Raw genomic sequence first — 72,089 nt, 5'->3', positions numbered from 1 at the left:
GAAAACAATTAAACATTGAAAAGAAACAATAAAAAATCAAGTTCATTTCCTCTTTGCAGTTGAGTTCCCTTAGTCATCTCTTTTTCTCAAAATAAAGCCTCTAAGTTTTGCAGATTTTTCAGTGAAATAGCATAATTTTAAATGAGGTTATAATACTAATACTTAATATTATGGCACATCTACTGTATACCACACACTATTCTAAGTACTTAATGTACTCATATAATTCTCCCAAACTTATAATATAAATAACCCAATTAAAAAATGGACAAAGGATCTGAATAGACATTTCTCCACGAATATACAAATGGTCAATAAGCACATGAAAGATGCTCAAGATTGTTAGTTGTCAGGGAAATGAAAATTAAAACCACAATGTGATACCACTTCACATCACTATGATGGCTATAATCAAAAAGACAGGTAATAACAAGTGTTGGAAAGGATGTGGAGAAATTGAAACCCACATACACTGCTGGTAGGAATGTAAAATGGTGCAGCTCCTTTGGAAAACAGTTTGATATTTCCTTAAACAATTAAACATAGAGTTACCAGATGATCTACCAATTCCACTCCTAGGTGTACACTCAAGAGAAATGAGAACACATGCTTACACAAAAACTTATACAGATATCTGTAAATAGCCAAAAAGTAGAAATGACCCAAATGTCTATCAACTGATGAATTGGTAAATAAAATATAGTGTATCTATACACAGAATATTATTTGACAATAAAAAGGAATTAGTTGCTGATCCATGCTACAGCATGGATAAAACTTGTAAATATTATGCTGAGTGAAAGAAGCTAGACACAAAAGACAACATATTGGATGATTTCATTTATATGAAATATCCAGAATAGTCAAATCTATTAAAACAGTGGAGTAATTGTTGCCTAAGATTGATGACGTTGGAGGAACAGACAGTGGCTGTTAATGGGTGTGGGATTTCTTTTTGAGGTGATGAAAATGTTCTATAATTGCTTGTGGTAATGGTGGCGCAATTCTGTGAATATATTTAAAAACCATTGACTGTACACTTTAAATGGGCAAATTGTATAGTATGTGAATTATATCTCAATAAAGCTGTTTTATATATATATACATACACACATGTATATGTATATAGATATATTTTCTTCTTTTCGAAGTCAGCAAGGAAGGTATAGAAAGGTTAAACAACAACTTGCCCAAAGTGGCAGTGAGGGGTAATTCTGAACTGAATCGATAGAATCTGGTGCCAAATCCATGCATACCTCCACTAAGCTAACTGACTCTGCTGATGGTAGTTGTGCTCTTCAAAGTGACGATTGATTTCGTTGAATCAAATATTTTGTTTAAAAAACTACTCCCCAACCCAGCTCTAAATGAAAGTTTTCTGAATTAACACAGATGGATAGTTCCTTCTATAATAAAAAATATCATGTATGGTGAACAACAATTTTGACTAAGTCATTTCAAGATATTAATATGGTTAATTCTGAATGTCCGGATTCTTAATAAATCAGGACAACCTGTGAGGAATGGAGCGTATTTAGCTGCTAACAACAGACAAACTCTCCACAGATAACTTAGAGTTTACATTTTTATTACCTTAACCCCAAAAAGTTCCAGTTGTTATTTGATCATGTTTCTTGGTCTAGAAAAAAAATGGCAAATGTCAAAACATATTTGTTATGTTATTATGGTTAATTTCTCCTTTATCACTTAGGATTTTGTTGAAAGCTTGTGGAAATTCAGAACGGATTTATAGAATTTTACAGCTAAGGAAACCAAGAGAACTTCTAGTCAAGTTGTACAACTGGAGAAAATATGACTCAAAGAAGTCCAATAATTTATAAAGTCACTAGCTTCTACAGGGGCTAAAACGAAGCTCACCGTTATCAACACTTTCACAACAACAATAGAAATAATCAGCACTTACTGAAAATATATTATGAGCCAGGCATACATGTCTTATTTCATTTAACCTTCAAAGCAGCCCTATGTAGTGTAAGTACTATTATTATTTCTATTGTATAAATCAGAAAACTGAGGCGGAGGAAAGGTAAATAACTTGCCCCAATCATAGGGCTGCGAGTGGTGGATCTGGGATTTAAATCCAAGCCTTTCTGAGCTGTTCTTAAACACCATATTATATCTTAATCACAACCAATTCAGCAATCTCACCTTTTTTATTAAAAATAAATACTAGGAGAGCTAGCATGTTATCAGAAACATTGTGATTACAATTTGAATCATGTAATAAAATTGAATCATAAAATAACTATTTGTTCATGTTATATTTCTTATATTCATTTATTACATTTATATTTTATAAGATAAAATATAATGCAAGTGAAGCATAAGATAAAATTTATCATCATAAAAAGAATTAATTAGCCACAATTTTGACTGGAAGAGATATGGCGACAGATTGTAACCTTTATCCCTAAACAATATATAATGGCAATAAACTGTTTTCTCATCCTGCTGCGTAAATAAAGCAGATTTATACTAGAGAAACACACTTGTGGTAAATAATGCACAGTTAATTTAATACCTTTTTTGAAGTTACTGGTGTGCCTTTTAACAAAGACTTTGCCTCTAAAAATAATGGAATCGAATCAGTCACTTTGGAGACCCAAAGATACATGAATCATCATGCACAGCATGGAGACTGCCGCAAGAGAAGGCACAAGAGCTCTGATGTCTAACAGAGTGCAGCTCACATAGAATGAGAACAGCCTAGTTACCCAACGTTGCTCTCCATCTACCATTCTTCTGTCTAGAACGACTTCTTTCCTCTCCTCCCCCCGCTCCTACAAAAGTGCAGTCCTCTCCCCTTGAAATTCTCCTCCAACTCCAAGTCCCTGGAGACAGTTATGAACTAGAGTGGCCCTGCCTGAATTCCAAAGATAATTAGTTAAAATCAACATCACTCATGCTATAGCTTTTATACTAATCATATATTTTATTGACTTGGGGTTGTTTTCACATGTTTATTTTTTCCTCTGTCAAAATGATCAGACACTTCCTATGAAGAAAGACTCCAAACTTCTATTGATTTGTCACCTGAATTTTACCTGGGAAAGTTACATGTGCACACTGGAAATCTTACTGACTTTAATGTACATGCCAGTGAACAAAGGCAAAAAAACTTTTTCATTTTTTTTTTTTAATTTCACATCTACCATCAAGATACCTCATGGAGAGTGTTCCCTGGGGCTCTGCCAATTCTTGACTTGTCATCAGGCTGCAGACCTCTCTGCTTTAAGAACTGATCACAGCCATTTTGGACAGAAAGTTCTGTCTAAAGATAACAGGACTTTATTATATTATAATAAGGATAACATAATGTAATATATAATAATATGATATATTTATATGTTATAATAATTTAATGTCATTTGTATCATTATTTTTCCCTTTGAGAAATGCAATCTATTCACTTACATTTGGATTGATAGGATTTTTATGTTTATTAACCATGATTCATAAATCTTGGTTTGGGGATAAGCAGTTCTCCCCTTAAAGAGATAAGATATTTGGGCTGTAATAGCCTTTATTTTTTCACGACACTTTTTAAGCTTTTAGACGGAAATACTGATGTTCCAAATTGCTTATTTTGAAACAGTGAAGCAACTTCCAGATCCGTGGAATCTCAACCACACCCTTCTAAGTACAAAGCAGTGATCTAATCCTCTCAGTCCATACATTTATAAGAAAAATTTATAAGAAAAAAATGCCTTGTTTGCCCATTTGACCTTCCTTCACTTATCCCTAGGAGTATTAGGATTTCCATTCATTTCTGTTGGGATTGAAAAACTTAATTCTTCTGCTGCAGGCTAGACCGGGGATGTGCTCCATGAAGCAGCAACTCAGAGCCTGTTTCTCGTAGCGTGTTATTGCTGCTGCCGCAGGTGCTAGGAAGAGCTGCACCTTGGGTGTCTCGCATTGTGGTTACAGGCATTTATTTGGGATCATTACCCCAGTTGCTAGAGGATCCCTGTCTGCATATCCTGCAGGCCCCCAGTAGACACAATTTTGTATGACCACTGGTGTGATCCTCTTGTTACTGATGACTGCGGTGCTGGGTTGGGCTCTTCCTATAAGTACTGTTCAGACCATGTCAGGCAGCTAGTAAAACACTCATTGGGGGTTTCTGTTCTCCTACCTGTTATTCATCTTTATATGTTTTGCTTAGTATCCTTAAATACCATAATTCCTAATCTGAAAAGTTTATGTATGATACAGAATTCGATTATACTAGATTAGGGCTAATTGCCAAAAAAAAAAAAAAAAAAAAAAAAATGCTTCTCAGGAATTTTAAAAGCTCTTATGATTTCAATTAGATTTAGACCAGGAAGGATTTTGTACTCCTTCCTAAGAGCAAATTTAGAGAAAAAGAAAGAGATATTAAGTAGATTTTTCCCCTCCAGGAATTTTTAATATTATTTTATTGAAACAGGAAAGTGTAAAATGTGAAATGCATTATCATTCCATCTGACTCTAAATATCAGTCTGCATTTGAAATGCATGTTATCAGTACTATAGGTTCACAATCCTTTATCCACAATTCTCAAATCCAAACATATCTGAAAATCAAATATTTTCATAAGATGATTCCAAAGTTCATTTGGTGGCAAAATCTGACTCAAATTACATGATGTTTTTTATCTACTTAGTGCGAATGCTAATACATTTTATTTCAGAAATATTTACAAGTTTGATTTCTGGATGTTGCCCCAGACCCCACTGACAATGCATATAATACATAGTATATGCACTCTCTAAATGCTAAAAATTCTAAATTATGATAGTTTTATATAAAGGATCATGGATTGATAACTATATAGCTGAATGCTAGTACTAACTTAGGACCTATGCCTAATGGATGTATGTTTGGGTATATATGTATAATTTTGTGTGTTCATGAATATATATATAAGAAGGCAAAAGTCAGAAGAAAAATAAAGAATATGTTCAACTTAAAGCTATATTCATCATTGTATTGGGTAGAAGAAAATTGAAAACACAATAAATGAGCAAAAACAGGGTATTAGCTAAATATATTCAGGCATATCTGGTAAAAGGGATCCAGATAGCCATAAAAATGATGCCTTTGTAGAATATTTGGTAATATGGAAAATGTTCACAGTATATTATTAGTGGAAAAGCAGGTCAACAGTTTGAATAAAATGCAACTTTTATAAAACTATATTCATACGTATATAGAAATTAATGTGAGCAAATATACAACAATAGATACAATATACAATAATACAAATACAATATACAATAATAACTAATGGTTATTTCTGGATGATGGGCTTTTAAATGGTTTTTATTTTCTACCCTTTGGTTTTTCTTTTACCATAAAATTTTATTGTTCTTGTATTTTTTTGAGCTTTTGTTTTGTTTGTTAAGAAAGACTAAGAGAACACGAAAGAAAAAAATAGGGACAAATACTTGAAAAAAACAAAACAGACCAAAACTGACCTCAAATGCTGAGTAGTTGCTTACCCTTCCCTGGCTGTGTATGTGAAGAGCTGGTGCAGTGTTTGCTTGCTCTAATGAGTAAGAGTTCATTTCATGAAAAGAGAGTTACACAGAAAAACACGGAGAAACTTTAGCATTTATGGGCTGTGCTTTGTACACAAAGATGATGTTATTGACTCCCTGACACTTGAGGAAACTTCAGTATTTCCTCATGGCTGCAATTACCCAATTTGGGAAATGAACCAGACACCGTAGCTCCATCTAGATGATAACTATAGACATAAAGTGCTGTGGCTGCCATTTTTTTTTTTTTTTTAGCTTCTATTGCATGCAGCAAAGCAATAATGTACAGTCCTAAACTCCCATTCCCTTTCAATTGTATATGTTCCTTAAATAAACAGTATTTTAAATTAGGCATGTAAATATTACTCTCACTCAGCACACTATATGTGGCATCATCTTTGTTGTTATAATACAATATTTTAATAAGCATGTAAAATACTATTTGATTGAAGTGCTACAAAACAGGAAACGTTTTCACAATAAGAACAAGCCATCAATCTAGACTTTTTTTGACTTTATATCCTTGAACTTAAAAGACCAATCTAAATATTGATCTAAACTGCCCATACCAATCTCTAGATCTCCAGGCCACATAAGTCCATATGCAGAATAATTCTTTCTACACTGGGGGCTTACAGTCAAGGTTATAAAGTATTTTGTTAATGTATCAGCAAATATCTATTAAATCTCTTTAATATACATAATCTCTTCCTGTTTTTAAGTCCAAAGCACAGGTCTTGCCCTGTCCTTGGAGAACTTATACACTATTTGAGACGAACAAATATTTGTATATGGGAAGTTAAATCGTAATACAAAAATTCAAAATAATGTAAGTCAAGAGAGGTCACAAGGTTGCACATGATTAAATGCCAAGTATCTGCAAGTACTTTTAAGTCAGAGTATTGTTGATTCCTGGGGTTTGGACATGCATAATGTAAAAGCATGAAGGAGGCAGGGCTGAGAAGGAGGCACAGCTTCCAACATGCCTTGAAGAAGTCCAGGATATGAGCAGAAAGGAAGATGTACATTTCAGATGGGGAGATAGTAAAAGTCAAGATTCAGAGGAGTTAAGAACAAGGATAATATAATAGCTAAGATTCCCTGGGGGGTTACTATGTGCCTAGCACTGTTATCTCATTTAATCCTCAGAAAAACTCTATAAGAATAGTACCACTATGAGCTCATTCATGACCACGCTACCTAAAATGGCCTTCCCTCCCATCCTCTGTCTCTGTCTCTCTCTCATATTTGTCTGATTCATTTTCTTCATGACACTTTCATTATCGAAACATACCTCATTTATTAACTTATTTACTTCTTTAACGCAAGCTCCAGGAAGGCTGCGATTTGTTCGACTACAGTATCCCTAGGGCCTGAAGCAACTCCTGGCCCAGGGTCACACATAATATGTACTTAATGAACCGTATCATCTCCTTTCGCAAATGAGGACCCCAATGCAGTGAGAAGTTAAATAGCCCAACGCTACACAGTCAGGATTTGAACTCAGGGCTCTCTTTACTCCAGAACTATATGCTACACTATCTCCCAGTGAATCATCAGAAAACAACAAGTAAGTCTCTTTTAGAGAACATATAAATTTTCCTGGGTTTCTTGTTTTATTTATTTATTGTTCATTGCATCCTAATAGTAGGAAATCAAATTACAATGGAAGTTTAGTGTCAGACTATAAAGGCGCTGATTTTCAGGTTAAGATTTCTGAATTTTATTAGGAAAAGGCGGTATATAATGTAAACAGATTTGGGGAAAATTAACGTATCTGTCATGTCGTATAGGTGGGACAGAGGAAGACTAAGCCTAAAATCAGAACTTTCAGAGATTTCTGAGGCCAGTCGTAAGCGTATTAAAGTCTAAATTAGGTTTTAGCAGTTTATAGGGAGGAGAGAAAAAATACAAGAGGAATTACAGAGAAAATTTCATTTTTGTTATGCAAATCTCTCTGCCTGCAAAGTCTTCTACTCAATTCTCCTCGATGGGAATCGTAGCCTTCAAGACGTATAAATCTAGACTCTTCTGGGATTCTTTCTTATGAAACTCCTCCAGTAATTCTAGGCCCCAGGCCTTTGGAGCACTTTGCTCATGTTCACATAGTGTCACACTGGAGTGTAATGTGGTTAACGACATAGGGAAAGAAACAAATGTGTAGGTCCTCTCTGAGCTCCTTGAAAGCAGAGAGTAGATTTTATTCTTCCGTTTATCTCCAGCATCTACCACAGTTTTGGGCACTTATGACGCTAACATTTATTGCACGAGCAAAGCAGATGCCCTGAGATTCTCAGGCCTGAATGTTGGAGAGAGTTGGCCATTTCGACAGAAACAGGTCCTCCAGGACTCGGCTGGAACAATAGCTTGGGAGTTATTGACAAAGAGCTATGCCTAGAAGAGGAGCCAGGGAGAACGACAAGTGCAATTTTAGACACTAAATAAGCTGAAGTGACAGCCAGAGAGTCAAGTTGAAATGTTCCACTAGAAGCAATAGGTAGGATACTGAAGTTCTGATGGCCAAGATTGAAGATGTGGGATTGAAGTGTTATTCACATAAAGATGAAAGTTGAAGATGTGACTGTAGATGTAACCCCTAAATTCACAGCAGCTATAACAAGAGACCAAAGGGCTATGAGCTAAATCTTGGAATAAACCCTCACAGAAGAAGCAAAGAGAGAGAGAGCTACCCTGTGGAGAACCACCTTGGGAATTATACAATTTAAGCTCCTCGTCAAATTTTATGCAAATTTATTTTACAAAGCTTCTCTTTGCAAGTAATATTGTGTGTACTTCTTTTTATACTCAAAATTCAGCTTCTCTGAAAGCAAGTATTGGTAAACATCAAGTGTCTCTTGCCCTTTCTGTCATGCTATTATCAAATTGTGCATATTTTGGCATAGAAATCTGTGTTGGTGACTATTAGGATATAGTTTAAAGTTTTCCATCTTATCAGATATCACATATTTATTAAAACTTGCACAGAACACACTAATTAATAGGAAATTGTGCAAGCTTAAATAATTTCTCTTGATTATCATTAACCATATATATTGCATTTTTAAATTATTCTAACAGACATTCAGTATCAACAGATTGTAATTCACGAGTAAGGTATAAAATAGGCATTAAAACTACTTCTAAACTATCATATAGGATGATGTATGGAGGTTTTCTCATAATAGCAGACTAAGTATCATAAAATATTAGTCAAGTACTAACATAGTCATTAATACTCCTCTTTAACAAAAGGCAATTTCACAGCCTCATTTACCAACTGGAATATCCCAAGTCTACTTCATAATTATGCTTTTTATTCATCTCTGTAAATTCCATTTAGTGCTTTTTGGCAATTTCTTAACATAAATGCCCTGGATGTTGTTAAATTGGATTAATAGCTTTATAAGTAATATATATTATACATATATATTTAACTGTGGATGACTTGACTTGTATTGGAGCAATCACTTTCTTTAATACAGTACTCTATTATATGTTTAGAATTTATTTTATTGCAACTAATTTTTAACCTCAATATTTTACAGCATCTCTTTATGATGTTAGTTTTATAAATAGAAGGACATGGAGAAGTGGGGGTTGTGGTCAGCCTTGGCTCTCCTCACATTGTTTTGGCCCGAGGCATGCCTGGGGATGGAATCATTTCAGGTGGATTAGAACCCGGATAAATAACCATGCAAGTCTTACAACAATACGTCCTCTTTAAAAAATGTATATTTCTAACTCTTTTCAATGCGGATGGAGTATCAGGGTGAACAACTTCATTAGGCATGTGAAAGCACATTTTAGAGAAAGTACATTTGGCTGAAAATTATAAGCATCTCTCTGCATCAGCCTTTTTTGAATTTAAGGACAATCTTTCAATTAACTGAGCCTGCTGCTACATAGTAAAATGTAGTTTGAGTTCACAGCAGTTTGATTGGACATTCAGAATTACAGCTCCTGGAAGTTCTTAAAAGGTCACCTACTCCTTCTCCCTGCACTTAAGCAATTAAAATTGCACTTAAATATGGAGTGAAAGGACAGAAAGGGAAAAGCAGATTTATTGAAGACAAACAGTACGCCAAGCACTGTTGGTACCAAGATGAATAAGTCAAGGCCCCCATCTCAATGAGTTCACAGACTGACTTGGTTTATGGGCTTGTAAACAAATAACTGAAATAATGCAAGTATAGTTTTTACATAGTGCCCGGCACTTAAGTGCTCAGTAAATAGTAGCCCTTATTTTAGCTCTCAATAAAGTGCTCACCTAGTGTAAGACGTTATCAAGCTAATGTACAATAGTCCAAAGAAAACATGCTCACATTTTAGTCTGCAGGATCTCAAATTGAAGTGATTTCATTTGTTCATTCATTCTTGAAAGGCATTAAGTACAGTGTAGTGACTAAGAACATGGACCACCCTAGAGACTGCTTGGCTTCCGATCTAAGTGCTGCCACGTAACTAGCAAAACAGGGGACGTTTTACTCATTGTAAAACAAGGATGTAGCTACTTCATGAGGGTATTTTGATAGTTGATGAATTTACATAAATTGATACATGTAAAGTGCCTGACACAGAGAAAGTGCTTAACAAATCCAGAGGTTATTTTTGTCATATGTGTGTATATATATATCTTGGAGACCAAAAATGTTATGCCCTTTGCCCCAGCCACATCCTCAATATTCTCGCCCTGCTCTCTGTGCTCGTCACACAGCCTTCTTTGGTGTCCTTGACATGTCACAGTTTGCTCCTCCAGCCTGTGACCTTCGCTTATCCTGCCCCTTCTGCCTGGAAAACTATTCTTTCTTTTCTTTTTCTATACAATTTCTCGTAATCAGGTAAACTATCCCTTTCTTTGGGAAGTTCTTCCTGATTATTCAGTTTGAACCTGTTTCTTTGCTACCTGCTATCATTAAATGGAGTGTCTTCACTGCACTTAAGTCAGTTTGACATCGTTAGTTGATACTTTGATCAATGTTGGTCTTCCCTACTATAGGATGAGCCTGATGCGCGCGGGCATCTTATCTGGTTTTCTCAAAATTGTATCCTAGTTCCTAGCGCAGTGCACAGTGAAGTGTATAGTAATCCTTCAAGAAATATGAATTGAAAGAATGAATAAATGTACTCGCCGTATTCTGATTTTAATAATATAGAATCTCCTACTTTAAATCTTCTATAATAAAGACCAAAGTTGGGTAAATGAGGCTAAGAAAGCAGTGTGTGGGTCCACTATCTCATTTAATTTTTAAAACAACCCTAGAAAATTAGGATTTTGCGGATGAAAAAGTTAAGTCTAAGTGTAATTTATGTAGCACAAGAATTCTAGTGAAAAGAGACCAGAACTGAAACACAGATATGGCTTACTCCATTCTTTTCTGCTTATTACACTTTTCTAAACAAAGCTCTATTAAGAGAGACAAGGCCTCATTTGTTAATGCGTTTTGGGGCTGAAGATAAAACTCCAGAAATTAATAATAAGTAAGATAACTAAGTGTAGCATTTTATCTTCCCTCTCCATTTCTAAGCAGCACAATTTTGATACTGGGTGCCACTGGCCTTACACATTCTCATAGTAGGTGAGTCTCTGAAGTTCTTTTGAACTGTTTCATAGCTGCATTTACAACAGTCTAAGAAATGGCACACTTTGTCTATAAAATGTGTTTTGGTTTCATCTCTCGTTCTCTAGCCTAAGGCCATAAATATAATATCTCAGGCCCTTGACAATGTGTCCTGAGCTGACAACTTGTGGATTCCATATTACAGCAAACCACAACCTAGAAATGTCCAAGGAGAAGGCTCTAACCCTCTAGTGATTCTTGCATTGGCTGTTATATTTGTTAGAGGTAAACCCTCAGCCCTTAAATCGTTATTTCTTAATTTATAAAATAGTTTTAAATCGTAAAACCATACATATATTTGGTAAAACAAAAATTCAAAAAGTAGTACAGAAAAGCATAAAATGGAAAGTTAAATGTCGCATTTCCAAACCATCTACTATTCCATCACCAGAGGCAACTTCTTTTAATGATTTCTGTTTTTACCTCTTTTTATGGTAATTAGTATTATACTTCAAATAAAATATTTATAACTCTATGTCTTTATCACTTTCAGATGGTATCCACTAACTTCCCACTATGAAAAATAAAGAATTTAAACCAATTATACTACCTCTCATCCCTCTCCTCCTCCCACTTCTTGTTTTTGTTGGTCATATTGTATAATTTTAATTTTTCTAGTAGCTACATTTTATCATGACATCTTAACCTCAAGCCTCTAGTTAGTCTTTATGCATCATTGTTAATAATATCTACTTACTATACACAATATAAGATGAGGAAATTAGAACATCTTCATTTCCATCTCTGCTGCCTGTTTTCTACCAACTTCTATTGGCTAAAGAATTTTTCATATTGCCAAGGTTTATAATATTTATATTCAATTCTCTATTTATTTTTTCTTTCCACTTTTTGTCTATAGATGGACTCAAAAGTTTGAAAACAATATATATGGTATTTATATAATTATTATTACATAGATAATTCTTACTATGAAATTAATAATTACAGGATTTTCAGATTTCTGTGGGATAATGGCTACTACCTAAATTTGAATCACCAGACATCCTTCAGAAAACATTTGGGATGAGGGGCCAGCCCAGTGGTGAAGTGGTTAAGTTCAGCGTGCTCTGCTTCGGCAGCTCAGGGTTCACGGGTTCAGATCCCGGGCATGGACATACACCTCTCATCAAGCCATGCTGTGGCGGCGACCTACATGCAAAATAGAGGAAGACTGGCATAGATTAGCTTAGGGCCAATCTTCCTCAAGCAAAAAAACAGGAGGATTGGCTCTGAACATCCTCCAGAGTGGAGAGTCAGTTTTCAGAGACAATTCTCCATGGGGGTCTCAAGTTTCTGCACATTTTGTGAGCAAGACATTGATTGTACTGTGTTGCAGACTATCTTTTCAAGGAGGTTTACAAACTGTCATAGAAAATAGAGATAGTATTTCCCTCAGGGAAAAAAAAAAAAGCCAGGTTTGCCTTTAAAGATAAATACATCTAGATAAGGTAAGATAAATCACCATCTAGAATATAGTGTGGCATGCTTACTACCCAGGATAAAGATTGGGTTTTTCAAAGCTTAGGGTTTCTCTCCTATAACACAACTAACTTCCTGGGCTTTGGATATTCTATGGCACTCTTTGTGTTGTTCTATGGAAACTGGGGCATAGAAAATAAGCACAAAAAATACTGATATTCTGATTATTACTATTTCTCTGGGTAATAAATAGTGCTTCATCTCTGATCCAGGAGTCTTGTGTCTTCTACCAGCATCCATAAAACTGTCAGGTTAGCTTACGAGTAGGGTAACATTTCAGACTCTTCATTCTCGACAGTCAGGTGGGGACTGTAAGAAAGAGAAAAGAGTGCTATGGGGTTTTCCCAGTGGTGGCAAAACACAGATAACACCAACTAGGATTGCACCACAGAAAGAGATGGACCTATCCTGAGTGGTAAATACTGAGATCTGAGACCTGGTAGATCCAAGCAAATGGTTCCTGGAAACTGAAAAGAAAGGGCCTTGAAAAGTATGCATGACTAGATGTGGCAGTTTGGGGGAAGGCAACACTCTGAGAAAGAAGGCATGCACCAGTTAGAGTGCCCCCTAGAGGTGAGTGGAAAGAAGGAAATAGAGGTGAATGAGGGCCCCTTTGAAGCAAGATAGTATAAAGAATCAGAAGACAGACCAAAAATAAAAAAATTTTTCTTGAAAAATAAAAGCCCTGGGGCCACCTGGTGGCACAGCAGTTAAGTGCACATGCTCTGCTGCAGCCCAGGGTTCGCAGGTTCGGATCCCGGGCGCACACCGACGCACCGCTTGTTAAGCCATGCTGTGGCAGCGTTCCATATAAAGTAGAGGAAGATGAGCATGGATGTTAGCCCAGGGCCAGTCTTCCCCAAGAAAAAAGGGGAGGATTGGCATCGGATGTTAGCTCAGGGCTAGTCCTCCTCACAAAAAAAATAAATAAGTAAATAAAAGCCCTTCATCCTCCACTATAGCAACAAAAGAGAGAACAATTAAAACTGAGAAACCTAGTAAGTCTCCATATCCCTCCCTCATCCATTACCCTCTTTTCCAATGTGTATGGAACACTGATATCTATTAGCCCACAAAGAAAGCTTTAATAAATTTCTTTAAGTAAAAACAACAGAAATAGTATTTTCTGATCACAATAGAATAAAATTCAAGAAGATAACAAAACCATAAATACAAAAGAACACTTCCACTTAGAGTTTTCTAAGTAACTCTTGGGGCAAAGGGAAAATGTAAACATAAATTACAGAATTTCCTAAAATAATGTTAATATAAGCTACACAAATATCCCATCTGTGGGATATAACTAAAGCAACACTCAGAGGAAAATTCATTGCTTTCAATATTTATATTAATAAAAATGAAATGATACAAATAAATAAAATTAATTTCTTACTCAAAGGTAGAGCAAGAACCAAAAATTAACTAAACAAAAGATGAAAATAATAAAAATAAGTAAAAATTTATGAGTTAGAATAAGGAAAACAAGACAACTAATAAATAAAGTTGGTTCTTTGAAAATTTTAATAGAATACATAAATGAGTAGCTGATCTAAACAAGAAAAAAATGAGAAACTACACATACTTAAATAAGAAAAGACAAAGAGAAAATAACCATTTAAACAGAAGAAATTTAAAAAATCATGAGACGACTTTGCACAACTTTATGCAAATAAATTTAAAAACAAAGGAAATTGATGTAAAAAAAAAAAAATAGAGACCAATTTGAAAGAAGCAATAAAGTTATCTAAAAGCTATTCTCTAAAACTAACACACCAGCCCCAGATGGTTTCTCAGGTGAAATCTATCAGACTTCAAAGATGAGATAACCCCAATCCCACATAAACTGTTCCAGAGCAAAGAAAAAAGAAAAACATATAAATACTTCTTTTAATGTCATGAGTATAATATTTATATCTAATCTGATAAAAACTACACAAGAAAAAGCAACTAAAGTCAAACTTCGCTTATAAACATTTTATTATAAATGTTTGCTGGGCCTGCCATAACAAAATACCACAAATCAAGTGGCTTAAACAACAGAAATTTATTTTCTCACAGTGCTGGAGGCTGGAAGTCCAAGATCAAGGTATCAACACATTTGTTTCTCCTAGGCCTCTCTCCTCAGCTTGCAGATGGCCATCTTCTCACTGTGTCCTCTGATATCTTTTCTCTGTGCACACACACCTCAGGTGTCTCCTCCTCTTCTTATAAGGACACAAGTCAGATTGGATTAGGGCCCCATTCTTATGACCTCATTTAACCTTAATTACCTCTTTTAAGGCCCTATCTCCAAATACAGTCACGTTGGGGGTTACGGCTTTAACATGTGAATTTGGGGAAAACACAATTCAGTCCTTAACAAACATTTTTCAATATTCCTAAATAAAATGTTAGCAAACACTTCAGTAGCACAGAAAAATATAATTATACCTTATTCATTACTAAATAAAGTATATCACAAGAATGCAAGAATACGGTTATCAGCCAAAAATGACAGAGGCATTTTCCTTCTGACTAAAGTAGTCTCACCTCTAGGAATCTGCATTGAAGGTATTTCTCTACATATATAAAACAACATTTGCACACAGTTATTGATTGTAGCATTTTGTGATGACACAAGACTGCAAACAACCCAAATGTTCATCAATAAGAGATGGTTTGAATAACCTATAGTACATCCAGAGTTTATTGCAGCAATAGAAAAGATGAGAAGATGATAAATACACTGCTATTGAGTGATCTTCAGGATATATTATTACATGAAAAAGTAAGGTGCAATACAGTGTAAACAGAATGCTACCTTTTGTATAAGAAAAGAGAGAAAAAATATATACATACATACATACATATGTGTGCATAAGAAACGAGTATACGTATTTATATATATAATACATACACAAGTGAATATTTATTTTTCAAAAAAGAAACGTTTATGGATGGAGGGGGAGAAAAGAATGGAGAGGATAGAGATATAAGTGAGACTTCTCTGACTATGTTTTTAAATAAAATTTTGACTTTAACGGCATGTTCATCCTCTGTGAAATATGTTCTAAAGACAAAAAGAACAGCAAAAAAATCTTAAGCCTCACTCACTAGTTCTGTTTTTAGTAGTAATAATGATGCTGTCATTTTAGGGGTTACCAGAACTACATTCTACAGTGTCTAGTAAGATGAGTTCAGCGAGCGTCAGATTTAAAATCTGGTATTTCCTTATAAATGAGGTGAATAAATGAACAAATGAAGAAGGTGCATTACAAAACAATGCGGGGAGGAGGGCATAGGAATGGTGGTGGCCGTAGCCAAAGTCTTAGTACAAGAAGGAAGAAGAAAAATCTAGTACTCTTTCTTTTTCAGCTTTAATCAAAAAGGTAACAATTGTATGTAATTTTTAAATCTAAAGTCAACAAATACTCAAGTTTTGAGACGCTTAACACCTTAACTCAGGCCATAAATTTGTTTATGCTTATGTACTGATGACATTTGAGAAGCTGAAAGAATGTATTGCAATATGTGTTCTGAAGGACACTCCATGATGCCATTTCCTGGCTACATGAAATTAGTCTGACCCGGAATGACCGCTATCATATTCCTAAATAAGATGAATGATAAGAATTAAGAAAGTTCTCCATATATTTCTGGATAGGACATCCAGAAAACTAATCCAAACTTTTGGGTTTCAAGAGCATCATCTTCCTATTTTGGAGACCATACCTATCACACAAGGCAGGTAGAGGCAGTGAGTATCTTGAATGATAGAGCTTGGATGACAGAATAAGAATGATGAAATTATACAAAAACAAATATGGAAGACTGTATTTCATTTAAAAAATTTAATTCTCCAAATTCAAGATGGGAGAAACCAGGTTTAACTGCTGTTAATTTTATTCGGCTTTATTTTATTTTATTTTACTTTATTAATTTTTGGAGAGTTGTCCATGATTGAGAATGAACCAACACATTATGATGTAGGTGTGGAAAGATGAATACAGTCATAGACTTTAAGAAAGGAAATACTAACCAGAACAAGAGAAATATCAACTCCCTTCCTCTACACTGCAAACCAAATCTAGATACTCTTTAATTCTAGGCATCTCATTTTATTAATGATACTGATGAAGTGTAAATGATTCAACATTCTGACTTCTTAGTATCTTGACCTTTTTGTCTTCAATGACCTGTCCCCCAACTCTCCTTAGCCTCCCACTGCCATGGTGGTGGGAGACAGAGTGAGGAGGGATCTGTACATAGTTGACCTATATTGATTCTCTTGTACTAAACTACTGGTTCTCAACCCTGGCTGCAAGTTAGTATTACCCGGGCAGGGGTCGGGGTAGGGGTGGGGCGCATTAAAATATATTCGTGTTTGAAACTCACTCTAAAATAATTAAAACAGAATTGGGGTGAGAGGTAGGAGGAGATCTGGGCAACTTTGTAAGTTCCACAGATGTTTCCAGTGTGCAGTCAGGGCTGAGAATCCCTGTCCTAAACAGATCCTATGGGCTCCTTGGACAGGGATTAGAATTTCCTTGACAGTGCAGTGAGATCTGAAAGAGGTGTGCTTGCCTAGCTCATGTATTTTCAGATTCTGATTTATTAAAACAAAGTGGGAAAATACACTGAGCTATTTAGGCATTATGTTCTGGGTACTTTCCCAAAACGTTAACTTATGTCCCAAGAATTTATAAACCTCATTTATCAGAGAAGGGAAAAGAATACTTGGGTAATATTTTGATGGAAGCTTTTGAATCCAGTATTGTAAATAAAGTCGATGAGATGTTTTTTCTAGGTCAAATACTAAAAGTTTTGGTGATTTACCATAAACATTTCACAATAAGAACATGATCTATTAACTACCTCAGTAAAATACTGAGGTAGTTAAAGTTAAATACTTTTTTTTTTAAGAGCTGTTTAGCGTGACAGTTTTGAATTACAAACATACACTATAGGGTTGAATGTCTTAGAGGAATGAGAGAGGAAGTTAGTCGCACATGTATAGGCTGATAAAGGGGACAGAAAGGATGTAATTAAATGTAAAATGAATATATACTTTGTTTTCTTAAGAATGAAGCAAGTGGTAAAAACTGTGGTAGATCTTTTAATCTGTTGCTATGCCAACAGAAAAATTTTAAATGGATCCAAGAAATGGGACAATTTTCAGGAATATAAGCACAACCTATTTCTAATAAGTAAAATTGCATTCATATTATCCCCCCCAAGGGGATAGAGTCTTGAGGGAATTAGTGCAGAATTAATTGATCAGGGTTTTTTTTCTCTAACCACATCAGGCATGAGACACAGAATCTCACGCTATATTTCTCTGCCATCTAGATCTGGATTTAGGTTACACTTTTTGAGGATTGTGGGCAGCACTGTTACCCAGTGTGTAGGTAGCAGGACAGCGTGTTTCTACCATTTTAAGACGGATTAACACATATAATGAGACAGAAGTCAATAAATCTCGACCTGTATTTCTCAGCATAATACCAAGATGATATAGTTTTCAAATATAAAAACATTTTAATAAAATACATCTCCAATGCAAATTACCAGCATCCGTTCTGAGTCAAACAAAGACAAGCATTATTTTTCCTAAGAAGAAACAAAGATTAAAATGAAAGATGACCTGAAATCTACAAATTAAAGAAAATTAAAATTATAAATTCACTCAAATTCTATTTATATAAGACATGATTTTAACAATTGGATATTCAGTGCTATGATCAACTTCTTCATAGCTTTCTCACAAATAAATACAAACATTTCTTTTTTTCAGGGAAAGTTGTTTTATTTATATTGTAAAAATAAATTTAGGAAAACATTTTAGTACATTCAGAGGGTCTTTCCTTAAACTCAGGAATAGATTGTCCAGCAAAATGAAGACAAAAATTTAGTTCAATTGCCTTTCCTGAAGATATTTCTGTATAGAAAGAAATAGATAATTCACAGTAATTAAAGAGTATTTTCGATTAAATGCTTGTCTGTATAGGTGAGTCTGCCTTATTGCCTATGAGAGAAAAACCCCTACTTCAGCTTCTTTTCAAATGTTTATTTTTAAACGACTTAATTATCAAATGGAGCTACTGAACTATGATTCTCTATCATATTGTGATTATTTCTTTATTCTGAAGCTGAGAAAACATCTGAAAGCGGGTAGCATGAGGAGAGAAGTGGCATTCTTTTTTTTTCCACTAGGTTTTCCATCATCTATCCTTACTTTTTGCTTTATTTTTTAAACACGTGGAGCTGAACAGATCCACAAATACACTGTCTGAGCTCATTTTTAAATCCTGAGCATATTCACACAGAGAGAAGGATTGCCTGTTGGCTATTGCATATCCCCTAGCTTCACTTTATCTTTGTTTTCTGAATGGTGAGCCACTACTATTACTTACATTCATATTACATGACAAATGACAGCTTTATCATTATATTAGCACACTTTAGCAGCCAGCTAACGTGACTTTGCATTTATTTAAGAAATATAAGCTCAAAGGAAACATTGGCCTTAAACGACACACTAGAACAGATGGACCTAGTAGATATATACAGAGCATTCCATCCAAAAACCGAATAATACACGTTCTTTTCAAATGCACATGGAACATTCTCCAGGATTGATCACATATTAGGCCACAAAACAAGTCTCCATAAATTTAAGAAGATTGAAATAATACCAAGCATCTTTTCTGACCACAATGGTATGAAACTAGAAATCAACTATAGGAAGAAAATCAGAAAAGCCACAAATACGTGGAGATTAAACAAAATGCTACTGAACAACGACTGGGTTAACGAAGAAATCAAAGAAGAAATCAAAAAATACCTGAAGACAAATGAAAATGAAAATACAACATGCCAGAATTTATGGGATACAGCAAAAGCGGTTCTAAGAGGGAAGTTTATAGCGATACAGGCCTATCTCAACAAACAAGAAAAATCTCAAATAAACAATCTAACAATGCACCTAAAGGAATTGGAAAAAGAAGAACAAACAAAGCCCAAAATCAGTAGAAGAAGGGAAATAATAAAAATCAGAGCAGAAATAAATGAAATAGAGACCAAAAAAACAATAGAAAAAAATTAATAAAACCAAGAGCTGGTTCTTTGAAAAGATCAACAAAATTGACAAACCTTTAGCTAGACTCACCAAGAAAAAAAGAGAGAAGGCATAAATAAGTAAAATCAGAAATGAAAGAGGAGAGGTTACAACAGACACCTCAGAAATACAAAAGATTATAAGAGAATACTATGAAAAGCTTTATGCCAACCAATTTGACAATCTGGAAGAAATGGATAAATTCTTAGAATCATACAACCTTCCAAAACTGGATCAAGAAGAAGTAGAGAATTTGAATAGACCAATCACCAGTAAGGAGATCGAAACAGTAATCACAAACCTCCCCAAAAATAAAAGTCCAGGACCAGACAGCTTCCCTGGTGAATTCCACCAAACATTCAAAGAAGACTTAATACCTATCCTTTTCAAACTCTTCCAAAAAATTGAGGAGTGGGGGAAGCTCCCTAACTCATTCTACAAAGCTGACATTACCCTGATACCAAAACCAGACAAGCACAACACAAAAAAAGAAAATTACAGGCCAATATCACTGATGAACATCAATGCAAAAATCCTCAACAAAATACTAGCAAATCGTATACAACAATATGTTAAAAAGATTATACACCATGATCAAGTGGGATTTATTCCAGGTATGCAGGGATGGTTTAACATTCGCAAATCAATCAACGTGATACACCACGTTAATAAAATGAAGAATAAAAATCACATGATCATCTCAATAGATGCAGAGAAAGCATTTGACAAGATACAACATCCATTTATGATAAAAACTCTGAATAAAATGGGTATAGAAGGAAAGTACCTCAACATAATAAAGACCATATATGACAAACCCACAGCTAATATCATCCTCAATGGTGAAAAACTGAAAGCTATCCCTCTAAGAACAGGAACCAGACAAGGATGCCCACTGTCACCACTCCTATTTAACATAGTACTGGAAGTCCTAGACAGAGCAATCAGGCAAGAAAAAGAAATAAAAGGGATCCAAATTGGAAAGGAAGAAGTGAAACTGTCACTATTTGCAGATGACATGATTTTATATATAGAAAACCCTAAAGAATCCACCAGAAAACCCTTAGAAGTAATAAACGAATGTGGTAAAGTTGCAGGATACAAAAATTAACATACAAAAATCAGTTGCATTTCTGTACACTAACAATGAAGTAGCAGTAGGAGAAATTAAGAATACCATCCCATTTGCAATTGCAACAAAAAGAATAAAATACCTAGGAATAAACTTAACCAAAGAAGTGAAAGATCTGTACACCGAAAACTATAAAACATTTCTGAAAGAAATTGAAGAAGACACAAAGAAATGGAAAGATATTCCGTGCTCTTGGATTGGAAGAATTAACATAGTTAAGATGTTCATACTTCCTAAAGCTATCTATAGATTCAATGCAATCCCTATCAAAGTTCCAACAACATTTTTCACAGAAATAGAACAAAGAATCCTAAAATTTATATGGAACAACAAAAGACCGTGAATAGCTAAAGGAATCCTGAGAAAAAAGAACAAAGCTGGAGGTATCACACTCCCTGATTTCAAAATATACTACAAAGCTATAGTAACCAAAACAGCATGGTACTGGCACAAAAACAGACACACAGATCAATGGAATAGAATCGAAAGCCCAGAAATAAACCCACACATCTATGGACAGCTAAACTTTGACAAAAGAGCCAAGAACATACAATGGGGAAAAGAAAGTCTCTTCAACAAATGGTGTTGGGAAAACTGGATAGCCACACGCAAAAAAATGAAAGTAAACCCTTACCTTACACCATACACAAAAATTAACTCCAAATGGATTAAAGACTTGAATGTAAGACCTGAAACTGAAACTTCTAGAAGAAAACATAGGCAGTACGCTCTTCGACATCAGTCTTAGCAACATATTTTCAAGCACGATGTCTGACCGGGCAACAGAAACAATAGAAAAAATAAACAAATGGGACTACATCAAACTAAAAAGCTTCTGCACAGCAAAGGAAACCATCAGCAAAACGAAAAGACAACCTAACAATTGGGAGAAGATATTTGCAAACCATACATCTGATAAGGGCTTAATCTCCAAAATATATAAAGAACTCATGCATCTCAACAACAAAAAAACTACCAACCCAATTGAAAAATGGGCAAAGACCTGAACACACATTTCTCCAAAGAAGATATACAGATGGCCAACAGACACATGAAAAGATGTTCAAAATCACTAACTATCAGGGAAATGCAAATCAAAACTACAATGAGATATCACCTCACGCCCGTCAGAATGGCTATAATTAACAAGACAGGAAACAACATGTGTTGGAGAGGATGTGGAGAGAAAGGAACTCTCATACACTGCTGGTGGGAGTGCAAACTTGTGCAGCCACTATGGAAAACAGTATGGAGTTTCCTCAAATAATCAAGGATAGAACTACCATATGATCCAGCTGTCCACTGTTGGGTATTTATCCAAAGAACATGAAAACACCAATTTGTAAAGGTACATGCACCCCTGTGTTCATTGCAGCGTTATTCACGATAGCCAAGACTTGGAAGCAACCTAAGTGCCCATCAAGGGACGAATGGGTAAAGAAGACGTGGTATATATACACAATGGAATACTACTCAGCCATGAGAAACGATGAAATCCAGCCATTTGTGACAACATGAATGGACATTGAGGGTATAATGCAAAGTGAAATAAGTCAGAGGGAGAAGGTCAAATACCATATGATTTCCTTCATTAAGTAGTAGATAATAACAACAATAAACAAACACATAGGGACAGAGATTGGATTGGTGGTTACCAGAGGGGAAGGGGAGAGGGAGAAGGGTGAAAGGGATAAAATGGTACATGTGTGTGGTGAGGGGTTGTAATTAGTATTTTGGTGGTGAACATGATGTAATCTATGCAGAAATAGAAGTATAATGATGTACACCTGAAATTTTTACAATGTTATAAACCAATGTTACTGCAATAAACAAAAAATTAAAAAAAAAAAGAAATATAAGCTCCACTTACACCTATTTCTATATTTAGTGTACATTATTTCTTGAAATATCTAGATCATGGGATACAGTTTTAGCTTATGTTAGTTACCAAAAAAAATAAGAGATTTGGTGAACAGACATGGTCATCATATCCTTAAACATGCCTGATTGTCCAGTCTTATGTCACAAACTGTGTCGCCCCACCACAAACAGTAGCATTTTGGAAAAATTTTAATGAGCATCGTCGAATACGTACGGGAGGATGTGATCTATACTAATGGTATTCAAACTTCTTAACGACAGAGAACTTTCTTTCTGAATAGATCCTGATATATAAAAAGATAAACAACAATGACTCTCACTCTTGGCTCTCCTGGCCCCTTGGGTACCACCAAAAAATCTTAGCGTTCTGCTACAGATAGTTTGAAACCCACTGGACTTAATTTTCATCATATTCTTTCATCATTCTTTCGTCATATTTTTTTCTACATTTCCCTTTCAACATGGAGTACTATATATTCCAATCTGTAAAGGTTTGGAAACTCCACCATCTCAATGAGTCAAGATTTTTCTGCATCTTCTGTCTCATGTTTTGTTCAACCTCTCCATGCCTCTGTTTCCTCATCTGTAAAATGGAAAGTATAGTAGTACTTAACTTTTGTATTATATTTATACATTAAGTGTAATATATAATTAATATTATTTAATAGCACATAAACATATTTATATATTATATAGTTGTATAGTATAATACAATAAAATATATTTTTTATTTATATGTAAAAAGTACTCCGGACAATAAGCAGTAAATAAAGCATTTGTCAAATAGAAAAATAAATGCTTGAGTGGAGTTAATGTAATTTTATCAGAATAGAAGCTACATGTTTTCTATAACAGGCCAAAATATTATTTTCTATTTTGTTTCTAATTGTATTTTTTTAGACTAGTCCATATTTTGTTGTTTTCCAAGGTTGAGTTACACTAATGTTGATGTGAAGTATTCAGGAAATGACTGTTCACAAGGCTTTCATTTTCCATAAATGGACATTTTCAAAAGTGCAGAGGCTCAGCTACACGTGGGAAGATATTTGGGGTTATTTTTCCCCTCAGCCATGCCCCCAGTCAATCTCATCATGCACACTACGCTGTAGCTTGTTCTCATCAGTTTTGTCTGTCAGAACCCTGAGGAGCTTAATGTCATCTCTGAACCAGTGATTTCATTGTTTACTCTATTTTCAGAACACTTATAACATGACAAATATGGCAGCAGCCCTGGGCCTTCAGAGACACCTCTGTTTTTACTTCTCTCTCCTACATTTTGTTTACTTTATATCCTTTAATGAGAACTGGGATCCTGATTGGTTTAACTCTTAGGATGATTCCAAGGATCTTTTCCTTGGGAATGAGTAGGAAGGAAGAAAATAATTTGTGTCAAAAATTCCTTAGTGGCTTAGATATCTAGAGGAACATGAAAGGAAAAAAAAAATTAAATACATGAAGGTAAAAGGCCCAACGCCGGAACAAGGGCAAGTGCCTGGATGCCAGAGATGTCAGATCGTCTTTTCTTCCTGCATTTTTGTCATAATTGTATTTTTTTTTCTGTTTATCAGGTTACCTTAGGGGTTCCTAGGCTCTTTGACATGATTTTGAGTAAATTTAACAGCTGCTTAGGGTACCCACCATTTAATGACAAAAGAAATTCAGACCACAAACTGCCGTCTGGAGGAATTTATGAATGAAACCACAGTTCTGTGTAAGAACACACAATGAACTGTCAGAATTTGGAGGGATCTTACACCAAAATCACATTTCAGAAAATTTTGTAACTGGACCGTCCATCTGGTATCCTGGGTATTTCAAATAGAAACCCTTCCTGTTTTCTATATTCACTCAGGGGTTAAAAATAAAAACAACAAACTTTCAAAGCAATGAATCTTTCTACTTTAATGTGTTCAGGAAAAAAACCTGTTTTTTAAAACACTGTTTCAAAAAACAAAAAAAAAACAAAAGCCTTATTCCAGAGGAGACATGGTGATTGAATTGTCAGACTCATTATTGATAGAAAACATTTCTAAAACCGAGTGGGTTAATTCTACTAAGGGGGAAGCTCAAGGAAGGCCTACAAAAGTTTTCTTTTTTTACTATATTCTATTTGAGGTCATTGTATGGAAATGCTAAAATTTTAGCTAATAATTTGAAGTACACAATTTAATTGTGATTCAACAAATGTTTATTAAGCACCAACTATGTGAAAGTCACTGTGCTAGAGGTTGCACTAGACTCCTTGGAGGTGCAAGAGTGTACAAATTATTCTTTATATCATTCCTTGAAAGAACATACAATCTAGTGAAGAAAATATTACATGTCCACAAATAACTATTATAACAATAACATCTAGTGCTTGCTAAGGGCTATGCACTAAGTGCTTTACCTGTATTAATGCATTTGATCCTCACCACAACCTTAAAGTTTACAAATGGGGAAACCAAAGCACAAAGAGGCTAAATGACTTGTCCAAAAACCACAAAGCTATTAATAATAGAGCTGAGCTTGAACCCAAGCAGTCTGGCCCCCAAATCCACACTCTGAACTATCCTTTCCTCTCAATTCTATCCAACAAATTGTATGTTGTGAGTGTCAAAGAAGAGTTACAGAGTACAGTGAGAATTAAGAAAGAAGACTAATAATCAGGAGCCTATGAGGAAAACATTTCTCAGCTGGGCTGGCTAAGTTCCACTGTGACAGGAATTTGCATGAGGCCCACAGAAGTTTGCTTTTCCTTATAGTTCTTGGTCGAGGTGTTATATTCTGATCATATTAGTCACCATAATAATAATATCTTATGTGTCTTAGTCCATTCAGGCTGCTATAACAAAATACCATAGGCCGGGTGGCTTATATTCAACAGAAATTTATTTCTCACAGTTCTGGAGGCTAGAAATCTGAGAACAGGGTGCCAGCAGGGTTGGGTGAGGGCCCTCTTTGAAGTTGCAGACTTCTCGTTTTATCCTCACATGACTAGCTCTCTGGGACCTCTTTTATAAGGGCACTAATGCCATTCATGAGGGCTCTGCCTTCCTGACCTAATCACCTCCCAAAGGCCCCAGCTCTTAATACTATCACCTTCGGGATTAGGTTTTCAACATATGAATTTCAGGGGAACACAAACATTCAGACCATAACACTTTACATGGTAGTTCTTTTTCATTTACTAAGCATAGGAATTATTATTTCCATCTTACAGGTGAAGAGAGCAAGGCTTGAGTAGTTTAAGTTTTTTCCCTGAGTTCCATAATAACTAAGTTGCAGAGAAGAGTATCAAAGATGAATATTGAGTTGGATCCTAAAACAGTAGAATTATTTCAGTAGATAAAAATATGGTGGAATTTTAGGGAAAGGTTGAAAAAGGCGCAGATTCAAGAGCAGATAGGTTAAAAACATGCAGGAGGAAGTTGTGGGTAGTCTAGTTTGCCTGGGACATAGGATTCATCTAGGAGATAAGACGTTGGCTTTGGATTCATAAACGTTCACTTTACGATGATGGCAATGATCTCCCAGAGAAAAAATCCAACAAGCAACAGGAAATATGAGAATGTGGCTCTGGAGAGTTGTTGGTGCTGGCAATAAAAGACTGAAACTTATCTTGTGGAAGTAATAATTGAAGCTGTGGGAAAAGACAGAATTACTAAGGGAGAGAAAGTAGAGCTAGGGTTATAGAGGGAGGCCAAGAGACATGTCAATGTGTAGGATGGAAGAAAGAGGAGAAAACCATGATTAAAATAGAGGACAGTCATAGGACCAGGAAATAGAATAAGATAACAGTGACTTAGAAGGCAAGAGAAGACTTCAAGAAGGACTGGGTGGCCAAAATGTCAAATGCTATATTTTTTATCATACAAAAGAGAAAAGAAACATCATGTGCCTTTAAATACACACACACACAGACACACACACACACACACATATATACAAAATGTCTACCCACATTGATTCTTTAAATGTCGTTTACTTATAGTCAGGCAACTTATCCTGGGAAACAACTTCATAAAACATTATCAAAAATGTATATGAACTTGAAGTTCTCCCTTGTGAGGAAAAAAATTAAAACATACCTGGAGTCACCAAAAAATATTGAAATTTTGTAAGAATCCTAAGCACAGTAATACATTGTTTTCTCCAATATACATCGGGTAATTTAAAGATAAAACCAATAGTTTTTTTAAAAATACAATATAAGTCTTTATAATAGCATGTCATATGACCCAGCCTTCAGTCAATCAAAATGTAGTCACGGCGCACATGAGACATATACGTACATGCAAGTCTCATATTCAGATAATTTTTCTCAAATGAGTTGAAATTACCTTAGGTAGGAGACCTTCAGCCCAGGCCTCTCCAAATATCTCAACAAAGTGAGTACTTTGCTTTCTCCTCACCCCCAAAAAAGCTATCGGCCAATTGGCTTCTAGAGTTTCTGTTTGCTTTCCAACTCACACATACTCACACATCATTTTACCCTAACGACTCACCAAATCCTTAGCAATTTCAACACATACACTATATCCCAGACATTAAAATTATACTTACCAAGTTTAACAGAATGTACTAAAGGCAGAATTGAAGTACTAATTGCACATTTGATTTTTTTTAATCAAGATCTTCCTCTGTCCTCTATGCAGACCTGAAATATTGTTCTCAAAAAGGAATTTCCTTTCTCTCTTTCCTACTCAACCATCCTCTCCCTCCTTTTTCCTGCCTCTGTTTTCCTGCCTTTGTTATTCTGTGTAAAACTGAACACAGAAATCACATTCATATTTCTTCCTAATGATAGCAACATTTATTCCTGGAGCCTTTCTTAGCTAACCCGTTTCACCTGCGGTGGTCTTAGGTAAATCTCAGATTGGAATTTCTATACCAATCTAAATGGATCCTTTCTCATCTTGCCCCTAGGCCTCTGAGGTATGGAATCGGCAGTGTGTTCCGATGCTGTTCAACGATAAGGCAAGAACAGAGATTAGATGTGTTCTGAACTGTATTCATGTTCTCTCTTTTTAGTTGCCTAGGAGAAGGAAGAAATCTTTAGAAAAATATTTCAGAAAATCTTTTCTGAATTGATATGTAGTGCATTTCTCCTTCTTTATACAAGGTGACAGTGTGTGTGAGATGTAAAGATGAGTTTGCTCAGGCAATTACCCCTCGTTGATAGCAGATTATTTCCTCTGGCAAACTCGAAAATAACTTGTTGGTGTATAAGTTACTGCTGTTCTGGGGATGTAGTAATTTACTCTCCTGCCTTTTTTATGAGCACATTTATTTTAATCAGTAGAGTTCAGAATAGCTCTTTTTCATCTAACTCCATCTCTTTTGGAGTTATGCACCTTCTAACGTATAAGGAAGGAAGGTCCTTTTGCACATACAGGAGAAAAGAGGCATGATATATTACTTAAAAAATGGTCTTTGCACAGGAAATCATATCCCATGATCTTTTTTTCTATGTTAAAAACACATTTATTCTGTACAGCTCTAACCCAGATTATTTTTCTGACCAAAACAATGTCTCACCTCAGAGCAACTCAACATTATCTTTCACTCTGGGAACTGATAACAGAATAGTTACACATGTAGAACGAAGGAGAACATGAAAGAAGTCAGGTTGGCAAAGCTGATACAACTTTTAAAAAATGTTGCAGGTTATATCCCTTACTGAATGCCTGTAGGATGAAAGCAAGCTGAGGAGTTTACTCCCTCCATCATTTTGCATATGAAAAAGGAAAGAATCAAGAAAAGAAAAAGAAGACTTTTCCATGGCATCTAGGAACTTTGATGGAGATCAAACAAATGTTTTAACTAAGATCCTTTGCCTTTCTATTATATGGCCTCTCCTAAGGGGAAGCCTTAGCCATCCCCTGACAGAGCTCTTGCTAATTCTAATAGAGGTATAGAGAAAGCAAAATTCATTTTCTAACATTAATCCTTGGCTGGCTCAGTCCAGAAGAAACCACATGCTTTACTTATAATAAAGTTCAGTACATAACAAAGAGGTGGATCATTTATTTTTCTATGGTACATAGCAACAATGACAAGGTTAGTGACTCCACTCAAGTCTTTCCTAGGGAAGGGCAAAGTTTGGCTGATTGAGCACAGACACCAATAGCTGAGAGCCATGTATTCTTGACAGTATCTGCTGTTGATCACTTATGTTGTTGATGCTCTATTTTCCCAGTTGTAAAACACTGAGAAGTAATTTCTCTCTCATCTTCAGGATTATTAAGAGGACAAAGAAAAACTAAGAATGTAGAAGCATATAGCTTTCTTGAAAATAAAAGGACTATAATTAGAAAGCATTATTTCCTTGTGCTTCTTCCATAGAAAGTTTTCATTTAGGTGAAAGCAGAATATCACAAATAATTTTCTTCTTGAGAAAAAAAATTGGGAAAAAGAGAAGAATCAAGAATTGCAAGGTTGTTTTACAAATAGTTCTGTGACTCTTTTCATATAAAATGTATCTGGGCAAGTCAACAGGATAAATAAAATCACCCATGCAAATTTATAAAGACAATTCAACATACATCCACATCAGACATAACATTTTCATCTAGAAATCACATGCATCTATGTGTTAAATATATTAATATAATTAATATAAACAGAACAGTGGCAAGGTTTTTACATTTCTTTTGTCATAGAAATTCTCATATCTGTCTAGCAGTAAATTTGCTTTCCATGTCTAAGGTGATTGCAAGGATTCAGCCTAAATCTATGCTGTAGCAGGAATGCATGGCATATTTTTTTAATATTTCAAAAGTAGTGAGTTTTTAAATCTATTCTCTTTCACAAACTGTTGTCAAATCTAGAAATATATGCTAAACAGATGCTCAGATTTCTTTAATGTGAACCCTCTACCAATAGAAGTAGGAAATATATATATATCTCAGTTCCGTTATATCTATCAATAACTACGCTTGTGATTAACTTCTTCAATATATTGATTTTGAATATTACACAATTTGAATCATGCAGCCTTGTATGTCTAATGTCTGATGAGTATAAACAATTTAAATTTTGGGCCGGCCCTGTGGCTTGGTGGTTAAGTGCGCGCGCTGCGATGCTAGTGGCCCAGGTTCGGATCCCGGGTGCGCATCGAGGCACCACTTCTCCGTTCATCCTGAGGCCGAGTCCCACATACAGCAACTAGAAGGATGTGCAGCTACAACACACAACTATCCACTGGGGCTTTGGGGGGAAAAAATAAAATAAAACAAAATCTTTAAAAAAAATAAATAAATAAAAAAATAAACAATTTAAATTTTAATATACTATAAATGTCAATCCTATTATTTGGTATTTAAAAGTAATGAAATTAATGAGAACCATTTTATTTCAGTGATATACTTGTCAAGAACTTTGCCAGTAATAAACACCATACAAGTCTCAAATAATTAAAGAGTAGCTGGATTATTTAATATGGAAATTATGGGAAATTAAAATTTCTGGGAGTTTCCACTATGATTCCCTACCAAAGGAGGAGAGAAAAGCAAAACAGAATCATCAAAGAAAAATAGAACTTCCTCATAGAGATTCCAGGAAAAAATAAACTAAATTGATAAAATAACATAAAAAGCCACAAAGACTGATAATCGTATAAGGGAGAAAACTATCACATCTCATTTATTAAAAAATAGAATGTGAAGGACACTAAATCATCTCTAACAAATAGCTTCTTTTCCTCTATTCTGGAATCTGATCTCATACCACAGGAAAGCTGGTTTCTCAAGTGACTCTATTTAATCCTTTTAATCCCAACCCAACTATACAGAATATAACAATCATCAGTAAATTTAAATACTGGTACTAATAAAACTTTAAATGATATAATTAGCTGGACAACTTTCTTATATTTAAGCATATCAACCTACTTAAGGGAGATATTTATCTACAAGAATTAAAATCATATAAATTAAAAAGATGCTTCTATATTACCAGCACTAGTTTGAAATACTTAATACTGGCTCCATAAGAGTGATAGATCTAAATACCATTAGCTACATTATTATCTGTTGAAAAGGCAAGTGAATGGGAAGGGTAGAGGGAAGAATCAAATAACTATTGTACATCTTGGGAGCTGGCCCCATGGTCTAGTGGTAAAGTTCGGCATGCTCTGCTTCAGCAGCCAGGGTTCAATTCCTGGGCGCAGAACTACACTGCTCATCAGCCATGCTGTGGTGGTAACTCACATATAAAGTAGTGGAAAATTGGCAGAGATGTTAGCTCAGGGTGAATCTTCCTCGGCAAAAAAAAAAAAAAAGATAACACTTAGTAGCAACAGTTAGGCCAGTATGGGCCAGAAATCTACTGAAAAAGAGAATGTATGCAACAGGGCTGCACCCAGGAAGCTGGGCGATAAAAAACTAGCCACTGTTACTGACGTTTTCTCTTCTTTCCTGTTGTTTTGACCAAGGGTGCTGGAACGGGATGGAATCATCTTCAGGAAAAACTCCATCTACTAGAGAAAAAGAAACTCCATCTACTTAGTCATGAAAAAAATCATCTCTGAAGCCAGGCAGCTTGGAGTAGAATCCCAGGGCCACCCCTTACCAGCTGGTGACCTTGAACGATTTATGGGATATCCTTTCTATGGAAAAAAAAGAGATGGGGGGGATGCGGGGAGGAAGAGGAAAGTTTCCCATTTATAAAAAGTAGTAATACCCTTGTTTGAAGATTAAATGAATTATTAACTATAAAATGCCTAGAACGATGCCAGGTAGATAGTAATTCCTCAGTAGATATTAGCTAATGCAGCAAAAGCAAAGAATAAGGCAGGAGAAGCAGTGGCGGCCGCCGCAGTAATCTTCCACTTCCAAAGAACACGGTATGATTTAGTTGGTGGAGGCTATCTTTGAAGGAGGCAGCATAGCATAAAGGAAAGAGTCAAAAAAATCTTGAGTTTTCATCTGTCCTGGTTCTGCCCTTACCTTGCTGTGTGGCCTTGGGTAAGTCACAACATCTATGCACCTCATTGTTCTTATCCAGAAAAGAAGGAATTTCAGTTTAGTGATTTTATGTTTTCTTCCAACTCTAAGCATCTACTTGTCTGTGATACCTAGGAAAGAATCGTCAGGCGGCTAGTGCATGGTTTATCCTCGTAAGGAAGGGTCTCTTTTATGTGTTTGTTTCTACCTCGCAAAGGATTCAGACAAGCAACCAGAAGCACGTGGAGGGTGGTATATTGCCATGAAATAGAATTAGGCCTTCAGATGGATTGTCATTTAATTCTTACATTCTCAGAACTACATGTGTATGTTCTTATGCATTTGTACCAACAAATTATACATATTAAAGAGTGTGTACCTTACCTTCGTGCTCTGATAGAATAAATTCCCACCACATAGTCAATTTTTAAATTGAGATGTTTATTCTGTTTCATTATAATGTGTAAATTGTTACTTTATACTCGAGTGCCCAGAGGTAAATTGAAGATGTGTATACAAAGTGAAACTATTCCTCTAATAAAATCACTGACATGTTGAGAGGGTTCCCATTTTAGTTATTTATGCTGTTTTCTTTCATTTTTAAAGATGACACTCTCCTTTATTACACATTCTGAATGTGTGTATTTTACTTGTACAACATATTTTCTTTCCATGACCCATTAAAGTAACATAATGCTTTCTATATTCATGCATCTCTTAGCACATAACCTATAGTTTTAAATATTTTTGCATTCTTTCTCAGAGGAAAAAAAATGAGTTTTGTAGTGAAGAAAAAAACTTGGCCAATTATGTCATTTTTATCTTGGTTTCCACTTAGCATTATCTTAGGCTTAGTAGTAACAAATGATAAAATGACAAATAAATTCTGACATTCCCTGCATAATCTACATTCTTGGCCATCGAATCTTCGTTTTACCAGCCTCTTAAGAAATGTTTTTAAAAAAAGAAAAAAGAAAACCTCAAACATGACTGCCAATCTAACCCATTCCATCATGCGTGTCATGCTGCCGAAGTGCACTTGGAATCTAGAAGTACCAAGTGCCACAATTCATCTCCTTGTGACTCATGGCACCAGATGACAAGCAAGCCTCTGTCCTCCAACAGCACCAGAAACAGTGGAGGATCTGGGTGGGTGTTCGTGGCTTTGTGAATAGACCTAGTGGGAGGCAGGAGTCCAAGGCTCAGGCTTCCAGCACATACCACCATGCTGACAGATGGCATATTCTTGGCCAGTGTCCAAAGACCTTGGTCACCTAGTGAACTTTGCCTGACTCCATGCTATGTCAATATCCCAGACATCCAGGGACACAGGCCTCGCTTATGAATCAATCTGCTAGAAGCTGCCTCTATGTGTGTTTTCTGAATGAATGTTCATAAAGGTATTTTGCCTAAACCAAGGAAGACTGTTTAGCACTTTGTCACACAATTACTGTGAGTTGTATCAACACAGAAAATGTGCTTCGTAATTCAGTCCTAATGAATTTTTTAGCCCATAAATCAATGAACCTGTTTCAGATTGAATAATAATATTTGCTTCCTGAAAGCGTGTATGATATCAACAAGGTCGCAGTTTACTGTCATTTTTAATAGGGGAAAAAAAAAAACGTACTCAAGGGGCATTTAACATATTTTGACAAGGTGACCCACAATTATCCATTAACATTGTATTTGTCTAAGCCCTACTGCATTGATATGCAGGGACCATGTAATAGTTCATTGATGTCCCACTTGGGGGTGGAGAATAAGGCAAGTGGGACCTTTCCAAGGTCTTTCACAGCCAGAATGCATCTTGCTATTGCTGTATTGATTAAACATTTGGATAGTTAATCAACACAGCTCAGCCCTTTTAACCTGCCAGATGCAGCATAAAAAAAAAATAAGAAAAGAAATGTCTGGAAGAGTAGCCACAAGGATATATTTTTCTTATTTTCAAATGTAACAGAGAAACCATAACTTTCCAGACAATAGGACTACAATAAAATATTACAGTGTTCACTGTGGTCTTGAATTGAAAAATGTCTGGACTTTTCTGTACTGTTTTTGCTTGACTTCATTTTTCAACATTTTAAGTGGGTTAAAATTTCACGCGCTTTGCCAGCATCACGTTGTGTTCTTCACAATCATCTCAGTTCAGTCCACAGTTGATTTCCTCTTCAGATAGAATATTCCTGAAATTCAAAACAGACCCAAGTGGAGTTCCCCATTTGGGACTCACTGGTTCTTTCTTACCCCTAGATTTGCCTTTTTCATCATGCGTACCAATATTCTGATACCCTCTTCTCACGTCTAATTTTCCCTCATGTCATCTTAATGCCTCATTTCCTCTCTTAGGTATATAAAGATATCCATCAGTTTTTCTATGGATAGAAAAACGCTCAGTTTTGCTTCTCTTTATTTTACCTGCTAAATCTTTTGCCTTTGACTGATTTTTTTTTACAACTGAACAATTAGGATCCTCCTTTAGGAGATCACGAATTCCTGCCATTCCCCCCTTCAGCTTCTTACCAACTGGTAAGGAACAAGGTTATACACCACTCACCTCATATTCTGCTATATGGATCTGTTTTTGGACTTCCAAGGATACCCTCAACTCAACATACATAATAATTCATGTACAATCCTGGTTATTTTTACTCTAATTTACTTCATCTGTTTACTTTGCTGAATAATTTTTAACATTTTACTTACACCACTTTTTCCCAAAGTTGTTTGATCATAAGAATCACCGACTCCAATCAGACCTACCTGATCATAATTAGGACCTAGGAATGCGTAGGTTAACAAGCACTTGGGGAGATACTCAGGATCAGGAAAGTTTGGACCCACTGATTTAATCCATTCTTCACCTCTTTGTTGCATAAGGCCATAGAAATCACAGCTGAATTTTTAAGAATTTAGCTTAAAAATGCATTTGTAACAAGATTTTTATCCAATTCAGTACAGTTATTGAGCATTTTCTATGTATGGTAATTTACATGCATAATCTCATTCACCTTGTGGCTAAGTTTTTTATTTTTATGGTCAAGATGTACATGATCATGTATGCGTGATTATGTTACATAAATTGTAATGTCTATTTTGAGAGAAGACTCCCTCACCCTTTCTGGCTTTGAGAAAGCAAATTGCCGTGTTGTGAGTTTCCATATGGAAAGGGTCACACATCAAGAAGGAGAAGGTAGCTCTCTATGAACGAGCAACGAGAAACTCAGACCCTCGGTTTGGCAGCCTGCAAATAATTGAACATCACCAATAGTCATGTGAGCTTGGAAGTGGATCCTTCCCCAGGCAAGTCTCAGATGAAACTGCAGCCCTACCAACACCTTGATTGCAACTTCGTGAAGTAGATAACTCAACTGAACTGTGCCCAGACTTCTAATTCACGGACACTGTGAGATAAAAAATGTGTTGTGTTAGTTGCTAAGTTTGTAGTGATATTGTTACACAGCAACAGACAAATAATACATAGTACTTTTACTTTATAGCCATATTTTGAGTCCCATGCCCTTTGAAATTTGGGGATTCTAATTTAGTTACATAACTATCAAGTTCTACCATTCTAGTTTAGTATCATCTGTGTATTTATACTACATTCCAATGTGTACCATATGAAGTAGGTATTGTAACCACTTGTGGAATAAAAATAACATCCTTATGTATTTCTCACCTGCACTTACTGCTAAAAGAAACAACCTCATCATTCATAAGCTGGAACAGCACCAATGAGTTTGTTTTCAAAGGTTTGAATTAAGTGAAATACAGCAGACTCCCTGTTTACCAAATGAAGGAAAATAGGCTATTTTTTGTATACAAAAATGACATTGCAAATCTAGACAGTTAGACTATGTTACTTTTAGTGTGATTTTCCTGTAATTCTTTCAAGTTCATCAGCAGCTTCTATGTGCATCCTAAACCCATCATGAGCAATGGGTGTACATTTGTAAAAGCACTGCTTACCTGCAAACCTTCAGGCAGTAACCCAGGCCTTAAGCAAAACTATTGATACAGCCAGGAAAAAAGACTGTCATCATCTGGTCCCTTAATCAGCCAGGGGCGGGGGGGGCGGGGCGGGGAGGAGTGCAAGTAGTGGAGAGAGATGACACGTAAAATGCATGCAATGTAGCAAACTCATGATCACAATGGACAGGTTCCTCAGTTTGCTAAAAATAGAGATCCCATTGTGTGGTAATTATCTCCCTAAAGGTTTAGAATAAGATGAGAATCTTTCTCAAATACAGGTCACTATTAACTGGAAAATATGATTCTAGTCTTAAAAAAAAAAAAAGACTAGAAAATTAGTGGTGGGCATTAATTTCTTGTTATTTATGAAAGCACTTTGGGAACAGGGTCCGTTGAGTCTTATTTCATTTTTATGGAAACAGACACCATTATTCAATTTTGTCCTATCTTTTTATTAATAGGTGTAAAACACCCCCAGGGAGTTCCAAAGCTACAGCAGAACCTAGGAGCCATATAATAATTCTACACCTACATGCTCTCACTCAGCCTAGGAGTCCTCCAAACCACAGGGAGCCCAAGCAAGACTCTGTTAGGTGGTTCTGTATTCTGAAGGGACAAAATGACAATATTACTTGAGCAGTGGCTCCTGAGCACAAGAACTTGCCACCAGTAGCTCACATTCTTTCTCTTAGAGTTTCCTTATTTTGTGTTAAGAATGTCTCTTGTAGGTACCTCCTTTAAGAAGAGCATTTCTGTAGGACGCTAATAACGCTCCAAACTGAACTTCTTAACAGAAATAGTTTTTTAGACTCCTATCTTCTAGGTGAAAGTGTGGGTCAACAGAAGATAGTGGCTTATTGGAAGACGAAAACGAAAACTAGACCATAAAACAAACGGGAAAAGCCACAGAAATTACAGGAGAAAAATCATAAAGGAAATTTGCCTGACTTCACTCTGGATTAGCTAAAGAGATAAGAAAAGATGTTGTTCATATTTAACCTTACAACTCTGTGCTGAGGTCAATCCTTCATAGAAACGGGATTCTTTTTGCAGGGTTGGTACAGATAACAACTCTGATGCCAGTATTAAAGTCTACTGCAGTCATGATATATTCTGATGAATGACTAAAACTTGGGAGTAAAAACTCATATAGCATATAAAGATTAAAATAGAATAATTCCCACTTAGCTATGTTACTAGGTGAGAAGGCTTGGATCCCAGATTTTGTGCCAGATAAACTGATTGACCTTATCTACTACATAATGAATCCTCCTTGGTGATGAATTGGGGCAAGATAAGGAGACAGCCAACGATGTAGAACATTGATCATAAGAAGATAATTTTACTGAACTACCAAAGTTCATTCAAGAAGATAAGAAGCTGAACCTCTGTCTCAAGAGTTTACTTTTTGAAATTTTAGGGATATCAGTCAACTTTCTCCCTTTGAAGCAGAAAGAGTAAATAAAAAATAAGCAAATAGATGACAGTAGCATGAAAGGAGAAGAGAAGAGATTGAAAAAGGATGAGAGAGTAGAATGGAAATAATTTAGGAGAAACTCTAATTTTTTTTAAAGATTTTCTTTCCTTTTTTGTTTTTTTTTCTGGGAAGGATTCACCCTGAACTAACATCTGTTGCTTATCTTCCTCTCTTTTCTTTTTCGCCTCCCCGAAGCCCCAGTACGTAGTTGTATATTACAGTTGTAAGTCCTTCTAGCTCTTCTATGTGAGCCGTGGCCACTGCATGGTTACTGACAGATGAGTGGTGTAGTTCCATGCCCAGGAACCAAACTTGGGCAGCTGAAGTAGAGCACGCCGAACTTTAACCACTAGGTCATTGGGATTGGCTCAGAAACCCAAATTTTAAGGCACTTTTAAATGTTAAGATTTTAAAGGCTAGTTATTATGTAGCTTGCATTGAATGAAGCATGGTTGATGATATCAAAGAAGTTATGCACTGACTTGACATCTGAACCAAATAAGCTACAACCTTACTGGTGTGTGATATGGGACTGTCATTAATTTTGCTGTTAAAATACATTAGCAGAATTGCGTTATGCCACATGGTACAAACAGAAAGGGACAAGCCTTGATGAGACGCTGTTTTGTAATGGATGCTTCATCCTGACCTGCAACTCCAGACTCCAGAATTTTGACCTGAGTTATCATTGGAGTCCACCTGATCCATAATAATAATGAAATGTGAAAGGCTATTTATCAGGAGATTAATTTTTAAATGATTTTAAAGATAGGTTAGTTAAGGATGACCAATAAAATATGATGAAATGAACACTCTATACTTGGCTAAAGGGTTTACTTAGGCATAGCTATATATGCAAGAAAACCACAAATAATATAGATATTGTATTGGAATTTTTATTAAGGAAATAAAAACCTTAGCCACATATAATTAAGGGATGTATCTCCAAGATGATTTTGCCCAAAGACTTTTCTCATTTCATAATCCTGTTCCATTTCACTCACTGACAGTTTTAAATATGCCCACATATATCACCTGAGTGGTTCTATATCCCATGTGGTTCCATGCTGTCCTGTGTTGGAATATTACTAGTCTCTGGTCTCTCTCTCCAGGGACAAGCCAACCTAGGGTGCAAGCAAGGCAGGCTAATGCCAGTATTTCAAGAGCTAACTAAAATGAGAGGCAATGCCTAAGGTGAAAATCAGGAAAAGCAAAGTCCTCTGTTATACCCAGGTGAGAGTGAGGCAGCAAACATGGAAACAAATCTAATGTGTCAGAAGTCAAGAGAAAGACAGCGAGAAGCATAGAGCAAGGACAGGAGCATTGTAAGAAGCACAGAAATGTTCCCAACAATAATTTGCTGTCACTGGCCCCTGGCCACAAGTGTGTGACATGGAATAGCTCAGTGGTTTGTAACCCCGGCTATGCATTAGAATCACTTGGGAGCTTTTAAAATCCCCATTCTCAGGCACCACTCGAGACCTCTTATTCCAGAATCTCTGGGATTTTGGGACACAGGCAAACAGCATTTTAAAACGTAGCTGAGACAATTCCAATGTGTAGCCAATGCTGAAAACCACTGGTATAAAGTCATATACAAAGTGGATTATTTTTTTATTGGGAATTAAAAAGCAATAAAGAAAATCTCAAGTCTTTCTGCGATTGTTTTAAGTTCACACTTTAAACAGTCTTCAACATCTGGGTTTTTATGGCTCTTCTGCTACAGCTCTTAATCTGCTACTTGAAACTTGGAGATGTTTATTCCCCTCGAATGCACGCTCTTCATGGCATGCCTGTTGTCTGTTATTTAGGCATAGGATCTCACTTTTTCTCCTCTTTACTTACTTTTCCGCAGAATCAGGAAGAATAATATGTGCAAACCGATATTTTGGTAAAAAGAGAACATCTAAGTTGAATATTACTCCCCAAAATTATCTCAGAATGAGCCTTAATTATAGCCCCAATGTTACTTTCTATGTTGACCAATCAAAAGTCCTCCCTGACAGCAGCCAACCACTATCAGACTGTTGAATCATTTGAATGACTATAGGTGGGTGTTCAATAGCAAAGTCACATGTAAACAAGTGGACTAGAAGTGGTATAAATTATATGCATAAGTCCTGAATAAAACAAAACTGGAAGGATGATCAGAGGAAAGCAATTGGGGAAGGAGATTCATGAGCTATAGCTGAAGTAAACAATAAATCTGGGTCATTCCGACAAAGCCAGAGTTATTGGCAACGAGCTGTGAATAGGCCACGCTTTGGTCTCAATTCCCTAAGCTCAGAAACCATAAGGCATTCACTTTTCCTCTTATAGCTTTTTCGTTTTTGCCTTTATTGGACAGCCTCCAATCTGTTTATATTTTGTTCTTAAATTAAATCACAGAGCGTCAAACTACTTCATAATCCTGTGAATTATGTCATTTACATATTCTGGTATGTTTCTGGTATGTGATTTTTTCCAGCAGAACTTGTATTTGCCAGGTAACTTGTATTTAGTGCATTTTGTATTTGTCCATCCATGCCCCTCTTTCTCTCATTTTGCCAATCGCTCAAACCTCATTTGTTAGGCTACCCAATAGATGCAAACCTGATCAGTAATGACTCCTCTCCTGACTGTTCAAGGTCATCTTGAGCAATAAGTAGATCTTCCAAGGTTCTTGTTACCTCTCCCAACTTAAAGTCTTCCATGAAACTTTATGAGCATGTTCCATATTTTATCATCCAAGTCACTGAGAAAATGTTAAATATTACCACCCTAGACAGACCCTGCAGAACATCATTTGATGTGTCCTTTTAGGTTGCCTCTGAAACATTAATAACTTCTCATTGAATATGATCCTTGAACCAGTCTGTACCCAACTAAGAGCCAGAGCTGTATTTCCCTAGATTGATAGCGCTATTTTAAATCTATATGCTACAAGCCTGAGGAAGGAATTTTGTACTCTTCTATTCTCTCTCAGAGAGACAGAAAAGATTTTTTAATTTCAGCAGCTTAAAATTGACCGGTCAACATATGCCAAACAATAACCCAGGATAATTTAGCACTGTTCATAAATGTGATATTTTCAAAAAGCCATAAAAAAGAACTCCCCATTAATAACTGTGACTATAAAGGTTCATCATGGGCTACTATTCTCACCTCTTTGAACTTAATGACAACTCAAGTCAATGCCTTCCTTTTTTTCTTTGTTGCAGCTGCTATTGGGGTGGAAAAGACTGTTGTTGGAAAGGACTGTTGTCCAGGCTCCAAGAAGTCCAGACAAGGTCTCCAGAGACTCTCTATTTTTCCTCCAGATCCTTTTACTGACATTAATGATGAAGCAGCTTTGTCTGTGTCTCTGCCTTGGTTAGCAATGCCTTAGTGACAGGGCAGCTCCAGATGCATTAGATCAGCAGCTGATGCCATCATGTGAATGTCTAACACTTACTTTAGGTAGGTGACACTTCTTAATATTCAATCCTGTCTTCACAATGCTGACTTGTCCCACCATACACGGGTGTACTTTTTATCATTATTATTGAGATTGTTAATATTTTTGCTTGTGATTTCTCTAAAGGGCATATTTTTTTTAAATACATAATTATTTATTACCTTTAATGCCAGGAGGGCAGTATAGTATGCCTGGAAGAATATGCATCACAGAATTATTGTTTAGAAATGGTAATTAATTTTACAGTCAACAGTAGTGTGACATACTGTCTCTGACTAGACGTCCACCGTGGCTTCCTGCCAGTCCTCTGTAAGAATATTAATTGACGTCCAGCACTAAGCAGCCTCTTTGCTGTATTTTTGAATAAAACAACATGCTTAAAATTAAATAAATATGTTCTAAACTTACAAATTCAATATCAGGCTCTGTATCTTGATGTCACAAAATTACCATTGGTTTATATCTTTATTTTTTCTCTTTATTCCCCAGCTTTATTGAGGTATGATTAACGAATAAAAATTGTGTATATTTATGATGTACAATGTGGTGTTTTGTTATTTTTCCTCGTTTTCTGTTTCCTTTTTGTTCCCTTTCTTATATTCCTGACTTTTCAAGGGCCCCTGTTATTTGCCTTCTCTTAATTTCAATTCATTGCTTTCTTCTAACTTCTTACAATATCTGGTTGTGGGGAATCTTCTGCAACAAATACTCTGTGTCTCCAAGAGTCCTGAACAATTTACTCCTAGGTTACTGCTATTTCTCTTTCCAAGGTTTCCCAAGTAACAACACTCAACAATTTTAGTAATATCATAGAATCATGGATAATGTGCTCACTAATATGCCACGGATGCCAGATTAGGTAGAATGGCCAGCATAAAAACAAACAAAAAAAGATTAAAATTCAAAATGACCTTGACAGGTCGGAAGAGTGGGCACATAAATGGGATTTAGTTTCATGGGAGAAGATACATGATCATTCACACTGAGGGGAGAAGAATAGTGCACAAATAGAGGATGGCAAGTAATGGTTAGCTACAATGGGTGGAGTGGGGAGGAAGGGGGCTGGCTTCTATGTAGCAGCCAATTGCCAGGATGATGAATTAGTTATCAGGAACCTAAGATACCAGGATGCAGAAATTGAAACATCACATGGCCATGTGAAAAAACACAATCTCTAATTTATTAGATCTCTGTTAGCTTGTTTTTCTAATATATAATATCCACAGCTTATACGATAAGATCGCTGGAAAAAATTCAGATAGAAAAAATGGCATTTAAAATGAAAGTTCATAGGTACAGGTATGTATACTTTCCATATTTGCACAAAAATCAGGTGATGGAGTCCTTAATATATTATTTCCTGTTTTAAAGCAAAGCACAGCAGTCCTCCCTAATCTACATGGGTTTTTTGGAGACAATTTTTATGAATTAGTTTATTACTATATCATCCGAATACATTATTCAATTAATAAATATAATTTTAGATCTGGCTGTGAGTACTTTTCTTTTATTTTTTTCTTTAGACAGCAGTGGAAGACTTTCTTCATTTAAAATCTTACAAGAACTCTGAATTCAATAAGAGAAAAACTAGTAGGGGGTCTGGAGTGCAGCCAGCACAGTCCTCGTTCCCCCATGAGGGAAAAACTGATCCAAATTGAGGCCATGAATAAAGATAGGCTTCCTGAGGATCAGAACCAGTTGGTGCCGAGGACATTATTTGAACCCAAGTCTCTGGTCCACTAGTTCAGGGCTCTTTCCACTGAACTACACTGCCTCCTGAAAAATAGGTCCTATTGTGAGGCATCCTTGTTTATCACAGATTTGGTTTATCCTCTTTTTTACAGTCTTTTAAATTTCTTTTCTCATGTTGTCTCACTTATTTCCCAAAAGCCATTTGTTATGTAGCAGATGTATTTGTGTTCCTGTTTATAAATATTCCATAGTCTATAAAATATGGGGAAAAACGGGGAGTAAGGTGACTATGACCCTCAAACTGGGTAGAAATGTTGGGAATGTGCTCTGTGTCTCAGGGGCAAAGGTCACAAAAGGAGGACCTGGTTGAGATGCAGAATCCTGTCTTGTATCATAGGATTCCATCCCACCTGTTTTCCCCTGCATTTTCAATCTACCCAAAATTAGGATGTTTGGTGTTATGGAGGATCACCTGGGAAAAATCAGTGGGGTACCAAGTATAACTCTGTGATGATATTACAGTAAGCAAGATGCTTAAAATCAAATTCATTACCAGGGAATTAAATCCAGGGAACACGACTTCATTAAAAAGTATGACTTTACAAATAACTACACATAAACAGACTGCTTTGCCTTAGAGACTAATATATTTCAAAATTATTATCTACTTAAAATATTTTACCTAAAAGAATTCACAATTAGCTTTCAATATTTAAACAGTACATTAGAAATGGAATGTTTATAAATATCAGAAATAAAAGCCACTTCATTACAGTATGAACATATGCTAACACACCACATACTGGCTTTTGAATTTAATACTGATATGGTTTACTGTATCTGCTTCTTTTTTTCTTAACTGACATAAGGGTTTAGATAATAGCTAATATAAATATATGAAATGTCAAATTTAGGAGATAGTGTTTAAACATTTTTCTTTCAGAGAGTATTGTTAAACTTAACTTTTATTAACTCAGGGAATCACAGAGAAATATGGTGATGCTAGTGAACCTTTGAAAATCTTTTACTTTATCACTTTTAATGCATGTTTAATATTTAACATTCATCTTATTACAGACAGGAATTGTGAAATGCTTGTGCTGTCTCTAAACAGTTTTAAAGTTCAATGCACAGTCACAATTCAGAGGGGAGATTTCACACATTTATGGAAAATAAGCCATTTTTGCAGTAAAGTTGCAAAGTGTGAAAGAATTCTTGTTTTATCTGCCTTACTTATCATGTTTATGAGTTATTTTGCCTGGAAGTAAATTGACAAGTTGTCAATGAACAATAGACAGTGCCCCAGCTAGGCTTTTCACAGGTTCAGATGCCTTTGGGCAAAAGGGCTAAATCTGTAGTTGCAATCTAGCATATGGAGCCCTGAAAAAAGTGGCAACAGGGTGAGAGACATTCCCTGCAAAATGCATGCGGGTGCTGCTCTCTAACCAATCTGCCTGGACCACTGTACATTATGAATTCATGTTCCCTCGCCTAGCTGTCCAGGAATAGGACCGCTGGCCTCCACGTAAACCACTCATTTTTGTTTTATCCCCAGTGCACTTTGGTCCATTTTGTCACTTTAAACCATTTTCTTCCTCCAAACAATTATTATTAAATATGTATCTTTAATAATAAAAAGCCACTTCTTCATTTTAGGTGACTCTCTGTTGGAAACTTCCCACACAGTCTCAAAGGAAGGAAAACAATCTGAGTCCCTTTTCTCTGTGGTTCAGAGTGGACCTTGACCTCCACCTCTGGCCACCACATATTAGAATTTCCTTGTTATAACATTTCCTGTCTTTTTCTCCCATCTCAATTTTCCAGAATGCTATTTTGAGCCTATTTCATGATAACTCATACAGCTTAATAAATTACTGGAGAGCTAAGAGGTCTTTCAATAGATGGCACTCTTTGTTCTGAATCAGCCCAAGTATTGTTTTGGCACTTAACTCACAGACCCTTGGTTCTTTGAAACTCCTACCCTCCAGGTATACCACTCTCTAGGATACAGGTAGGGGTGTGGTTTGGGGTGAAAGCTAGGGCTGAGATTCCTACCCCTAAGAAACCAGGAAGACCACAAAAGACACAGCCTCGTCAGTAAGAGTTTATTAGGAAAAAAGCTGAGATTTGAATATCAGGAAGGCCAAGTCCAGGACCAGTGGGGGATGGTGATTGGAGTCACAGAGCCAAGAGTTTGAATGTAGAGATAGGATCAGAGAAAGTGCATGTCAGGAAGAAGCAGTGTGGTAGGTGACTGGTAATTTATTGTGAAACCTAAAGGTGATTGCTACTAACCTTTATGGGCCAGCCGGCTCATGATGTATGGGGGGATCAGGCTGGAGGCCAGAGACAAAGCAGGAATTTATTTCTGCTCTCTAGTGGCCTCCAGTTTACCACCCACCCCTTCTCTGCCCTATCTCCACTTTCATTGACAACCCTGGCACCTGGTTTGCAATTTTCTCCTTATCTCTAGTCATCATCTTGAGTCACTTCCACATCAAGTAGATGATCCTTTCAGTACTTGTAATTCTTCTCCTGTGGGATCTTCTACTCCAGAGGCCATCTCCATTTCACTTCAACAACCCAATGTCTTGGCTACACCCTGGACCTTGCCCCTACTTGTGATGGGATCTCCACTGAGTTATAATTTACCTGTCCTGCTATGGTATTAAAATGCACTCTTCCAACTCAGTAAGTTCACCAATACTTCAATCCCTGCCTATTTTAGTTCCCAACTCCACCTACCTCGCTGGATCTCACTGTTAATAATTTTAATGAAAATATTACCAAAACCTCCAATTCGCTTGCTCTCTACATGTAAAGTATAGCGGAAAAGAACACCTTCCTGGAATCAAAGAGCCATGAGCTCAAATACTGCTTTTGCCACTTTGGAAAATTGTGCCTCACTTTGTTTACCTGTAAATTAGACCCAACATTTAATAAATACTCTCTTTATTGAGAAACTGCTATCTCCAGGAACTGCTGATTTAATTAGATAACACAGATAAATTCTCTTCAGATCAGTCTCTTCCTCCCCCTCTCCTTCTCTTACTCTTGTGCTATATCCATCCTGCAAATCCCTAATCAGAGTTTGACACTTCTATCCATTTTTACCTGCTCCTGCTCCTAGGCTGCTGAAGGCACCTGGGAAAGATCTCATGACTGTGTTGTTACTCTTGCAAATTTAGGAACTCCTACTAATTCTTCAGCACCATCCACGATGATTGTATCTTTACTTGATTCCCTTTCCTAGTCCTCACACCAGCTGATCCAACCCCTTCCCATTCTCTTCATGCCTCCTCCTGCCCAACTCTCTCTAAGAAGATGGTTATGCTTCTTCCTTTTCAGAGAAAATGGAGTCCGTTGAGCATCAAGTTCCTCAATGTCCAACCACTTCCCCTCTCAATATGTATCTATCATCATTCACCTTTACTCTTTCACTTCTTTTGGAAGTGACGCCTACTCCTTTCCAAAGCTAACTCCTCCGCTTCTGTTCTTCATACTGCTCTCTATCTACGCAGAGTTGCTATGTAGAACTCATAAATACTTTAAGATGCCCTCATTGCTATGTGAGACCAATTTTAATGCACAGAGTAGGAAAAGCTTTATCTCTACTCCTCCGTAACTTAAACTTTGCTCAGCCTTTGCTTTCAACGTTTACCTTTTGCCAGTTTTTGCAACAATTTATAGGAACGAAGTGATTTATATTTTATTTCTTCCCCTTATCTTCCCTCCTAAGGTTGGTGCTAATATGTGGGGAAATGGCCAGGAGGGAGGAAGATGCCAAGCAAAGGGGAGAGGAGTTTGCCAAGAAAAACTTATAAAATGAAATATGTAAGCTAGATGAGCGAAAGTAGAATGTTAATCTCTTTGAAAACAGATATACTCGAGGATGATGTCAAAATTAATTGAGACAGACAACAAGTAGGATTATAAAACTATGCTCCTAATTGTTTAAATCCTATTTCCTCATTAAAATAGTGTTACCCAATGTGGATAGATTATAAAAATACTACACAGCTTCTTTAATCTTTACATCTAAAATATAAAAATGAATACCGTAATTTTATCTAGGCCCTAAAAAAGGCATGCCAAATCCCACCTGAGGCTCCAGAAACCCCTATGCAGGGAGTAGCTCCTTCAAAGGGTTGAACAGGATGTTCTCTATGTGCACCCAAGCAAAAGTAGCTTTCCAGAAGTGTCCGTGGGGAAAAGGTGATTGCCCAGATGTCTCTGGTTATATTGACATTATATTGGCTACTACTTTTATGTTTCTTGTCTTTTTTCTTTATCTTTTTTGTCCAAATATTCCATACCTGTTTTATTTGCCTTTGTTTTTTTCTCCATTTCCTGTTTCCTTCTTATTTCAACCCCCATTTTCCTGTTTACCTCCATCGACACTAACTGGGATCAGATAGCTGACTCTCTCATTTTATATTGAAGAAATTGAGACCCAAAAGGTTAAGTGACTTGCCCAACCTCTCAGAAGTGGGAAGCAGAACCCCAAAGCTAAGTTGCAAGTCTCTTGAAACTGACCCAGGATTCTTTCCATTACTCCCATAATCTCTGCTGTCTCCCTCCTTCACAGTGCAACCTGGCTCTCAGACATTTTGGGCATAATGAGAATAAAAGCAGTGAGGGGCTAGTGGCAGGATATGTGTCTCAGACATGTTTGGTGAGCACAACGAGCTCCTGATTTGCCCACTCTTGCCTGGCATGAAAGGATGCCCTAAACTAAGCTGAGCCCCTTTGCTGTGCTCCTGCTTGCATATAACTTCCTCTTTATTAGCACCTCCTCGTCCTCCCCTCACTACTGTACACAGGCACACACACACCCTGCTCAGCACCTAGTTGAAAACCCCAAATTGCCCTGCCCCTTCCACTCGCAGTTCCCTTTCCCTGCTCTTATTCTTCACAGCACTGATCACCTTGCAATATACCACGTAAATTACATATTCATTGTGTATATCGTGCATTGTCTGTCTCTCTTTGAGAATATCAGCTCCGTGAGGGCTGATATCCTTTTCTCCTTTATTTATCACATATTCCAAGCATCTAGAATGGTGCCTGGTGCATTGTTGTTCAATATTTGTTAAATGACTATATTGAATGAATGAGCCAGAATGACTGGAACACATGACATTTCTTCTTTAGGATTCCTAGAGACCCAGGGGTGTGATCACAACCAAGACAAATTTAAAAGGCAAAATAACTAAACAGGCAAAATAATTACGTTGTCCAACTTGTCTGCTCTGTTTCTGTAGTGTGTGTGTATGTGTCTGTGTGTGAGAGAGAGAGAGAGAGAGAGAAGTGAGAGAAAGGTGGGGAAGAGGGAGAGAGAAGTGAAGGTGTTAATACAGCATTTATATTAAAAATAGGGCAATTTGGGCCAGCCTGATGGTATAGTGGTTAAGTTCTCATGCTCTGCTTCAGCAGCCTGGGATTCACAATTTCGGATCCCAGGCCCCGACCTATGCACCACTTATCAAGCCATTCTGTGGCAGGCATCCCACGTATTAAGCAGAGGAAGATGGGCACAGATGTTAGCCCAGGGCCAATCTTCCTCAGAAAAAAGCAGAGGATCGGCAACAGATGGTCACTCAGGGCTAATCTTCCTCACCAAGAAAAAAAACCAGGGCGGGGGGGGCAACTTATAAATGATATATTCTTAAATTTTCCATCACGAAAGATAAGTTTTTAGTTGCAACAATTTTTAGTCCTCTCTGTTGAGATTTCTGGGACCAATTAATCAAATCTCTCTCTTCAAAAACAACTGAGATTTCACAGGTCGGAATAAACAGATCATATTTGTTTTATTTTTATTGCTGGTAAAAAATATGTTGGAAAACATAGTCTGGATAAATGGGCTTCCCACTTGTAAGCCCCTGTGTCAAAATTTCCCACGTAGTCACAGGAAGAGCAGCTGGACCACTGCTGACCTCCTTCTGTGGAGTGGGTTCACTCTGCTGGACTCTCTAATGCAGGAGAGAAGAAGCTGTGTCGCCGGCAGGAAGGAGATCTGAGAGGAAACCAAGAGCCGGACGTGCACATGCTCAGAGATCTTTTCCTCCAGCTCTGTGGGAGAGGATGACTGGAAGCTTTCTGCCAAATACTTCCAAGAGGGCAAAAGTTCCTATTTAATGGACCATAAATTCCTGAGGTTCCCTATGACATTTCACCGGGTCACAACTTTCAAAAAAAAGATTCTACGGTCATAAGGTGCCAAGATCATTTCAACAGTTGACCTCAGGCCATGTCTATGCCGACCTCTTGATCCTCCCTCTTCAAAGCAGGAAACTGGAGCCAGAAAGCATCTCTTTACAGACTTTGACACAACCCACTCAGGCCCACGCAAGGGCCATCCTGTCAACCATGTGTCTGGAGAAAGCATAGATAACACTCCCTTCCATAAATTACAGAAAATAAATAGCAGTAAAATGCAGTCATGACATCACATCTAAGAGAAAAACAAATATCCCAAGTAACAGGTGCAGCATTGTAAATGTTAAAGCCAAGCTAAGAGATGAAACCAGATGTCTCTTTAAGAAATAGTTTGCAATCACCAAGATTCTCTTTTTTCTTCCAGAACAGCTCTTTAAAAATCAACAAAATTTCTTGACCACAGCATCTTGGTCACTTTTGTAAGAAAGCATGTGGTTAATTTGAGTCCAAGAATTCTGACACCTGAAGTGTTCCTTGAAGTCTTTTGAACATCAAACTCAATTCCAGGACCTAAGATTTCTATATTCATTTATTCATGGTTCCAACTTGTGAATAACATTATTCTTTAGTAGGGAGCCACAGGAAAATCAGTACCCCCTAGAATTCTGGGGCTCAAGACAGATTCAGCTTCACAAGGTGAGACATCTGTGATTTAAAGAAAAATGGTGACTTATAGTCATTTCAAAAAAATCAACTACAGTTTAATGTTCTAAAAAATATATTTATACAGATGTGGTAGGCTGAATAATGGCCCCCAAAGATGTCTATGTCCTAATCCCCAGAACCTATAAATATGTCATCTTACATGATAAAAGAAACTTTGCAGATATGATTAAGCTTAGTATCTTGAGATGGGAGATTATCCTGGGTTATTTGGGTGGGCTCAGTATAATCACAAGGGTTCTTATAAGAAGAAGATACGGAAGCCAGAGAGAGTAGAAAATGACCTAACTGTGGAATCAGAGATTGGAGTGATGCTGCCATGAGCCAAGGAATGCCAGCAGCCTGTAGAAGCTTGAGGAAGGGAAGAATGAATTCTCCCCTGGAGCCTCCAGAAGGAACAGCTCTACCAACACCTTGATTTTAGACTTCTGACCTCCAGCTGTAAGAGAATAAATTTTGTTGTTTTAAGCCACTGAGTTCGTGGTGCTTTGTTACTGCAGCAATAGGAAACTAATACAACAGTAAAGTAAATTCACTAGAAATTTTTTCTGGGAAGAAATGAATTATTTCTGCATAGGATCTCTTTTGGGCAAGGAAAAACCTGGTATGAATTCAGCAGTTTTAAGAAGGCCTGAAGTTCTTGATTTGTGTTTTGTGTAAGAATATTTTGGATTGTTGAAAGAAGGAATGCACAAATGAAGATACGTCTGGAATTTCCTCGCCTTAATCTACCAGTTAGAACACAGGCACACCTGAGTGTCTCCCTCCCTTCCCAGAAATCCAGTTTTGGAGAGAAAACCCTCCAAAACATCCACTTTAAAGCCTGTATCATTGGTATTTTTTCTGAATTTAGAGTCTCATATCTGATCTTAATTTAAAGACATCTTGTTTTATTAGATCTTAAGCTTACACGTTTTTTTTCCTAGGAGAAAGGAATATATGAATAATCCTCATGTATATTAGAGCAATGGCCATAAATTGTTTTTCCCTGTCATTCAATTGAATTACTCTAACCATATGAATACTCTGTACTGCACGTGTAAACCAAATTCTTCACAGACAAGAAAAGGTATTTACTCTGTGATGAAGCCGTGCTAAGCATTTACAACATGCTTCATGGGCCTTGCTAACTTGAATAATGAAGACAACAGCTATTGAAAATCTCCTTCTGAGAAAATAAGTGGATATATTCAACCATTATGGTTTCATTGCAATTGAAATTGATTGCAATTTACTTACATGAACAAGTGTTCCTAACATTGCAGTGTCCTGGACCTAGAGATTGGGCATTACGATCGTGCAAATAATTAAGAATTCCTCATACCACAGTGACTCAACTTCTTTTTGTGGTGGTCCTTTCTAAGGTGAATTTGTATATGTGTCAAGCATGTAGACATTGATATTGTTGTAGCCCCCTTTCTTCCAGACTAAACAAGGATTGGAATAATTGACTTATTTGAGAGTTTTCTGTAATATACATTCCCTGTGCTTTGCTGACCCCTTTTTCAGAAGTTCCGTGTCTCTGTGTCTATATTTTTAGGAGCAGCTTCTCTAGTTATATGTATTATACCATCTTACTATCTATGGCTTTTGTTGGGGCTGCTATAAATTTCAAATTTGGTTCAGTTAAGAGGTATTATTGGAGAACTTCATCATGAGCTCCAGATAATAGACCATTCTACACATCATCTAAGAAATCCCCGGCATGGCAGGAATGAGAGAGATCAGGTAGCTCTGCTACAGGAGGTACCGGGTCCACATCTGGCACATGTACATCTCTGAACAGCGAATATAACTATGTAATAGCTTCATCCCCCTTTTTTTTTTTTTTTTTTGTGGGAAGGACTAGCCCTGAGCTAACATCTGATGCCAATCCTCCCCTTTTGTCCTTGAGGAAGATTGGCCCTGGGCTAACATCCGTGCCCATCCTCCTCTACTTTATATGGGATGCCGCCACAGCATGGCTTAGCAAGCGGTGCATCAGTGCACACCCGGGATCCGAATCTGCGAACCCGGGGCCGCCACAGCAGAGTGTGCGCACTTAACCGCTGCGCCACCGGGCCAGCCCTGCTTCATCCCATTTTTTAGTGCAAGTTAAGACATAGTGAGAGCCACTAACGGGGTTTATGTTTGAACTCTACAGGCTGTCAGGATCTCAGTGGGGTTTTTAAAAGATTTTGATGAAAATATCTTTTGATAAATATTTTGATGAAATCTTTAGTTGTATGCATGTCATACAACACGTGGATTAGCATCAATCTCCGTCATGTCTCTATTCGGTGAATTTACCAGTGACGCATTTCTTACTCTTATTTTAAATGGGATTCCCTTTTTATTATCAGCAGATATGGGTAAGAGCAAAAAAGTTCAAAAAATGAACATGCACTCAACAGTTATTTACTATATAAAGTTAATTATGGGTTTAGAAAGGCCTTGGAATATAGGAATTAGAAGAGTTCTGTGGGATCAAATAGATCTTGGTTTTAATTACGGCTTGCCAGATTAGTAAGTGTACTAATTGTGTGGCTTCAGGAAAGAAGCTTAAACTCTCTGAACCTTGTTTTCCTCATCTGTAAAATGGAGATAAAAATATAAAATTTATAGGATTATAAGGCTTATATAAGATTATAAGGATGAAATTAAACAATACATGTAAAGCACTTAGCATGCCTTTCACATAGACAACACTCAAAAAATCACAACTATTACAATTTGCTATAGTATTAATAATAAGAATTTAAAATATTATTAAGTCTGTTGGATTGGCTTCTAACCAAATTAGAAATGTTATTTTTGTCACTTAATGAAAAGTCCAGGGAGAAGGAGACCAGGGTGAATGTAGCAGCTGCAATGTTCTCAACATCCCTGGCTCCTATCTTTCTCCTCAGGCACCCCCAGGATATGACTCTTGTCCTCATTACTGCAAGATGGCTCCTGCTCCCTCCTCACCTCCTCCTCCAATATCATGCCAGCATTTCAGGCAATAAAATCAAAATGGCCCATGACAGTTAAATCTACCTTCCTCTTAAAGAGGTTTCCAAAAAGCTGTACCCAATGACTTCTGCTTATATCTCATTGTCCAGAACTATGTCACGTGACCAGTTGTAGCTTCAAAGAAGGCTGGGTAAAGTTTAAAGAACTTTGAGCACATTGCCACTGCCAACAAAATCAGGATTCTATTGGTAATAAAAGGGAAGCAAATGAATATTGGACGGGCAGTCAATAGTCACTGTTGTATTATTTTGATGACTTTGTGTCAGATGATCAGAGGAATCCAGATGTAACAAAACTAACAGAGAACCAAGGCCTCTCACATAGTTAACACTCATTTCCTTGACTTTTCTCTAACCACAGAGAGACCATTTTCCATAATTTTGTGGTTTCCTTGCTAATTGTTCCACCTCCTCTAAGGGACCCTTGCAATAAAGTAGCCCATTAACATTAAACTAGGCTGAGTCATGGCTCTCTTTGAATTCCCCTGAAGAATTTTGGTTACCCAGTGCCTCACTGTGTGTGATTCTGGGTTCATATTTGCCACTCTTTGTAAAATATCCCCATTTGAATTTCCTTAATTAAATGTGTCTAAATCTGTTTTCATTATTCTCTTTCTACCAGACTATCATCACCAACTCCCTCACTAAAACAAATAACATGGCCTTTTGTTTCTTAAATCCTGTAATCTTTCTAATTCTGTTTTTTTTTTTTTCTTTTTCCGTCTTTTACATTTAGCCTCTTGCCAAGTCCATTACCTTAGCCCGGTGCTGGACCCCTTCTTTTCCCTCTCCTCTTCCCCAACATCAAATCAATTGCCAAGATCACCAGTTCTGTTTCCTGAATGGCTTTTAGAGCTAGGACGTTCCCCACAGCCACCAGCCTACACCAGGCCATCATTCTACCTTGTCAAAGATACTACCTACCACCTCTTTAGCTTCCTTCTTTCAGTCTTGCTCACTTCCAATCTCTTCTCTGCACTCAGACAGAGCAATCGTCCTAAACTGCCAACTTGTTCATAATGGTGCTCCCCTGCTTAAATTTCTCCAAAGCCTCCCCAGGGATCAGAGAATAAACTCCAAACTCCTTTACCTGACATAGAAAGTCTATTCACATCCTCATCCTCAAAATTTCTGTCACGTGACCTTTATCTAAACTTCTTCCAAAGCCCCATGTCTTTTTACCTTATAGCCTTTTCATATTTCATTCCTTCTATCTGGGATATTTCTCCCTTTCTGCCCTCTACCCTTCCTTAATTCACACTCATCCTTTGAGGACCAGCTTATACATCACTTCCTTCAGGAAGTCAATAGTTGCAGCTGTGACCTGCGCCCTAACTTCATTGGACCGGAATGGTTATTATTTCTTCCTCATCGGATTTCCTACATTTGGCTTTCCTTCATCAACAAAACTAGTCTTACCTTAGTGTTATTTTGATGACTGAATATTATATACCTCTAGTGATTTCTAATTTGTATCCCAAAAGTAGGAGTAAATTTTTATTCACAGAGTTCAAAACTCTCATTGTCAATTAGAAAACTTCCCTATATAACATTTCTAAATTTGTCTAAACCAAACAGGAAAACCCAGTACTCTTCATTGCATAGCTCAAATCCTCTCATTTCTGGATCTTCTAGCATGTTATATGTGTATCTCAGGATGTATTCACCCACCCTCCTGAATTCAATCACTGTCTTTTGTTCTGATACTTCATAAAGCTTCCTTCTCCACAGGACTGCCCTATGCAGGCTCCTAGAGTAAGCCACGCCAAATCATTTCAGCACTAATAGTAATATAAAATAGTGGTTGGTTACATTTATATGTTCATTTTCTTTTTTTCCTACTTTAATTTGTGGAGAGGGTTTCCTCCCTCACTGAAACTCCTTAAGAAGGGATCTTGCCTTTTACATACTTTGTAGTATAAAATATATACTACTAATGAGATCAGCAATAATAATAATTTGAAATAATGTTCCACCTCAGTTGTTTTGTTGAAATCCTGATTAAAATTAAATAATAATATGGCATATATCTGCATGACTGAGAATATTGTTGTTTTAGTATGATTTGGAGTTTTTCAGCTATTGGAAATGCCAAAGTTGCTTCTTAAGAAATATTGATGAAGTAGAGAACACAACAGTAATCAATTAACATAAGAATGGATAACAGGGAACACTAAGACTTATGATAAATGATGTATGAAAGAACGCTAAATTAGACTTGTTGTCAGACGTAATTAGAAGACAATTGTGATGTTTCTTGATGTCAATATCTTATATCTGACAAGGATAAGACACCTATTTTAGTTGATATTTTAGCAAAAAAATATAGTTAAGCAAGAGGAATTATATATTGCTCTCAATAGATTTAAGGAAAATAATGAACACATTATATTTTAATGTCTTATAAACTGCCAAATTATTAATGATCTGGAGAGACTATTTGCACTTTCTCATTTAGAAGTTGTTCTGACTTTAATTAAATATCTTCATGCAACAATGAAGCACTCTTTCTAGTTCTCTGTTTTGTGCATGTGGATTAATGGGAAGAATAGCCAGAGAGTTCTGTTGTGCCCTTTCACGGAAGTGACTAAAATGGCTCCAAAGCGACATAATTATGGTGATGGGGTCAGACCTTGGGAGGTGGGGTTAATGCTGGAGAATGTTGAGAAGAAGAAAACAGGACATGGTACCAACTCCATTTCTAGCAAGTTATTATCTGAAGTTGCTCACAAAAGTACTTCGAAATATAAGCCAACAAAGTTCAGGATGTCTTGTGTTCTTCTAATCACTGCTAACCATGTTTCAATGCCTAGAATTGCTAATAATATGGACCTAGATGTTTTTTATTATTTGTGTTATTTTTCAAAAACATGTATCAGTCATTTCAGAAGATGTAAAACTCAGACTTTGGCAGATTTCTAGACAACATTTCAAAGTATATTTCCTTTCTGATTCTTCCAGAAACGAAGTTCTCTTGGATATCACTTTTCTTTGAAGTATTGAAATATTAAAACTTACTTCTTGAGAGTATAAATTACAGATATTTTTAAAGGAAGGCACTTAGTAAATTGATTAAGCTACATTGCTAAAATTAATTTGAAGCTAGCAAAAATTATAACACATTTTGCTATAGCAATTATGGGGAATTGTATGTGTCCCTTGACAAGTTTTCAAACTGAACAGAAATCTCTGCCTTGTTAGAGATTTTTTAAATGTCCTGGCTAAGTTTTCCTTAATTATTTCTCCCCTTCTGTCAGCTGTGTTATTGCCCTGCTGGTTTAAAGGTTAAACAAAGTACTAGATCTGTCAAAGTGAGTGAAACCAACTGGTGAGGAGCTATCAGAAGGTAATCAGGGCTAATAGGTACATAATGGCTAACAGGGTCCTGTTTGCACTCAGATACATCACCACAGACAGAATCCAGTTGTCACTGATGTCCTTGTTAAAGAAACGTGGAGCAATCCAGACGTTCTGTGGTTAAAACCAAGTGAGCAGACAGGTCTCCCTCCTCAACCTCACCCCCTGGATAAAAAGCTGATAAAACTCAAGCTTTGAAAGTAATAGATTGAATTTGCATTTGTGTGGTGAAATTCTTATTTCTGTGCCCTTATTCTGTGTTAATTTTCAAACTAACAGAATCCCCACTAGAGACATAGGCTTCTTTCAAAGATACCTGATAATCTAGTGTCTCTCATAGACCCTTTTAAAGTATTTACACCAACACCTGATTTAAGCAAAATAAATCAGATAAAGGGAGAAAATAGAAAAGCATAGATAAGCAGAATTTGTAGGATACTTGGGGCTTCAAATTCTTCTTCCTGTGTTTTTTTTTTTTTTCTTTTTGATGCGTAGGATACATTTTCATAAATCATTGCTTTCCCTAACCAACTCACAAACTAAGTATAAGCTCTAAGTCTTCCTAGCTGTTCCCGAGAACAACATCTAGACTATAACTGCTGGCTGTGTGGGATTTTACCGCTTCATCATTTTGACAATTATCTGTTGTGGCTTAAGTGCTTACAGAGCTCAGTGTAAACAATAATGCAGGGCATTAAAGCATTTATTTACTGTGCGGCAAAACTAATTCTTCTTAGTAGTTCTTGCAATAGCTGACAGGAAATAAAATCTAAGATACATGCAAGAAACAATGGGCTGCTTACAGTAATAGCTTAATCTTTTGGAAGCCAGTGAGTAAGCTTAAAATAAAGGTTTATTTTTCAATTATATGTATCCGTGCATCTTGGAGTTTAACATAATCTTCATGAATAACAGCAACACTACATGTATCTTCTATTTAAATGAAGGAAGATTTGTACAGACTGCTTCAGAATTGAGCTCCGAGTCTGCCTAACTTGGGAAATGGCAGCACAGTGCTTCTCAGCGTATAAAGCCTTGGGAGAGAATCTTTTGAGTTCTCCCATTGGGTTGCTAATGCCAGGAAACTTTGTTCAAATAAAATGATCTAAACAAATCATGAGCCAAAAGGAGTAATAAGAGGAGAAATATCTAACAGCAACAACTCTTTCCCATCCCACCCCGCCACGTTTTTGAGATTTCAGAAAAACATATGCGAATTAAAGCTACGGTAGCTTTAATTTGTCAGCCCACGTACTTAGCTTCAGATCACCCTCCAAGTCAACAGGTTTCCAAGAGTCATGTTTTCACAGACATTACTATCCATTGTTGTGTTATATTTTATAATGGAATCGAAACCCTGAGGTTGCCTCTTACCAGCTAAGCAGAACATTTTTTAATGTATTTTGTTTTGTTGTGTTTCCAAGAAATTTCCACTTTGTTTGAAACCTGATTTAAATTAGCCGTTCCAAGCATTCTCACAAGAAGGTCGAGATCTTTATCTCACAGAAAGATTAGGGATTTTCCTCGTAGAGTCACTAACAATTCTGCTTCATCAGATCAAAATCTCAAGTGACAAGTTGATTCTTGGATTCTATACTTAACTTGCACAATATAAATTTCTTAGATCTGATTAGCATTCACCAAAAAAGCATCATGAGTCAGCATTATAGGCAAGTTTAAAAACAATTCCCACGCAAAAAAAGAAATCTGCTTCATGTCTTCCTCAGGATACAGAGAAAAGCTAGCTTAAAACAAAACTGCTAATATGGCCATCTTATTGTTAGTGACCAAATACACACAGGTGTTTGTTTTCCACCCTCTGTATGAGTGTGTGTGGGTGCACTTGCCTATAGTTGTGTGCATACCTGTGAAGGATAGTCTTAATATTTAGGAAGAATAAAAAATAATCTACAAAATGGGATAAAAAAAACATCAAACATCTGTCTACGACACCAAAATATTTCACACAGGAGGCTGTTCTAGTGCATGAAATTCCCACTCACTTTATAGGCTTATAGCCATGATCTTTTGAGATCACATGATAATGATATTCAAATATATGCTCCCTGGAATCTATCATCCATTTTCACTTTGGTGTGAATTGGTTTGTTTGTTGCATGGCCCTGAGGAAATGGTATCAAGACATGTATGCTAGGGAAAGGTTAAGAGAAGGAGATTTTTCCCAAGGGTGGTGGGCTTGGGTGCACCACCTTGCTGGGATGAGAGTGCAGGAGCTCAGCACAAGGGTACAAACTGACTCTAGATTGACGAAAGGAGTCTACAGAAAAATGAGGTGATGATTTGCTAAAAACAAATTCCTCCGCTTCATATTTTGCCCTACCATTCTACATAGTTTTTTCTTCTCTCTTTCTCTATGCATATGTATCAATCTAGATATACACATATATTAGTGAGACAACAAACCCATGAATATTTTTACTTTCATAATATTTTTATTGTCATGATTACTATTTGCAAATATCTTTCTTGATTATACCTATAGGTAATTTATATGCAAATAGCAGTTACACTATATAGGCCAACATAGACTAGTTAGACATATTTCTCTCCTAAAGTAATAAGCAAGTTTATTCCTAGCTCTCTCTTCTTTTGGAAAGAAATCAGTTAATACATGTATGCCAGTCCCTATTGACATGAACTTAAGTTTTATAAAAGGTGGTAAGTTAGACAAGAAATATATCCTGATTTAATACAATTAAATACAATACAATTACTGATACTTAGTAAACACTATTGACTGGTGATTTTTTCTTAAATCACATTCAGATATTTACTTATAAATATTAAATTCTCTATTAGGAGAACCACCAATTAGACCATTTCGTGGGTTTATTTTTATTAATATGCTAAAGCTATTAATGGTAGCCTACGTTCGATAATAATTTTTTATTTTAAAATATTTGAAATCATTTTGAAGTTTTAATCTTCTCAACAGTTAGTTACTGTTTCCCTTAAAGGATTTCAATATGTCAAAAATCCTGACTTCTAACACTTAGGGGTGGGGGGGAGACAATGATCTCATATTAAATACTAGGTAGCCTTCCCTAGTGACAATTGCAATGAAAGCATGTGTATCATAATTAATATTTTTTCTGAATCCCACCCAATTCCACCACTTTGCAGTGTTTTAAAAAACAGAAACATACTCACAATATAATTTTAATACCTACTCAGGGACCACATTGTATGTCATGAAACTCACCAAGAATGACTTGCAGTCAGTATGCTTTTTTTGCTGGGCATAAGTTCTGGGGGAAAAGGAGAAGCAAAACGGGTGTGTTGATCGTAAAATTAGCCCAATATGTTTCACAGGTAAGTCTCTCCAGAATATTGGTCAGTTTATAACAGTTAAACAACATCAAAGATCTGAGGCTTAAGTACAGAGAGCCCGGAGCAAAAGAGCTCAAGTTATAAATGGAATCGCTTCCATATATCAAACGTGAGAAAAAAAGACTTTTATGGAACAAAGAAAAGTGAAAGACTTTATTTATTTTTCAATGGCCCTTTCTCTGTCCTTTTTCTATAATGTTCTTGTTGGCATTGCCCTTGGATAGGCTTGGGAAAATGTTGCTGTTGTCACTGGGAAAAAAATAAAAATTGCCACCTGTAAGCCATTAGGCCTGGGATGAAAATCAAACCTGAAAACTGCCAATGGTTCTACATTTAATTTTAAATGAGAGGGGAACAAGTCAGAGGCACAGAGTGACTCAATGCGTCCAAGACCCAAAAGAGAACGTTTGCGACTGCATGCATTTAATCAGTACCACCATGTTGCTTGAGCCTACACCTGCATAAAGTGTCGTCTCTGTCATTTGTTATCTTGGAGAATAAATGGAACTTCTGGAAGTGAAGCTACAGGGATTGGAACTATAAAACCATAGTAATATTAATATTTAATCACCAAAAGTATAATTATATCATCTCTTCGCAGGATGAGGATATTCCTGTATTTAGAAAAATATCCCATTTGCCATCTCCAATCATTCAAGTTAAAACTTTCAGAATCAAAAGTTTCCACAATTTTTTTCAGCAGATTGGAATCGTAGGGGGAGGTAGAGTCTAGGTGGGATTTTGATAGCTTCTGGAATGCTGAGTTTCTATGTGTGATAATTGCCCTTTCATCAAATATAATTGCTCATGACTTGAAAAACAGTAAAAAGACTATTGTATAAAACATTCATACAGAAATTAAAACAAGTCAGAGCAAAGAGCAATTTTATAGCTTCTCTCATGTCAAGCACTTCAAAAATTGCTTTTGCGCTTTAATTCTGCCTCAGTTGCACTTAGAAATTATGAAATCAGCTTCCAGCCGTCCTTATTATCCAGCATGGGGTCTCAGAGGTGTCCCAACAAAATGGATTTTAAACTCTGCTAAGTGCATTGCAGGAAATTGATCCAAATTAAATGCCTGTATTAAGCAATGAGCAATGTGTGTCTCTCTTAAGTTTGTTAATAAAGATTTTAGAAATACTTATAAATATTCTGGTATTGTTTTGCCTCATTTATAGACAAATACTTCCAAGATTCGTTTCATGTTGGTAATACAAAACACATTTAGAGAACTAGTGTCCTCATTTAAAGTAAAATATCTGACATTCAGTAAAATATCATAATTCAGTAAAATATCTGACATTCAGCAACGTCTGAAGTAAAGCTGATAGCTACAAACAATACGTTTCTTCCTCCTTTTTCGCAAATTCCTTTCCAAGCAAACGCTATGGTCTTCATCTCTTCCCTTCTCTCAATAACTTTTCTCCATCAATTACCCACTTATTTGTCAGTATCGTCTCCCTTTTCACTGGTTCATTCCCCATCAACTGTAAATAAAAACCAGTTTCTCTCTTTAAAAGAAAATAATTGAAAAGAGGTATGCAAAAAAATATTTGTACACAAAAGTTTATAGCAGCACTATTCACAATTACCAAAAGGTGGAAACAACCCACATGTCTATCAACTGATGAATGGATAAATAAAATGTGGTATACCCATATAGTGGAATACTATTCAGCCTTAAAAAGGAATAAAGTGGTGATACATGCTACACGTGGATGAACCTCAGAAACGTTATGCTAAGTGAAAGAAATCAGACACATATTGTATGACTCATTTATATGTGTTATACAGACTAGGTAAATCCATAGACAGAAAGATTAGTGGTTCCAGGGCCTGGGGTAGGAGGGAGCAGGGAAAATGGGGAGCAGTCACTGATGTTAGTTATCAGTTTTGTCCCATTTATCAAATCCCTAAGAACACTTTTTGTATCTTTAGCGCGCTTGACTCTAAGTCCCTTCAAAGTGGGGACTATGTCTGTCTTGTTCACCCACCTATGATCCAGTATCTAGCATAGTTTCTGGAAAATAACAGGTACTTAATATTTATTGAATTGAAGTTTATTAGAAATTTCTTCTCTTGCTTTCACTCTTGGCAGCATTTGACATTATTGAGCATTCTCTCCTTTCTTCACTTCTATGACATCACTAATTCTGGATTCTACCTCACCCAACACTGTTTATTTTTCCCTGTCCCTGCACCTCAAACCTTGATGTCCCTAGGATTCCATCCTCCCTATGTGCTTGTCTCATTTTACTCCATATGACCACCCAAAGCAATCTCTTCCACCTTCCTACTTACATTTACTATTGATCAATCTCAATTTTTTTCACTTATCACCTTAGCAAATGTGGCTCATCTTCTAGGTCTCAGGTCAGTTGTAGCCTCCTTAGGAAAGTCAACTCTGAGGCCTCTCCCATCAGCCTTGAAAGATAAGATTAGAACTCTTTTTTTGTTTTGTTTCTTTCTTTGTAACATTGTATATTCATCCTTTTGTGGACTTACCTCATTGAATGTATTTAATTACTTACTTGTCTTTCTCTCCAATTACACTTCATAAATAAAACTGAAGATTATATCTTGTTTGTTACTTTACCTCCAGTGCCTCATACATAATGAAAAATCAGTTAACAAAGGAATTTATCTGTAGCTTCAAGCTCTCTTTAAGAACTTATCCAATATTTATAACTGCTTATTGGATCTCCTCTGGATGACCTGCAGACACTCCACACTTGGAAATGAACTCATTATCCCCACTCACCCCCCTGCCAAACTTTCTAAATTCCTATCACAATACCAACGCCATGCACCACGTTAACTAAACTAGAGATTTGAGAGCCATCATGAGTTTCTTCTGTTTTATTCCCAGCACTCAGACTAGATCCTGTTGCTCTGGCTCTTTTTAAAATCCATTCTCTATTCCCAATTGCTCTGCCACTACATCGGTTCTAATTCTCATCCATCGTATCTCCTTTGAATTATAACAAAAACTCTTAAAATTTGTCTTTGTTCACCCAGTTTTTACCCCTCCAGCCCAGCCTCCTCATTGCCACCAGAGTTATCTTTCTAAACATATCACATTATGTCACCGCTTAAAAATCTTCAGTGCCTCCATCACCTACAAGATGAACAAACATCTTCATGTAACACAGAACATGATCCCAGAAGTGGTTCCTACTTACCTTTCTAGCTGTATCTCCCACCTCTTCCAATCAAAATACCTTACTCCCCAGCCCATACTGAACTAGTCTTTGCTTACAAAACCTGCAGAGTTCTTTCATGCCTCGACATCTGCATATGTTCTTACAAAATTTTGCTCATCTTTCAAGACCCAACACAAAGACTCTAATCTCTTTCATGCATTCCCCAGCCTTTCCAGAAAGAGTTCCTCCCTCTTTGTTCACTCATAGAGCGCCATCACAATGTATTCTAATTATCACTTTCCACTGATCACATTATAATTATTTGTTTCTAAGGCTTTCTCCCCACCCTCTGAAAGCCAGCTCATTTTGTACAAGTCTTCTTGGCATCTATTGCAGTGCTGGATATAGACTAGATGCTCAATGAATGTTTGATGAATGAATGAGTGTATGTGTGTATACATACATGTATTTATTTACATATATACATATATATATTACATTGAATATGAAAGTAAATTTGATTATATTTGATTTAAAGTATATTTGTAATTTAATACATCTGTGAATTTCCAAGTAAATGTTACACATTCTGAAATAGTTATTAAAGAATTCACACTATGGACAGATGGTAAAGAATAACTGAGAATCCTGAAGGATACATATGCGCTCACACATTCTCCTTCATTCTCTCTGCCTCGCTTATGCCTTCCTGGCCCCACCAAGCCTGTCATTTTTCATCTTCCCATCCTGCCAATTCCCGTGATCAGGGAAGGCAAACGCAAAAGGGTGCCATTGGAGAGGGTAATGGGTACAGAAGGGCTGTGTAATCTTAGAGGCTTGGAAAGTGTACTGTTCTATGTAATAAAAAGCAAATGCTGTAAAAAGCACCTTTATTCACCAATCCTGACAGCTAATGAGTTTCCCAATGTCCATTCATCACATCAGATCACAGATTGAGATATGTAGCAAATTTAACAGGGAAAAAAAGCACTCCATATTTCCCATCTTATCTATGCATGCTATGACACAGAAGTGCGTGTGTGTTCTTCCATGTAGCACTTTTAGAAAGAGTGGAAGCTTTTGTTTGTTTTTGATTGTTTGTTTGTTTTTCTACCTGTGACACTTTATTACTCACAAAATAGTTGTTCATGATCAAAATATAAATAAAGCTATATGCCTTGATAATGCTTCAGTATCACTCCAAATAATGTGAATTTAAAGGAAGTCCTCTTTCTTTTTCAAATAATGAATATCATGATAGGTACTATAGATAATAAAAACATCCAAGGAAAAATATTAATGTTATGGGGGAGTAAGGTTTGGAACTACATAAAACACAGCAGAAATAAAAAGCTCTACTAATTAAAGGATGTTAATCAATAGCTTTAAATCTGTAATTGAGATACCAAAAAATCTAAAATCATCTAGATTTGAAAACTCTACGGTTATTTTGGGAGACAAAAACCAGGTTAACATCATCAAATTATCAGATGTTTGTGAAAACACTTCACGAATTCAATTCATTTGTTATTAATGCACTATATCCATAGTGGAAAAGCCCATATATTTAATAATTTAGATCAGAAAGAAACACTAAGATCTAGAATAAAAATTAATGTCTTGGGAAGCAATTTAGAAAAGTAAAGCACAGTTACTTGTATTGTTAGTAAGTTTTCAATTCATTCTTAATTACTGTCAACAAAAATTAATGAATGCCTTCTTATTTTTCTTCATGTTTAAATAACAACAACACCAGTAGCAACAACAACAAACACAAATAATCATGGCACCCTGGTCTCCCAAATCTGATGTTGCCCTGGAGTGGCCAGCTCAGACCTGTGGATAGGACCATAGATCAAAGTGGCATAACTACTAAATAAGTTCCACAAATGAGGCTATTGAAACAAATAGTAAAAGCAATAAAACTAGATTTATTTCTGAGCAAAGAGAATTGAAAGAGAGAATAAAAAGCAGGAAGGAGATGTTGTGAAACTGAATTTCAGATAAACCTGTTACAGATGAGGGGGACTTGTTGGCATGTGATCTTTCCTCATACCCTATGTCCTTAACTTCTATTACTGTGAACGTTCCAGTTCTTTAAAATACAGTCACACCATTTTTTTTTCAAGATTAATATATAAAGGAATAAAAGATTGCTCCTGGGCTAGGACCCTGTATGCTAAGTTTCAGCCTGGAGCACATTTTTATAGCTGAGTTATAAACCTTTGAAAATAGGTGTTTAGAATGGAAATGTTAAGAAACCCTTAACTGTAGTGGCACAAATAGTACTGGCATCATTCATCTAGAAAAGGTATATAGGTAGTTATAGTATTAAAGTTTACTCTTCAGATAAAGGACCCTGAATGTGGTCAGGTTGTATTCTACCGAGGATTTAATAGCCCTTTTGAAAAAGCTATGGGAGGAGGGGGCGGAAATGGGGCAGGAAAAAGGAGGGAAAGAAAGATTTACCTATCGTTTGGATGTTATTCTTTTCTTGAGGTTTCATGGAAATTTCTTATGACAAACCAAGCACCTAAAACTGCCAGCAACATATAATTACCGGAATTATTACATTGTAATGAATTTTTATTGTTCTTAAATCTTGCAATGCTATGTAATATATTCTTTAAATAAAGTTATGTTGCCTTCGCAGAAGTAATTTTTAATCCAGAACACATTATGTCCATATACCTACAGAAGGAAACAAATTTCACATTTACAGTAGTTGAAATGAAATAAAAGAGCAAAAGAATCTCCTAGATGGTCTACCTTTCTCTATTTTCTGTTTGGAAGTGAATTTTCATGCTCTTAAAGGTAGCAGTTTCATGCTAAGTTTTGCTTAGTTTACATCGTGTCTTTTAACATTTGAGATATATTTTGCAATATACTCTCTTGCTTCCAAATATCTCTTTCTTCTGACATATCTCCTCCCTAAAGTATCCATAGATTTTCAGAAGGCATAAATTTTTTTGACATAATTTTTTTCCGGGAAGATAATGTAATAACATGATTCACAACAAGATAAATCTATGCACAATATCTGAGAACATGATTACTCAGTAAACTTAGTGTATAAGTACTATATGGTAGTATAGCTAAAATTAGCAATTAAGATTCAAACACTCAAATGATTAAATCATTTACTTCTATAGCCATTACTTGCTCAGAATAAGAAGGGAAGGAGGAGGAGAAGGAGAATTCATCTGTCTCCATGGACAGATTATTTCAAATTAAATAGATGACAGAGAAAGCTATCAAGTTACTGCTCAAGGAGCTGGAGACCCAAATCCAAAGAGAAGGCTCTTAACTTCTAGTAGCTGTTACTGACACAGTAACATGTTAATGGAACTGGTAGGTCCACTGAATATATCCTGCTATATTAATCCTCCAATTCAACTCAGAACATTTAGGTTTGTAAATTCCTGTTTAAAAAAAATGTGGAGATTCCAAATTAGGTGATTCCTGGCAACTATCGAGACTGAGATTTTACAGTATGCTCTCGAATTAGAGAGGAAAAATATCAATCAAGTTATTCAGATATTGGATGCTAATCTTCAAGTGCATATTCAAAGGTGATTGGCAAAATCCACGAGACTTCTCATCTGAAAATACAGTAAATCCTTCTTATGTAAATATCACATATACACACAATACATCAATATTTCATCAATATATCAAGTAGCTTGAATTAACTTTTCAAATTACTTGAAAGATAAATTTTAAAAGCCTAGTGTCTGACACGGTATAAATGATACAACATATGGATGGGTTTTAAAAAAAAATTTCTACCCTTTGTTGTTATATTACAGAGCTATGAAAATTCAAAGTAATTAAATTAATCTGTTTTGAATTATTATGCTGTTGAGTTAATATGCATTTAAAAACAGACTTAAGTATGATTCAGACTTTTAAACTTCCTGAAGAGAAGACATAGCATTTGTGTTCACTGCTTTTTCTCAGTCTACTGCATGATTTAATACTGTCTTCATTAATACATATAGACACTCAACCAAGACATGGATGGTTAAAAAAAACCTCCCAGCTCTTCACCTCTAAAATATACCTATTTGTCATTTTTAGGATTCCATATTTATCCTTTCCAGGCATCTCAAATAGTTAAAAACAAACAAAATAAACATTTTAAAGAAATACACCAATTCCCCAATAATTTAAAGTGCTATGAATTTTAAGAATGCAAAAGTACTGCTAAAAGATGCTTTGGGGGCAGCACAACCATTTTATGGGTCTATTTGTGGCTCTAAATATTTCATAATGTTGCTGCAGGAATTCATTCCTAATCATGAAATGTGTCACTTGCCCTTGAGCACAGTCTATAGAGTCCGAGAATAGTGCCAGGCACATGCCATAGGTCATGTAAGACGGCCTCCTTGTGACTAGCTGTTATAAATAAGGGCTCTGGGGTCAAACATGTCTGTACTTTGAAGAGATTGGGAGGTTTCACCCTGAAAGCAACACCAGCCCTCAGTCTGGAAACCAGGTCCCCAAGGAGACTCTGGGCAAGCACTTTCAAATAGCTCAGAGTGAGAGAAGAGGCACAGCAAATGTCATCTTACATAAACCCATAAGAGAAAATTGTGTCCTTTTTACAAGGGCAGAAGTCTAACTGTCTTAGAAAAAAAATGTGCAAAAATGAGAGCACACTCAAAAATGTAAAGAAGTGGGCAAGGCTAGTAAATAAATCCAGGTGTTGGTCTGCATCATAGGTAGACCAAGAGTTTGGATTAAATAAGCTGCCACAAGGAAAAGGACACAAGTTTGGCTTTACCTTTCACTGGCAGGGCTTCTCTGTAGAGGCTATGGCCTTGTATACAATGGGGTCAGTAGGAATAATCAGTCCTATTAAAGAAGGTGCAATGAATAAATAGATTCATTATAAAGAATTACTACAATGTCATTGATATTTGCAGGAAAATATGCACCAAGGAAAATGCATAATTCTACAGCCCAAAGGATTATGAAATGTAAATTGTCCCCAAAGGTTAATCTTTTGATGTCCGCCCTTGACCAATTCTCTCTTGACTTCCTAAGGCCCAGGACATTATCTCCAGGGTCCTCCTTCTGGACCAGTCCATCATTTCCATTTCATTGAGCTAATAAAATCATTGTCTCTATTACTTCTTCCATTATCTGTCATTCTCATGTCTTATTCATGTTTTATACTTAAGCCTTTATATCTCTTTCCCCAGAATCCTAAAGCCAAAGTTTGCTAGACCAATTGTACAGAGGCTGGACAAGATCATTTAAATTGTACTATAGTCTTTCGTGCTGTGGTCCCTAAACATCTTGCATTAGAAGATATATTTTAACCTAGAAAATTTTTGTCTACCCCTGAATGGCTGATTTAACACTACTACCCTGAGAAAGGTATAAAGTAGTGTATGTGTGTGTGTGTGTGTATATGTGTGTATAAATAAAGACATACACATACATATACATGTATAGGAATTCAGAAAACTTTTGTTTTCTATTTTAAACTAGACTGTATTAATCACAATAGCATCTACATATTGCTTAAAGAGAGCATAAGATTTAACATTTTTATACATAAGCAAGACTTTGGTATATATGTATTTGAGCTGCTTGCAATAGCTCTGTCCCCAACATCACTACTTAAGAACACACAACCTACAGCAATGGAGAACTACTGCACTAACCATTTGGGACCTGCCTGCATTTGGTGAGTCCAGTCCAAAATATCTGACCTAAATCACCATCTCCATCCAATAGAAGTGCTTTTACAAAATAACTGGCTATTGGCACCAGCTGAAACTGAGTTTCACTCTTCCCAAAGGTAATCTCGTTGCCATCTCAGCCACCCATGTCACTTCTCAATTGCAGCGCCCACTCTCCTGCACTATTACACTGACCCTTCTTTGCAGACCCAAAGTTTATTTGATATGGGTCCCAATTCCTCCTGGTTCTATTGCGGGAGAAAATTTAAAGGTCTTTATTGAGTAACCGTATAGGATGAATGTGAATGCTGAGAAGATCAGGCATCGTACCTGGTGGGGCAGGGGAAAAAAATCCTTTCAGTGGATGTCAGATTGTGCCATGTGAACAGTTCTCCATACAAGCAAGTTTGTCCAAAACACTCTTTATTAAGAGATACTGTTCAAAATTAGGCAGACTCAAATACCAAGAGAAATATAAATAGATCTTAATTCTTGTCCAGGGGTCCGCTAACTTGAATTTGTACCCATTGTAAGAAAGACTCCCTTCCACTGAATAAAGTGGTGCTAAGAGTTCCCACACTCCAGGAACCCAATGCTCCTCATTATGTTGGAGGCAAGAGCCAGAGATTTTCCGTTTGTTTTAGAGTGCTCAGAAGAAGATACTGTGTATCTGCATATTCACCCATCCTATGGTTTTACACCTAGTGTTCCAATATAACCTCAGACTTCTCCTGGGGTTGCTTATGAGTACTCAACTTTTACTTAGTTTTCCCAGGATAGTCCTGGATTATACCTATTAACCTGAAGTAATAATACTCCCTTTCATACTCAAAATTATCCTAGCTTGGAAGAAAAATTATACATTCATTCTAATCATAAGGCATTCTCAAGTGTTAAAACAAAACTTCATACAGGACCACAATATGTGAGTCCTAAATTAGATTTTCTTGGCTAATGATAACAGTCCCCTGAGGGTCTCTCTAAAATGCAGATTCCTGGGCCCCAATCCACATCTCCTGAGGAGAGACTTGGGAATGCTTATGCTTAATAGGTGCCGCAGTTGATTCTTCTGAACAATAAAGTGTAATCATTGCCAGTCCCTAGAATTCCAAAGGGTCTTGTCCCATGTGCTGTATGTAACTACATCGCTATTCTGTATACTTCTTCTTTCTCCTTTGATTTCCACTTCCTAAACTGTTCAAGCTTAATCTTAAATCTGGAGTGCTTCTGCACCTAATTTGCTCTATTCCACCCTTGCACAGACCTTTGCATAGAAAGATCTGGCTGTCCAAGTGGTATACCAGAGTTGGCTGGTACCAGCTTGAGAACTAGGTGTGCACATCCCTTCCCAATTCAATGATGTTATGTTGGGAGCTTGAAATCAGCCATGGTGAGAATATTTACACCACTCAGCAAATGCTACAAATAAAGCTTTCCTCACCCCCGGCCCCAGAGCCACTTGTTAAACATTAACCAGCACACCACTAGCTAAACATTTACTGCTAATTATTCTACTACCCCTCTAGACAAACAAAGCAAACAAACAAAACATCAAATGTTCCCAATACAGAGCCAGTCTTTGTTTTAGGTATGTAAGATGAAGTCAGAGAAAAGATTCTGTGTCAGAAGAATACTGCAATTGTGCTTTATCTCCTATGATATTTCATTAGAAATTTTTCATTTTCTAAATACCAAAAAAAATTGTTTAAACTGTGGAAATTTGACTTCAAGTTCAAACTGTCCTCGTGAATTTCAGGCTTGTGTTCAAATTTAGAAATTAAAAGATCATCTTTATTACAAACAAGATTATTTATATCAATATAAAGTTGTTCCATGGTTATCACAGAAACATCATATTTAAAAAAATTCTTCTTAGCCACACGTACTCAGAGATGTCTACTATTAACCTTTTGTTTTGTTAGCTACATTTTTCATATAACATTTTATCATAAACATCTTTCCACATTAGTAAGTATACTTTTACACATAAATATAAGAGACATATAATATTCTGTTGTGTGGATATAATTTGATTTATATGATCTGATTTATCCCTTTTTGTTTAAAATGTAGGTAGTTTCCAAATTTGTGTTATTAAAAATAGCGCTAATATAAGCATTATCGAAGATATTTTTTGCATGTATCTTTAATTGCATTTAGAATAAATTTTTTAAAAGAGAATTGTTCTGTTAAAGTCTATTTATTTCAACACTTTCAGTAGGTACCATTAAATTGCCCTTCCAGAAAGGTTGTATCAATCTGGTGACCTAAGTCACCAGTAATATATTAGAGTCCTCATCTTCTAGCACTATTAAGAATATATTTATTAAAATAGATATGCATATATATAAATATTACATATTATATAATTGTCTTTACAATTTCCTGCTTTTATGTTCTTTTCTGTAATTCTGCAGTTTAAATTTCTTCAATGAAATGACCAAGTCGTTAAGAAAATAAAGATGCTGAATTTTCATAAGAGATTCATTAAAGTGGCTTTGGATTAAATTTGACCTTTTAAAGGTTTTATTTATTTATTTTTCCCCCAAAGCCCCAGTACATAGTTGTCTGTCATAGCTGCACATCCTTCTAGTTGCTGTATGTGGGACGCGGCCTCAGCATGGCTGGAGGAGTGGTGCCTCAGTGCGCACCCGGGATCCGAACCCGGGCCGCCGGCAGCGGAGCGCACGCACTTAACCGCTAAGCCACGGGGCCGGCCCTAAATTTGACCTTTTAATTCTAAACTCAAACCCCAAACCAAAGCAAATACAGAATTTTCTCACTTATGATCAAAAGTCTCATTCTACTTTTCCTTTTAAAGAACATATCCCTAGGCTTTAGCAATAGAGTCATTTGCTATTGTTAACACTGAGAAAGAGAGAGGAAATTCTATTTATTTTCCGAGATAAAAAACTAGAACAGTTCAAATTTCATACAGTCTACAGTGGTGAACATAGTTCAGCCAATAATCACTGTCTAGTAAGAGGTGCAGGGTGTTTTTTCCAACCATGCAAAACAACAGCAACCCATAAATTTTATAAAGACAGTTTAAAAAGCACTTAAGCATAGTTAAGTTAATATAAATATTTTAATCTTTTATATGCGCAGTTGAGGTTCCCTTGGATTTCATCCCTCTTCATTTCTCAAATAGCACATCATTTTGCCTAGTTGAAGAATTGTCATGTAAATATTGGTATTTTACTTTGAAGGAAAAAAAGGCTGTTGATTGTCAAGGTGAATATTCAAAGTTTCTAATATCTTTGACAGTTGTTAAGCAGGTAAGCTCTGTACAGAAGAACATTTTACTGGAATATGTCCCATGATTAAAAAGTTATCACATGCTCTTATAGGATGTTGCTCACTTAGGCATAGAAAAAGTAATATACTTCTCATGTCCAATAATTCCTAAGATACAAGGGAGAGTATAATCCTGCCTCTAAGGGAACATACATTCTATGGAGAAAAAAAATCCAAAATATAAAGGAACATGACAAATTTTATCCACTTTCTATATGCACGCATCAAATGCTTTCTTTTCTTCCTGGTTGACCACGACATGTCCGGACCTCTTGTGTGGATTAGGATGTTATGATTCTTAAAATAAAAATATGTTATGCTCATTGATTTTAAGAATGCGAAAAAGTGAACTTCGTTTTATGAAATTATTCATGCTGGAGGTAAACCCCTTTGTTATTTCACGTCAGAGACCTGGTGGGAATCTTCAAATAGAAATAGTAAGAAGAAATATCTACTGATTATAACACATTTTCTTTTGAATGAAAATCCAGTGTTTTGTTTACGAAAAGAAATGTCTCACATATCAAGAAGAAAGCCTGATCTTAAACAGAACCTGGTAATAGTTGTAGCAGACCCAATTAGAAAACCTCTGAAAGGAGCCAGAAGAAAACATAAGATTTCTTCTCTCTGTTTATGTCACATTCCTGACTATATCTAAATCCAAACAGACTTATTTTTCCATCAGTATTAGTCTACAGAGAATTTAGTGGATATTTAGTGGATAAAAGAGACACCTGGAAGACAATGAATTTTGACCTCCCTATACATCCATTAAATAGAAAACTATGACAATATTAGAGAATAAACTGTCTTAGGGTTTAAGATCTGATTCCTTTCAGGTTTATTTAAAATAAATTGCTTCTTCCTTTTTGTTCTTTTCATGGGAACTTTTTTAACCACTAGATTTTTGTTTATGATTATATGAGAAGGAAGTCATCTGCAGGTAAAAAATTAAAAATTAAAAAATAAATATAAGTGAGGTAGTGTGTTAAGTACAGAAGAGATGTTAACCATCAGAAGAGATGGTCGATACCCTCATGTCCTAAAAATGAGTTGTTTCATGTGTAAGGAGAGCAACTGAGGGAAGTCAGAGTCCAGCTCAAGGGTGAG

Source organism: Ceratotherium simum, chromosome 4 (assembly GCF_057802395.1).
Source record: "Ceratotherium simum simum isolate JZ-2026a chromosome 4, ASM5780239v1, whole genome shotgun sequence".
NCBI lineage: Eukaryota > Metazoa > Chordata > Mammalia > Perissodactyla > Rhinocerotidae > Ceratotherium > Ceratotherium simum.
The sequence above is the reverse complement of the archived record's forward strand: the minus strand, read 5'-3'. Positions refer to the sequence as shown.